At 35.6% G+C, this 72,089-nt stretch overlaps 2 protein-coding genes across 4 annotated transcripts; both read right to left on the bottom strand.

The window, feature by feature from the left end:
* Positions 1 to 29,932: 29,932 nt before the first annotated feature.
* LOC115953541 (target of rapamycin complex subunit LST8-1) lies at positions 29,933 to 38,623 on the bottom strand. 3 transcript variants are annotated; one of them, XM_031071259.1, is made up of 11 exons: positions 38,413 to 38,623; positions 38,205 to 38,323; positions 37,269 to 37,370; positions 37,022 to 37,134; positions 36,842 to 36,911; positions 35,786 to 35,863; positions 31,555 to 31,671; positions 31,348 to 31,442; positions 31,126 to 31,205; positions 30,943 to 31,002; positions 29,933 to 30,544 (listed from the first exon to the last, which is right to left on the bottom strand). In XM_031071259.1, the coding sequence occupies exons 2-11, from the start codon at positions 38,310 to 38,312 to the stop codon at positions 30,417 to 30,419; spliced, it is 951 nt and encodes a 316-aa protein (XP_030927119.1). In that variant the 5' UTR covers positions 38,313 to 38,323; positions 38,413 to 38,623; the 3' UTR covers positions 29,933 to 30,416. The 3 variants fall into 3 exon arrangements, with proteins under 3 accessions (XP_030927119.1, XP_030927121.1, XP_030927120.1); XM_031071261.1 differs by having other exon boundaries at positions 29,989 to 30,544; positions 38,205 to 38,315; XM_031071260.1 differs by having other exon boundaries at positions 29,989 to 30,544; positions 38,431 to 38,623.
* A 1,681-nt stretch (positions 38,624 to 40,304) lies between these two features.
* LOC115952700 (1-acyl-sn-glycerol-3-phosphate acyltransferase 2) lies at positions 40,305 to 60,571 on the bottom strand. The gene is made up of 11 exons (XM_031069912.1): positions 60,096 to 60,571; positions 59,648 to 59,770; positions 53,890 to 53,929; positions 53,706 to 53,779; positions 53,221 to 53,280; positions 46,915 to 46,992; positions 46,647 to 46,805; positions 43,505 to 43,630; positions 41,287 to 41,379; positions 40,971 to 41,057; positions 40,305 to 40,809 (listed from the first exon to the last, which is right to left on the bottom strand). Exons 1-11 carry the CDS (start codon positions 60,174 to 60,176, stop codon positions 40,567 to 40,569), a joined length of 1,164 nt encoding a protein of 387 aa, XP_030925772.1. The 5' UTR covers positions 60,177 to 60,571; the 3' UTR covers positions 40,305 to 40,566.
* Between the last annotated feature and the right edge of the window lie 11,518 nt (positions 60,572 to 72,089).

Raw genomic sequence — 72,089 nt, 5'->3', positions numbered from 1 at the left:
TATCTCAGGCCGTGAAGGATGGCTCTTCTCTAATGCCACTCGTGGACCTGATGCAAACTTGTCTTCTGAAGAGGGATCTGAGGAAGTTTGTGAGGATTCTGATGATGAGCCTACCATGAAAAAGAGGGTCTCTGATTCTAATGAGGAGGACAGTGATGAGCACGAGACCGAGGCTATGGGTACGTGTCTCTTACACTTGTTAGGCTTTCTCTCCATCCTTTATTATTGCCATCCTTTTTTTCTTTTTCTCTTCATATATATCTGCATAAATTTCTGATGCAACCTTTATTTATTTTACGAGTTCATTCTTCTGATCACAGAGATTCCTGAGGAGCCTAAGACTATTGCAGACATAGCGATGCCTATAGCCCCCATTCCTCCCACACTTGCAGCACCTGTTTCTACCTTACCCACAACACATGTTTCTGCCACTCTTACAGCACCTGCTTCTACCAGACCTACAACACATGTTTCTTCCACACCCAAGCCCCCATTTTTACAGGTCCTAGTATGTTTCCTTTCTCCCATCTCCTTCCTTATCTTTTCTATGAATTCGCTCCCTCCATTTCATCCATTCCTTACACCGCATTCCATATCTTCTTCTAGGTCCGATTCTTACTGCACCTTCTCAGTTTGAGGTGGGTAGCAGCTCTGACACAATTCCAAATCCCATGAGCGAGGTTACGGCCTTCTTTACTCACTTCGACCAGCCCGAGGTTAACAATCTTAATCCTACGGACTTCTGGGGTGCTGGGTCTCCTTATCTTGACTTCCACAGCTTCAGGGTTCCTAAGGAGTACTTTTCCCATTTTAAGGTAGTCTATAGCAGTCGCAGAAACTTCATGCAGGGGTTTCTTTTCGGCCGTTCTACAAGGGAGCATTTCCTGAAGTTGTTGGGATGTGTGATGAATGATATCGAGCACAACTTTGTTGATACCGTGTCTATCGAAAGGATTTTGCAGTGACGGGCTGCAATCCAAGAGTTTATTAGAGTTTTTCTGTAGAGTTCATGCTGGACCATTTGCGTGAGATTGCTGAGCCTTCTTCATGAAAAAGGTTCAGCCTGCTGTGAATGCCATTGATACATGCATTAAGGCTTTGAGAAAGGAGGTGGCAGACTTGGAGGGACGTCGTGAGCGCTTTCTTTCTAGTGTTGCTGGATCTAGTCATTTTGAAGATCAGCTCTCATTTCTGGACTTCATTGAGATTATATAATTTCCCCTTTGTTTTCTTTCCTTTATTTCCCTATCTAGTACACTTTTATATTTTCTACAATGCTTATTTGGCAAATCTGACATGACTGCTATAGTTTGGGTTTGTAAACTATGATGCTACACTTGCTACTGCTTTTGCTATTGCTATGACTATGATACAATATATTTTCTAATACTTCATAGTTTTTCATTACATTCTGAATAAAAGTATGCTACAATATTGCCTTGTGACATAGTCACTTGGAGGAAAGAAAAGAAAACATGGAACTAATTAAACAAAAGGTGTAACCACATGATTTTTTTTTTTTTAAGCATAGTATCATTTTAGCCACTTGCCATTGATGGGGTCCATCAGATCCTTGCCATCCATCTGGGCCAAACGATAATACCTACTTACATGTGCCTCTCTTATCACAAGGGGTCCCTCCCATTTTGGTGAGAACTTAAATGGTCCTGCCATACCTCGCCTAACATAGTCTCTTGCCTTTAGCACAAGTTGCCCTTTTGAGAACACTCTTTCTCTAATCATCTTGCCATAAGCTTCAATCATTCTTTGTCTGTATCTGTAGCTGCGTTCTTGAGCTTTTTCCCTTCTTTCATCCAACCCCTCTAGGTCTTCACACCTTTCTGCCGCAAAAACTTTCTTCTCCTTTTCTTTCTTCCGCATTTGCATGACTCTCAAAGAAGGAGTCATTACTTATCCAGGGCTCATCACCTCTGCTCCGTAAACTAAAGAAAAGGGAAAAAACCCTATGGCTAACTTTGGTGAGTTTCGGTAAGCCCAAATGGTGTCCGGTAGATGTGTCGCCCATCCCCCAGTATACTCCTAATTCATTTTGCTGATGATCTTTATGAATGTCTTGATTGTTACCTCTGCCTACCCATTCCCTTGAAGGTAATAAGGTGACAATCGATGGTGTTTGATCTGATAAAACTCTAGCATCTTTCTCACTTCACTGTTGACGAAGGGTGTGCCATTGTCACTGATGATTCTGTAGGGCACTCTGAACGTAACAATTATGTTTTCCTTGATAAAATTTGCCACTACCCCTCCCGTGGCTCTACGAAGTGGTATTGCTTTCGCCCACTTGGTAAAATACTCCGTAGCCACTAAATCAAGCATCCAAGTGTGGAAAGGCCATGGGGTGACCATACTGTGTAAGTTCTATGGGTGGGTGTGAATTAGGTTGGCTTGTACTTGGCAACTGTGGCATTTCTTCACAAATTCTACTGTGTCCCTCTTCATGGTAGGCCAATAATAACCCATCTGTAGTAGGCATATGTACAACTTTTTCTTTCCTTGGTACTCCCCACATTCTCCTGCGTGTACCTCATTTATCATCTCCCTTGCTTCTTCAGGACCCAAACATCGTAACGAGTCTCCATCATACCCTTTTTTAAAAAGGACTCCTTCATGCAAAAAGTAAAGCATTGCCAACCTTTTAAACTTGTATCTTTCACTATGCTTTTGTGGCAAGATGCCTTCTGCCAGGTAATGCACAAACGGGTTCCTCCAGTCTTCGCTAATGACGACAGCATAGCTTTCCTCTCTATTTGCCGTAAGCTGATAGGCCTCGCATTGGTTTTGGACTTGGTCCACGTCCTTTCCCATGCTTGGCCAGTAGAAGCATGCCCTTTGGCGTTTGCGGTAAAAGTTGATTTCCCCACAGAACCCACAAGTTCTGTCATGTACTTATCTCAACTTTCTTTGGAGCTCCTCTTGCCTTACACATCTCGACAGAATTCCTCTTGGCATTCTGTACAACAATTCTCCTTTTACCAAGGCATAGTCTTTCAACGCCTTCAATTCTACCATGTCTCCTTCTTTCATCAAAACTTATTTTATGCGCATTCTCCAATCTTCTTCACATCTTTCTTCTTGGAACCTCTCCTTCAGTATTTCAATAATGGACTCTTTTTGTTTGTTGACTTCTATCCTGGTGCTACTTCCTTCAAACATTATTTGTGACCCTAACGTGGCCAACGCATCTACATACCGATTTTCGCTTCTTAGAGCATGCTCTATCTCAAATGTTGAGAACTTTTCCTCCATCTTCTGGGCCATCCCTCTGTACGGGGCTAAGCTGGGTTCCTTCAGAGAGAAGCTTCCCTTGGTCTAATTGACCACCAGATTCAAATCACCAATTACCTTTAAGTGCTTAACCCCCATTTTGAGGACCGTAGCTAGCCCAATGAGATAAGCCTCATATTCTGCAGTATTTTTTGAGCAGGGGAATTCCAATTTAAATGAAAGTGCCACGGCCTCGTCCTCCTCATGATATTCCCACGCCTCTTGAGTGGGTAGTCAAGGATCTATCAAACTTCATTACCCACTGTTCTCTAACTTCTTCTGCCATGGCTACCTCCCTTAAAACCTCATTGTCCAGCAGGAATTCCTCTTCTCCCAGGAATTGTGCCAACAAGTCTGCTATGGCCTAGCTTTTTACAGCTTTGGGTGTTCTCGCCTTCAAATCATACTGTGACAACTGTAGTAACCATTGGGATATCCTTCAAGAGAAGATTGGCTGCCGCAATAGAGCTTTGATTGCGTGGGACTTCGTCATCAACCATACCTCGTAGGCTTGGAAGTAATGGAGTAGCTTCTGTGAAGCATATAGTATCGCCAAACATGCTCTTTCTGCTCATCAACCATACCTCGTAGGCTAGGAAGTAATGGCGTAGCCTCTGTGAGGCATATACTATCGCCAAGCATGCTCTTTCTGCTCTTGGGTAGTAAGTCTCCATGCCTTTCAAGGCACGGTTGATGTAGTCCACTGGTTGTTCAACACCGCTTTTATCTTCTTAGGCGATCAATGCACCTATGGCATACGAGCTGCTGGCTAAATAGAGCAGTAACGGCCTTTTGCGAATTGGGGCTTGCACTATAGGAAGGTTCATCATAATCTGCTATAACCTTTTAAAAGTTGTCTACTGTGTTTCTCCCCACTCAAAACATTGCCCCTTCTTGAGTAATCTAGTGAAGGCCGAAGTGATTGATGCTAAACTAGGGATAAATCTCTGAATGTACGAGACTTTCCCCAAGAAACTCTTTAATTCTTTCACCGTGGCAAGCGGTTTCATGGTTCTTATGGCTGTGGCCTTGGCTGGGTTTACATCTATTCCTTTGCTATGAACCAAGAAACCCAGAAATTTCCCAGAAGATACTCCAAAGGCGCACTTGAGGGGATTCATTCTCAACTTGAAAGCCCGACATCTTTCAAACACTTTCCTCAATATTTAGACATGATCTTCTCACCTTTTTGACTTCACAACTATGTTATCTACATAGTCTTCCAATTCTCGGTGCATCATGTCATGGAATATGGCCGTCATGGTACGTTAGTAGGTCACACCTGCATTTTTTAACCCAAAAGGCATCACAGTATAGTAGAAACTACCTATGGGTGTTCTAAAGACAGTTTTCTCTACATCTTTTGGCGCCATTAGAATCTGATTGTATCCACTGAACCCGTCCATGAAGGAAAACATGGTGTTTCCTACTGCAGAGTATATCAACAGGTCCATGTTTGGCAACGGGAATTCGCCTTTTGGGCAAGCTTTATTGAGATTTCTTAAATCTACACAACACCTTATCTGCCTATTCTTCTTCTTTATTGGCACAATGTTGGACAACCAACATGGATGCTGGATGGGCTTAATGAAACCCGCAACCAGCAACTTCTACACCTCCTTTACTATTTGCTCCTCTATTTAAGTGTGGAATACTATGGAAGGCTGAGCCACTAGCTTGGCCTCAGGATTCACATTCAACGTATGCACCACCAACCTGGTATCCAACCCGAGCATTTTGCTATAATCCCATGTGAAAACATCCTTAAATTCTTTCAACAACAATATCAATTCTGGATTTTCTTATTCTAATAGTTTTGAACTAATTGAGATGGGCCTTGGTTCCTGCGGATTAGACCCTAGGTCAACCCCTTCCAGTCTTTCTTCTACTATAACTTCCTCCTCTCTCTCCATATTACTTTCTTCTTCCGAACTTTCTTGAGCCACGCAACATACCAAACTTTTATGCTGCCATTCTTGCCCAGGGCCCGCTTGCACATCGCATGTGGACCCCGTGCACCTTCATAATTTGTAGACAATTCTACCATCAGGGGCCCGAACCCTGACACATTGCGGTGCATCGTCTGATTCCAAAATGGACTTTTCTTTTCTTTTCTTCTTCTGCGTCAATATCCTCCTTAGATTGGGCTCTGGGTCATCTTGGACGTCTTCCCACCTAGGCATAAAGGTGCCCTGCAGTTTTCATACTGAGCTTTCCCCAGATGGTGCCCACTTATTGTAGAACATAGTTTCTACCAGATAAGCCTCCGCTTGTTCGAAAGGTGATGGATTTGCCGCTATTCGTATCATTCTACCATTCAACCTTCCCTTTACACACTAATGATAAGTAGATGGGACCAGTCAATGCTTATGCAATCACGGTCTTCCCAATAGCACGTGGTATAAGACCTTTGTTTTTACCACGTGGAAGTAGACCAAAAAGGCTATTGGTCCCACTTTCAACCACAGCTGAATGTGGCCTGCAGTATATTCGCCTCTTCCCCCAAATCCTGTTACTTCCGTTAGACATCCCTGAATTTTTCTTTCTGAAATTCCTGCCGCTTGTAAGGTGCTTAGTGGGATGAGATTCACGGAAGCACCTGTATCTACCAAAGCTCTCTTGATGGGGATTTGATTTATAGATGCTACTAAATAAAGGGGCTTCCTATGATTTGAATACCCCACTTTCATATCTTCATCACTGATAATGATCTCACTTGCCTCCTACAAGAGGGCTCTGTCATTCGTGACTTCTGTTGTTAAACATTCTACTCCTGCCCCAGAGGCAATGCTTACCAAAGCCTCTGTAGCTATATTTCATTCATTTACTGTGAGCCCCAACTGATCAAACAAGTTCTTGAACTTTGAACTTTTCTACAAGGTGGTAATCGCTATGGCAGGTAGAGTCGACCTTTCTTCCTCGTCTTCCCCTAAATCTACACAAATGACAACTACTGCTATACCCTTCCCCTTGTGGTTTGGGAATGGGTTTCTTTGAACTTCTGGCTAGGACAGTTCTAGAGTCCCTTCTTTGATTCTTCGGTGCACTAGTCTACGGAGTGCCCAACATTCTGCGGTAAGATGCTACACATAATTGTGAAACGGTAGAAGCGTAGGTCTCTTCGCTCTTCTTCGGTGGGCTCTTTGGAAACTTGACTAGGTTTAAAGACTCCATCTGCTATCCACTTATCTAGAAGCATGTCTAGCTCCTTAGGGGTACATAGCAGTGGTGGAAAGGTATCGTATTCCCTTCCATCAAACTTCCTCTTTCTTTCACCAATGGATACTGCCATAGCTTGTGAAGTGTTTCTTTTGTCAGCACTTGGTTTCACCGACTGGGTAGTCTTTCTAGCTTTCTGCAATAACTATGTGAACTGGGAGATTTCCAGATTTTCTGGACAACTTTGTACTCCCTAATCATGTTTGCCATACACATTTCCACCAATGTCTTTTCTTCGCAATGATCATAACAATCAAGTACTATGTCTTTGAATCTTTTGATGTATTCCAACAAATCTTCACCACTTCTTTGCTTAGTTGCTTGTAAAGTTGCAAGCGTTACCATTTCCTCTCTATGGAAGTACTTAGTACAAAATACGTCCATCATGTCATCCCATGTTAGGATTGACCCTAGTTTCAGACCGATGCACCAGGTGTGCGCACAGTCACACAATGATTTAGAAAATTCTCGAAGACATAGGTCCTCGTCTGCCACATAAGGGCCAAGAGTATCAATGAACTTGCTCGCATGCTCGACAGCACTTCCCTTTCTGCCATTGTACTACACAAAAACTCGTGGCTCGTACCTCTCGAGGTATGACTTGCTGAGTATTCTTAGTGGGTAAGGAGGTCTTTGTGCGTAGAACCTCTCCTTAGGTGCTCTGGCCCTCTCTTGCTCCAGGAGAGCTGCGACTTCGGCCATAATGATAAAACACTGCTCTGTATTCTGTGGAGCGCCTCCAACTGGGGTTTCCTACTTGTTTGCTGTGTGCTCTAGGTCATACTGGCTTTCTTGTCTGCCTTTATTTGACAAATTTTTTCCATCATCTACTGCTGCGAGTGTTGCAATGACTACAACACTTCGACAAAAACGTTGGCATTTTCAAAGGGGATTCTTTGTTGTTGTTGGGGTTTAGCCCCCGCTCTGTTGACACCTTCCACCTAGTTGGGCTGGTGTTGGTGGGGCGTTGTTGGTCTTAACTTTGCCTCTGAGGGCACAGTGCTGATGTTTTGTGTTGCATTGGATCTTGGGAGCATAGCTTACGAGGGCTTTCATCTACTATCTTTGTCTTTTTCCGAACTCCCCAGCAGAGTCACCAATTTAAATGTGGTTGGCTTTTTTACAACTGTGGGCTGGGCTGCCTCCTGCCACGCTAAGGCCCAAAGGTTCTGGGTAGGAGAGTCAGGACCGGCTTGATTGCAACACACCTCAAACCGGCTTGTGCGCAAACTGAGGCCCACTTTGGTGACATACCCACGACAGAAGAAACTATTACAAAAGGGTTATGATAGGCAGATATAATATAACAACAATAAAGGGAAGTATGCTTACTGTCAGCCAAAAAGTAGAAAGTATTGAATGAAATAGAAGTTATAGCAATGCTGCAATATAAATAAGATGATGATAATAAGAGAGAAATAACACCAATGCTTAATCAATAAAATGAAAAAGAGATGATTAGTCTGCCACGCTTGATTATCTTACGAAGTTAAGTCTAAGAAGGGAACCACTTCTTCAATGTAGGTAGCCTCACAGAGAGATCCTGCCATGGATATTACCCACTTTGAGAGAATGGGCCTAAATAGCTTATGCTTAAACTCCTTAATCCTTAATAAAGGGTATGCTTTTAGAGGGAGAGAAGGGATTAGCCTATTGGTGCATGCCTACTATCACACTCTTGCCTACTCTCTGTTGTTTCTTTCTAACTCCTTCTTTTTTCTTTCTAAGTTTTCTTCTCCATTTTCTCTCTTTTCCTTATTCCCTTGTGGGGTTGTTATGTTCACTCTTGCTTTTTCTCTCATGTTATTTTGTTCTTCCTTATTCCCCCCTTCCTATACATGGCGGAGGGCCTTTTTATACTGCCTGCCATGAAGGGTTTTAACTGTTTTACTCCTTAACTGCTTTGTCTGGGTGTGAGTGTCCTTCTAGACCACCCACTGGCCTGTCAGCTGCTCAGCCACCACTTACCTGTGCTAACCTTGCCATATCCCATTACCAGATAAAGAGTCTTATTTTGTTTGCTTATTCACCGTGGCATTCCCATCCAAATAAGGGTAGACATTCTCTCTCACTATCCCCCATAACATGCACCTAGCGATTCCAACTCATCTTTCTCTCTTTTGGGTGGTATGTCATCCCAGCATGACATTTCCTTAAAAGAGTTTGAGCGGGAACCCCAGAATAGGCACTCCCCTTCTCCCCACCGCCAGACCATACCCTCTCTTACCTCTAACCCATACCCACCACTTCCTGTATTGGCTGGGTACAAGTTGGTGGTGCCTGAGCCTTGCGCGTGCTCCACTTCCATGTGTGTCCATTGCTTGTCTGCCACTCATGTGTTTGCTATGACTTGAAGGCTTGCCTGTACATTCTGCTGCTCGTTCTTGACCTCTTGTGGCGTGAATGTTTCCCTAAACCTTCGTTCTTTATGTCTTACTTCCTTCCTAGGCTAGGCCTTACTTGATTATGGCTTATTCCTTCTCTAATCCATCATTTACCCATTTTGTAGGTCTGCTAGCACTTCTGCCATGTCATTCTGTCATTCTTGTTGTGCTATTGTATGACCCATGCTTGCTGCACTCCTTTTAGGGCCTACTGCATACTTTCCTTTTACTTAATTCTCGTGGCCCAATATTACCTTTAGGCTAGTATTCATACTATTTTGGGCTTCCTTGACCCATTCCATTGCTTCTAGGCTTTCTTGGCCCATCTCATCCTTTTAGGCATCCTTAGCCCATTTCTTTTCCTTGGGCATCCTTAGCCTGTTTCCTTTTCTTGGGCATCCTCGGCCCATTTTACTCCCATAGGCATTTGCTAAGTCTTTTAGGCTTCCTCGGCCCAAATTACCATATCCTTTACTTTTAGGGTTCATGGGCTTTCCATCAACCCCTTACTCAGTTAATTTATTACTTCGAGTCTCTTTGGCCCATTCTTGCTTGCTTTCTATTTCATATAATGTCCATGGGTTTACTACTTCTTTTCTCTAGGCTCCTTTAGGCCCACTTGCTTTCTTTGAGGCCCATTTATTACTTTCTAGGCCTATGATCCATTATTCCTGCCATTCGGGCTTAATGGTTTTCTTCTCAATTTACTAACTCTTTTCCTCCCATATTGTTGGGCTTTTTCCTACTGTTAGGCCTCTCTGCCAAAGTGGGGCATCAACATCGTGTTGTCTCGATAGTTTCGTTTTTCTTTTTTTTTCCTTTTTGGACTTTTCCAATGCTATTTGATTCTCACTTGTTTCTTTCTTTTTTCTTTTGTTTGTTTTGGGTGTTCATCTGTTTCTATTCTCACTAGTTTGGTTTTTTTTTTTTTTTTTTTTTTTTTTTTTTTTTTAAATTAGTTTTGGGTTTTTGAATTTTTTTGTGCTACTTTTTTTAATAACGAAAAATAAAGTGTGAATTTGTACACAGTTTTGTAAATAAAAATATAATTTTTTTTTTATCAAATAGGGATATGATGGTAAATTTATACAGATTCTATTTTCTATCCTCTCATTTTCCTTCTCAACCAAATAAAAAAGTTTTTCATCCTTCCACTTTTCCATCCTCCCAACCAAACACAAATGAGGGAAATTAAATTCTTTTTATTCACTTACTTTTCCACTTTTCCAACCAAACGAGCCCCTTAAGTTGGGGGGAATGGGTGCCTAGCACTTTCCTATTTAGAAGTTTCAAGGGTATTTTGGTCGTTTTAAAGGTTTCTAGGTATTTTAGATCATTTTAGAGATTTTTAAGGTATTTTGGTTATTTTGGAGATTTTTGATGTATTTTGAACATTTTAGAGGTTTCGGGGTTATTTTGGTCTTTTTAGAGGTTTTGGTGTATTTTATTGTTGTTTTAGAGATTTCAGGGGTATTTAAGTCATTTTAGAGGTATCAAGGATATCTTGGTAATTTTAGATGATTCTGGGTATTTTGGCTTATTCTAAAGATTTATGGGTATTTTAGTTATTTTAGATAGTTTTGGGTTTTTTTTTTTTTTTTGTCATTTTAGAGATTTTAGGGAGTATTTTTTCCATTTTAGAGGTTTTGGGGGTATTTTTGTTATTTGGAGTGTATTTTAGTCATTTTGGTGGTTTCAATAGTATTTTGATTTTTTTAGTGGTCTTAGGGCTATTTTAGAGTTGAGTAATTTGGGTAAATGATACATGGAGTTTTTTTTTTTTTTTTTTTTAGGAAAAAGATAGAACTTTCATTAAGAAAATTGGCAAAATCTAACTGAAGTACATTATAGAATTGTGGTGGAGCATCCTCCATCCACACAACATAATCCGAAACATTTTTTACATACTTAGCTAGATAGTGTGCAACCATATTACCTTCCCTCTTAATGTGAGAGTAACATAGTTGAGTAAAACTATTCGAGAAAAACTTTGCATCCTGGATCAACAAACCATGAAAAGTCTACGAGTACCTGTCATTTTTCACGGCCTTAATTATCATCTCTAAATCACCTTCCAAGACAACCTCCGCAATACCCAATTCTACTGCAAATGATACTTAGAGTTGGTACCTAGTTAAAACCCAATTAAACTTATGTTAATTAGGTTTAATTGGGTCGATAGTCAATACCCATTTGACCCAGTTAATAATTTGGTGGATTAGGGTCTTATTTTAATGGATGGGTTTAGGTTGATTTTGCTACCTCTACCAAATTCCATTTAATCAATTTTAATTAGTCACTTTTAGTGTCCAATCAAAATTAATTTTTCAATAATCCTTCACCCAATTAAATGCATATTAACCATTAAAACTTGATCTTGCAATATTTTTAAATCCAACAATCCGATTGAGGCATCAAAAGTATCGTTGTGATTATTGAAACCTCAATATCATTTTTACGAAATGTGATTAATGAGTTAGTGGCTAAATTACAATCATGCTTTTGGATATGTGAAATGATCATCTTGCCCTCTCTCAAGATTAAATTACGAGTACAAAATGAGGTGTTTATAACAAGATACTAAATGAATCTTGAGATACTTTTTGGAAACTAATGATTTGGGTTTGAATTTTTTTAGGGATGATTTTGTTGTATGATACTTAGTTGCCTATGTTGATTTATACTATGTTGGTTATCTAGGTAAGCATCATTCTATTATGGGCCACATGTTTATATTTGCTATAGCTTCAACGAAATGGAGGTCAACATTATAGTTGAATGCTGCATTGCTAACCACTAATGCTAAATACATGGCTATGCGATGTAGAACAAACAGTACAAGCCTTCTTGAAGCAGCAAGGATGCCAGAAGTCATAGCGCAAGATTAAGGGGAGTGCCAAAAGAGGCCATCAGGGCGACAATTTTGGAATTGCATAAAATATGGTAGGTTGAAGGGAAACGACATTCTAATCCAAACTCAAGATATCTCGAGGGTCGCCCAAATTTAGGCAAATTCCTTAGTTATGGCCTTGAAAATAGTATTTTTGCTATATATAGTAATATTTTTATTCCTTAATAACTTTTAGTTTAAAAGTCAGAATAATGTCTTGTCTATTTTGGGAAGTCTAGAGATAGTATTTTCAATTTCCACAATTAATTCAATTTTTCTATTTTTGGCAAAAATTACTATTTTGCCACCTAATTACTTGATTAGTGCGAATTAGAGTTTCTAGGCATTTTCCTAGCCGCCCTAGGTTTTCTTTTTGCTATTTAAACATACTATAGCCTCTAGGGCAATTTAGTTTTCAGATTTATAAAAATATTGACTTTGTCTATTTCTCTCTAGTGGATTCATGAGACCCTTCATGGATTCGAGATTTTTATTCAGAAGCTAAGGTGTTTATTTTCTTTTTCCGTCCATTTAGTTTCTTTTTCCGTTCAGAAAGCAACGTATTTATTTTCTTCTAACTTCCGTGTCATCACTATAATAGAAGCCATCAAAGTGGTTATCTGGCTACATGGTTTGAATGAAGATTTGGGTATTCATCAAGAACATAAGTGTATGTTTTGTTACAGCCAAAGTAGCATTCATTCATGGTTTGAATGAAGACTTGGGGATTCTTCAAGATCATAAGTGTTGTTTTGTTACAGCCAAAATGTCATTCATCTAGCAAAGAACCAAGTCCATCACTTTCAAAGCCAAGCACATTAATGTCCACTTCCATATTATTCATGAAATTATTGATGAATGAGATATTTTTCTTTAGAAGATTCGGATGCAGATAATATAACATATATGATGTAATATATCCAATTATCTATACATCCTGTTAGTACATTTTAAATTAAATATGTTAAAACTCAAAATAACTGAAGATGAATAAAGAGATGAGTTATAATAAAAGTTGTTAAAGAAAGAGTTGTTAAAGAAAGAGTTACTTGTATGTAAGTTAGATTAAATAAATTAAGAGAAGTTTTCTAAATTAATAAATAACATGTAGGTTATGTGAAGGGTTGGAAGACTATATATACGGCTATGCTATGGACTAATCTCATATCAAGAGTGAATGAAGAAAATAGTTAAAAGCAAAGTGTATTGTGTGAGAGAGTGAATTCTATAATATTCCTAAATACTTAAGAAATTTCGGGCCAAAGAAAGGTGTTCTTCTGGTGGAGCTTTGGGCTTAAACACTTTGTGCAGAAGTTGTTCTAGCCATACAACATTTGTTGGGCTGTTGTATCCTGGGGGAGACAAGTTAGAGAAGGTCTGCACCGGTTACTAAGTTTAGCCAACCAAGGGCTTGAATCTCCTTAAAGAGAGCGAGTGCCGCGCCTCAGTCCAAATAGTGTTGTGTAATTTTTCTCATTGAATTAATAATATTCAGAAGTACTATTCAGTTTCTCATTGTGTTATTTCCATTATTATTGTGTTTGCACCAACACATCCCTTAAGTTCTTTTTTCAATAGTCTACTCATGCCCACATGTAGCTTGATACAAACTTTGAATTGCTAGTAAACGACTCATGAGAAAGAGTATAGAGTTGACAAACATCACTGCTCTGTTGAAATATTCAGCCATATATAGATGCAATATGTATAGGTCTTTATGATTAATTGTTTCACACTTTCAATATATACTTTTTACATCATGTGTTAAATATAAAAATTCTTTAAAATATGGACATCTAATGCGCAAGTATGGACTTTGTATGGATAGAGCCTAAATATCAAAATGCATGAAACAATATGTCTCATATATATACACCTTCACTATTTCTGAAATTGCCAAACCGACCATGGCCACCATGAACAAACGGCAGGTAATAACATCTTCCCCGTAAAAGCAAATGTGCATCTCATACCCCAGGGGCAGAGTTAGGATTTTTTTTTTGGGGGGCCGAATTTTGGTATTAATATATTAGTTTTGAGTCAAGATAAACCATCCTACACATGCATAAACGTACATACACAAATATAAACATTAATATTTTGATACTAGAGTAACTCATAATTTATAAATATATTGTATATAAAATTAACAACTTTCAAATATATATATTCGCAAGATAATTTTTTAGGGGAACTTATCATCTTTTAAACTCCAATAAGTATACAAAAGCTGTCTAGTTTGATATTAAACATGTACAAAAAACGAATTAGAGAAAACAAAAACTACCTTGTCTCTATAACTACTAGACCAATTGACAAATTCTATTGGTTTTTAAGAGCATTGTTAGACTAACCCAAACATTTGGGGGGGCCAACTTCTATTTTTGTAGCTAAATATTTAAAGTTTTAATACTTATACATAATATAAATAATTTTTTAAAATTTGGGTGGGGGGGGGGGGGGGGGGGGGGGGGTGGGGGGGTGTGGGGGCGCGCCAAGCCATGCTATAGCTCCGCCCCTGTCATACCCCTTGTCCACCAATACTTTATCACAATAAAACAAAGTATAAAAATCATTATAACACTAAAGTGAAAGCATCCAAAATTAAAAGTGCTATATATATGGGTATGAGACTATGAGTTGTAGTCTCCAAATGAACACAGTTAATGTCATTCTTCTCAGGAAGTCATGGACTACAAGGCTGATATCTTTGTTTTTCAACTTCTTTTTTCAAAAATAAAAAAAGCCTTATTTTCTATAAATGAATAAAAATTAAAAATAAAAACCAAAATTAAGTTTATGAACCTAGAGATATGGTCAGAACTTTTTATTTGAAGCATGTCATCCTGAATCCTGATCCCAACCAAGAGTAGTTTGTAAAGGACGTGTGTTTTACACTTCCAATCTCATATAGTTATTAAAACTAGAAGATGATCTATATATGCAAATGCAGGGACAAAAAGCTAGCAAGTAGTTTCAATGAATCCCAACATTTACATTGGTGTGCGCACACTGGTCTGCCCGGCCAACTACGAGTTCAAGAGATTGTCCCAATCCCCACCACTGTTCCAATTCTATTTGCTCTTTCCATTAATTCCATATCCAGGTAACTCTTTTATCTCTCTCTCGTCTATGTAATAATAGGACATTACAATTATTTGTTTAATGGGGAATTTACACCGATGCCAGATCATGTACTAGATTGGGTTGTATTTACTCCTTACTACAAAATTTATCAAACTATATGTGTCAATGTCCGGCTTGGGATGCATATAATGTAACGCAAAACCTAGGGCCTACTCTATACTCTATACACTTTAATTTGCCTAATAATTGACCACCCTGATTTTTACTAAATGATCAATTTAATATTGAAGATTAATAAAAATAAAATAAAATTTTGAATTATAATAAACAACGGAGACACTCTAGTTGCTTAAATTTTGGCAAACCTTGATTATAAAAATAAAAAATCGCAACCCTCATTCCGTGGTGAGAAGTATGTAGCATAACAAAGAATGTTCATATCAAGGATATTTTGCATGTTGCCTCGCATATATAAATATTAAACTTTTCACCAAAAAAAATAAATAAATAAATAAATATTAAACTGCGCTCTAGTTAGATGCATACTTCATGTGGCTTGAATTAAAGCACCAGACGTAGCTCTGACTAACAAGTAACAATTCTCTAGCTAGTAATCATTTAACCCTTTTGAATTTCTGCCCTAAAAGATGTGCATTTGTGAAAGGGATTTTTCTAAGATGTGTAAGGAAATTGTTATACATATAACTCCCTTTTCATCCAAAAAATATTCATGATATGCTATAATATAACACTTTATGCAGGGCCGAATAGCAAACCTAAGAATGTGAAGTCGAACGCAGACATGAGGCCCTGAATAAGTGTGCTGGCCCTGTGTGCGTATACAATATTAATCCAGAAGGTGAGAAGTGAGAAGTGAGAAGTGAGAAGTGAGAATGAAAGAAGCAAATGCCAAAGCCTAAAGAGAGTTTTTTTTTTTTTCCAAAAGCTAAGCACATCAGGAGATAAATACTGGCCAACAACTTGCTACAAAGCTGACTAGCACTTCAGAGTTCAGACTTCACTCTAAAGGGCCACTTTTTATCACATTGTTTTAGGGTTCGAAACGGCTTGTGGGTTGTGACATCAATGTGGGGACAGGACATGCATATTAAAGGAATACCCAAGGGACCATTTTGTTGCATAGTTGGTATGTTCTCTTAACTTTGTAACAAAAGAAAGGTATGGGCGTACCATAAATCTTGGCATTAACAATATATCTACATCACTTCATTGATTTTTTTTTTTTTTTAATCACAGATTAAAAAGTTTAGTCAGCCCCAATGACTCTTTCCATTTCCCCTAATGCAAATGTTGGGGTAAAAAATTTGACTATTGGCAAACAGTGAACAAACCATTTTTGTCCTGTTGATTTTATTTTTATGGTATGTTTTATGAAGTCCAAGATAAAGACTCAGGTTATCAAAAAAAAAAAAGATGAAGACTCAGGATCAGTTGAAGAAAAGGTGTTTATGTTTCCTCGACTCCAACTCAAGAACTCATCGATCGGTCAAGACAAGCTTAATAGCAGTCAATCAATCGAGATATGCGGCAACTGTATCTGCCTTAAAAGTTCTATTTTAATTGGCTGTAGGTATGGGTTTTCGTAACCTTATTTGAGAGCCTATGTAAAAGCCCATTATGCCCACTTTAAATAAGGTTGTAAAGGCAGAAACCCTAAGGCTTTTAGAGAGACCCTAACCTTTACCTTTTGAACCTGTGAGATCAAAAAAAAAAAAAAAAAAAAAAGATATTGCTCGACTTTTGTGCACCAAGGGTCTATACCAAGCAAAGTCTGCTAAGATTATAACCCAATTAGGTTGGAGCTTAGCTAGTATTAATAGGCTCCACTATAGAGAGGTATTTGGAATTGGGTAAAATCTAAAAACTTGCAACCTTAATTTGATTAGTAGATTTTTCAGGAGCAGTGACCAACACAAACACAGGTTTGAGTTTTTCCTACAAAAAATTTCCCCATCATGACCATATATATGGCAATGTTCATTTATTCTCTGCTACACTTAACTCTAGATTCATGATGTAATTGTACTATTAATTGGAACTTTGCATGCAACTGAATTAATTAATCAACTTAGGTAATTGGTTAATTAAAGTGAGGTCAAGTTATAACCTAGCAGCAACTGCAATTAATATTGGCAAAATGAGTTGTTCATATTCTATAGTTATAATTTTGTAACGAAATACAAGATTTAAGGTTCAAGCACCACCTACACCAAAACCGATTGGTATCTTCACATGATGATAAAATCCATTTACCCATTTATTATCCACTTCACCAATTAGTTATAATTCAAACCCAATTATTATAGGTAAAACCCAACCCACCCAATAATCAATGAATATATATCACAAAAATACCCCTAAAACCTCTAAAATGGCCAAAATAATATTAAATCTAAAAAATTACCGAAATGCCCCTAAAAATTTGAAAACAACCCAAATACCCACTATAACCTAAAAATGACGAACTTACTCGCTAAAACCTCAAATATTACCAAAAACCCTTAAACCTCTAATTTGATGGAAATAAAACTAAAACCACTAGAACATTAAAAAAGACCAAAATAGCCACAAAACCTACAAAATGACTGAAATAACCCTAGAACCTACAAAATGATCAAAATACGCTTGAAACCTCCAAAATAATTAAAATGCCCCCTAAAACTTAAAAAATGACCAAAATACTCCCATAACCTTCAAAATAACCAAAATACCCCTAAAACATTAAAAAAAAATAAAAAAAATAACCGAAATACCCCTAAAACCTAAAAAATGAACAAAATACTCCTAAACCTAAAAACTTACAAACTACTCCCAAAACCTTTTTAAAAAATTACCCCAAAAACCTTTTTAAAAAATTATCAATAAAACCCTTAAACATTTAAAACAACCAAAAATACCCCAAAACTTCTAAAATAGCCATAATACTTCTTAAACTCTTGAAATGACCAAAATACCCCAAAACCTATATGAATTGAACAAAATTAAAATTATAGAATTGAATTCAATTTTAGGCTAAGTTAGAGAGTGTAATTTAATGTAGCCTATAAAACTTTTAATGTGTGTGTGTGGTTATGTTTATTTATAATTATTTATTTATATATATAGGTTAATTGTATTTGTATATAAAACGTTATATATAGAATTTAATAATTATGATATTTATTAATGGGTATTTGTTATGATTGTATTTTTATATGAAACTATGAAATATATAATTATGATCATTATTAATAACCAAAACACTCAATGAAATCTATAGAAATACTTGTTACAATTTAGATTATACTTGATTAGTAACATTTTGTCATTGTCATTTATATCATAATATTTGAGAAATATAGCAAAATAATTCAAATGAGAATATATTTGCAACACCCATATTAGAGTAAGTTATTATATTATTTTAATTAATAATAAGCAGATATTCAACGCTTCACATTTTGAATGAATTAAATCCAACACCTTAGAAAATTAAAAATTAAAAATTAAATTAACATCCAATATGGACAACACCGTATGTATGATACAAATAGGTACCCTTAAGGTATTTCTTAATGAACCATTTTAGAAAAAAATTTATACCATTTGTATGAGAAATATAAAAAATTGTCAAAAAATTAATGATTTTTTCTCTTTCCCATAAAAGGTTTTTAAACATATTATTTATAATATATATAGGGTTGGATTCAAGTTACACCTAATGTAACATTGTTTATTGTTACATTATTCAATATTTTTTTAAAGGGTACGAATTTTGACAAATCCACACTATCGAATTATATTATCTTCATATATTTTCATGCTTGTAAAAAGTCAATGTAATAAAAAATCAATAGCTGTGTCATCAATTAAATGTTTAAATTTAAGTTTTTGGAGTTTAAAATAATACATCAATGATTAGTTTATGGATCAAATGGTAAATAATATCCAATTGACATGAAAATTGGCACGTATGTTAAGAACATATAAAACATGTAATCCAACGGTGGGATTTTCAAAATATAAATTCAATAACAAGTTATTGGGTAGTGTAACATTACTTAGAGTTACACCACTTGAACCCAAAGCATATGTATGTATGTATGTATGTATGTATGCACATAATTGTCAAAACATGAATCATAACATGAATCGATTTTTTATTTTTCTATATCGTGTATCATATCATATCATGTATCCTAAGTTACACAAACACTTAATTAAATTTATAAAAAAAATTATAAATATACAAATATAAAAAGTATATTCATTATAAATTCATAATATACTCAACTAATGACTAATTTAATCAACACTTACGCAATAATCTTTAACAAAACTAACTAAATAAATCAAATTAACATATATAACATACACATTCAAATTGATTAAATTCAAAAGTACATACACATGACATATGAACAAAAATAATTATTTCCTTTCATCACATTCATCATCTTACCTAATCAACTCCATCTAAGTCAATATTATCATCATGTTCATCATCTTACAAATATATTTTTTCATTAACATTTTCTTCATCATTATCAACTTTTATTATCTCTTTCCTTCTATAATTTTAATAATTTTTTCTTCATATTACTCCTTGGCATTCTAGTTTCTTAGACTTACAACAATAATAACAAAAATAAAAATAATTATTTTATCATTTAATACCTTATTTATTGTATAGAAAAAAAAATTACAAATATGAAAGTAAATGGTCAAGTGTGTAGTCCAAATTTTATAGGGGAGAGAGAAACCTCGTTGTCATGTCATTTTGCTAAGCTCAATTAAGTAGACAAATTAATAACTTTTTAGTAAAAACAAGTCTAACAATTTGTTGGACTCAAATAAAAGTACAAATTTTAACCCAAAAAAAAAAACATTTTAACTCACATGTCTATGTATCGTACTATATGTACAATTTTATGATATGACACAATTTTTATGATACACACATTTGTATCGTACAATTCATAAGCACTTTTGATGCACATTTACCATATAAAATTTTTTGTATACGATACGATACATATCGTACGATACTGATATATATATATATATATATGTGTGTGTGTGTGTGTGTGTGTGTGTGTGTGGGATTTGTTCACCAAGCTCAAAGCACCGTAGGCTGTTAATTTAGTTATTTAGAAATTCTTGGGCCTTGGGGTTTGTAAACAAATAGCAACTCAATGGGGAAATCCAACATGTTAGCACAATTCCAGTGTGTGGATAACATGGAGTGGGGGAAGCACTATACATTTGGGTTTGTGATTCATGTAAAGTAGTATGTAAGATCATTTTGAAAATTACAGCTGATTCTTTGTACTCACCTGTTAAAATAACGTAGAAAAAAGGCAACAAAATCAAACATCCTGCAAAAGGGAGCCATTGTGTTGACCAGTGATCCCATGCTCCCTATATGTAACCTTTTATTACGTTTCCAAGACAGCACGAGTGTGTTGGCATTGTAACTTGAAAGATGTACATCTAAACATTTATTTGAGTTTCTATGTCCATGTCTTGTTCTGAAATTTCCATACATCCTTGCCCTGCATTTGCAAATCCCCATATATATATTCCCCTTCACGGCATATTATAATATATCCTTATGTTGTATGGTCTGTGATTTGGCTGCCCTGTGATTCCAAAAGCTTGTTCCCTGGATATATACTTATTGTGATTATGCATTGCAAGCTAATGAATTGTCAACTTTAGACTAAATAAAAATCTTAGTCACAATCAATGAATTAATCCACTGCTTAAGTTACTTGGGTCTAAAATATGATTTTTCAACCTCGGTCCCAAAAGCATGTGCATTTTGTGTACATAATACGTATTAAGGGGAATTGAAAGGAATATCTTGACTTTTCTAAATCAGATGTATGTATAATGTATTGGAAAAACGAAGCTGGATTTAAAATTATGCTTCAATAATTAAGGAAATCAAATTTACTCTTATGGCAGCAATTTTACACTGCTCGATCTGCCTCTATGCCCAAATATGATGTTGCACTTGCACAAACCTTTACCTTGATGGCACGGCATTTTTACTCGCAGTGGTATTTGCCACTAGAACTAGAACAAGGCACGATCTACCCACTGTCTAATACACCATGTAAAATGTCTTGAGTAACAACTAGTCATAGAGATGGTTCCTACAGAATCAGAAGATATCAAAGCCCGAAAATAACAGAGGTGCTACTCTCTTGGCAATTGATGATGGTAATGTAGCTTAATTGTTTTTAATTCCATAACTGAAATTGCTTAAGGCAGTGTAGCTTTTCTGGGTCAGGTAAACTGGGCTCGGCCCAATTTTCAAACAAGACATATATCACAGAAAAATCAAATTTGACGTTTTTATTTGGAATTGAGCATCATACTTGCCTGCATTGCCTCTGGCCTTTAGTTATAGAGGTAGCAACCTCCAAAACAGGATCAAAGCTTGAAACCTCTACTTAAGCTTAATTAGAAGATATACAAGCCAACATTGCATTTCAATGCTAAAGATATCTTAAAAGGTCATACTCAATACATAAAACTCTCTTTTTTCTTTTTCTTTTTTTTCTTTTTTCGAGATATAAGAAGATCAAAGTAAGTAGTTTTAAGTATCTTATCTCCAATTTATTGAAAAAACTGATTTACAAACTCAAATTCGCAACTTGTCACTTTCGGTCCAACTAGAATAGCAGCCCCATATACGTACTTTTCATGTAAAATGCATAAGTGATAGGCACGTAAAAATGTCTCATCAAAAGGCCTAAAATTTACGTCCTCATAGTACTAACGAGAGTGTAAGGGTTTCCTCCCTCAGTTGGAATCAAAAGAGCTTTTGGTAACGTAATTTCCAACAGAGATTTATTTATGTAAAGCAAAGTTTTATGTAATTTTATTTTAATTTGATTAATGTTATTGCTCAAAATGGCTGGACCCCGCTTAATGTGATAACTACTAGAGCTTCAAATGGAGCACAGCGAAGTTCATAAATGGGAGAATTATAGTGGCTGTTATAGAATGGGGATTTTGATTGTAGGATTGTAATCTTAGAATTGGTGAATGATTGGGATCGAATTAAAATCATTAGTTACTGGAACTATGGTAGGATTTAGATCCAAATCGTGAGATGGGTGGGACGATAATCCTACCCTGATCCAAAATTTGCCATACGTTTTCTTCAAAGACCATTTCACGTTTTTACAAATATTAATTGTTTCGATCTTTGGACCTAACTTTGTTTATTTGTTAGAGAGAGAGAGAGAGAGAGCTTTTGCAACATTCTCAACCCATCTTTAAGCTAAACCCCCGTAGATCAAATAGACAAACTTAAATAATAAAATTTTTTGTCTTAACTCTCATTGTCATTGCCTATTAAGTCAGTCACATGGATAGGAAACCTTTAGAGTTCAAATTCGTAGATTGTATTTATTGAATTATAAAATAAAATAAGACAGCAGTGGCCTCCAAAATTCTAGCTGGTTTTTTGTTTTTCCCATTAAAGATGGTTTGGAAACCATGGACCAACGGAAATAAGCACAATTAAACGACTTCAGATTCACTACCTCACACCCTTAGCGTGATGGTCACTCCACAAGTATAAGTGCTTGTGGAGTATGAGGGGTAAGGATTAGGGTTTAAGTCTTTAGAAGGGAGTTTTACACACAAATACATTTTTTTAAAAAAAATACACACATATACACTTAGGTTATACTAAAGTAGAATTTTTATCTTAATATAAAATATAAAAAATAAAAAAAAATGACTTCGAATTCCCAAATTTCAGGAAAAATGTCTCAGAAGAGAAATGATGAGAGTTTGGAGAGGTTGAGAAGGAAAGAAAAGAAGGGGATTGGAGTCCTTTTTTTCTTTCTTTTTCTTTTTTTGAAATGAGGAATCCTTGCCCTTTTTAACTAGATATTACGCTCTATTTGTTTCAACAACGATGTTTTCTAGAAAATGAGTCATTTTCTAAGAAGCATTATCTATAAAACTATCTCATTTTCCAATATTTGGTAGCAACTTTAAATGAGCTGAAAAACCACCTCCTAACTTTCCTTATTTAGCTTGCTGTAAGATAGAGTTGTTTTCCAAAAAAATGTAATAGAAAACAATCTCTAAAAATAAGTCATACTTTTTATATTGACCAAAGATAGTTTTCCTTTAACTCATCTTTTTTATGCTACCAAATACTTGAAAACAAGAAAAACTATATTTACACAAGATTTTCCATCAAAACAAAGCGATGTTTTCTTCTAAAAAAAAATAGATATTGTGGGAGGGCAGGATCCGAACGCAACATAAAGCCCATGGGCCCAGTCCAAGGATGGAAAAATGCCCATTCGCACACCAATCCAGGTTGGACATGTGGGTAAACATTCAAGGAGGGAAGACGTAGAGACCCATCGTCCTAGGAGCCCGAAGAGTGAATACTCCTCGAGAATTCTTCAACTGGCCACTTGCACCAAAGGACTGGATACCGAGGAAGATAATAGAGACGTACAAGTAAAGAAGAGAGGAAATATCTTGGTAAAATAGTCATCACCTCCACATTCAATGCACTATATCAACTCAACTGACCGCATTAATGAAGAAATGACCTCTGAACAGTAATCACATAGCTCACAGCACACTCTACCACCTCCAACAAAATCCTGATGAGACAAGCATCCAAATTAGTACCTTGAGCTGTATAGGTGGAGGGCTCAAATGCAATGGGAGGAACTATATAAAGGAAAAGAATCCTCCAAGAAGGGGGATGAATCATTGAAAAAAAGATTAGAAGTTATAGAACATCATCTTGTATCAAACACTTAAGCACTTCTTTTATGAACATTACCTCCTCGGCCAGACTCGAGGAAGTATTATATCCATATTTCATACTTCTTTTTGTTACTCTCTAAGCCCTAACTCCACTGACCTCATATCTGGATCATAAAAGGGCATTAAAGTTGACATTGCAAGCCCATACTCTAACAAATTAATTGCACTGGGCCTAAAATATCTAATTCCACTATTCCCAGTGTGCCTAGCAATTTTGGGCTCTTACAGATACTATTTGACTTCAAATTAGAGAATGTGATTTTAAATATTGATACTTTTATTTGAAAAGACAATGCATTGTGTGCATGTTTGGCTTGATTGAAGAGATGATTATACATTTATACCCACTTTGAAGAGATGTGAGATATTACATTTGTTTTGTTATTTGTGCATCACAAAATGGGAATGTAAGATTACCAAGGGAATCCCATAATATAATTACCCCATAAAATGGTGGTAATATAGTGTTATCACTCATGAAAATATGGGATTTCTTTTTTTATTTTTGAAATGAGGAGTCCTTACCCTTTTTAAATAGATATTATTTTCTTCTAAAAAAAATAGATACTATTTGACTTCAAATTAGAGAGGGTGATTTTAAATATTGATACTTTTATTTGAAAAGACAATGCATTGTGTGCATGTTTGGCTTGGTTGAAGAGATGATTATACATTTATACCCACTTTGAAGAGATGTGAGATATTACATTTGTTTTGTTATTTGTGCATCACAAAATGGGAATGTAAGATTACCAAAGGAATCCCATAATGTAATTACCCCATAAAATGGTGGTAATATAATATTATCACTCATGAAAATATGGGATTTCATGTCAAATGATTAAAGTTCCAAAGAATAACTCATAATTTCAAAATTTCTCTCTATACCACCGCACACCTTTGACGCAACGGTCACTTCACAAGTATAAGTATTTGTGTGGTGTGAAGGGTAAAAGTCGAGGTTTAAGTCTCCAAAAAGAAGCTTTACACACATACATACAGATTATTCTAGAGTAGAATTCTATCTTAAAACAAAAAAAACAAAAAAATTCTCTCTATATGTTTTCGTTATTTTCTAAATTTAAATTCTAGCTAACCTCTCTCTCTCTCTCTCTCTCTCTCTCTCTCTCCAAATTCCAATATGAGAACTCAAAGCTTAGAATTCTATCTCATAACCCAAAAAAAAAAAAAAACTCTCTATATGTTTTCGTAATTTTCTAAATTAAAGTTCTAGCTAACCTCTCTCTCTCTCTCTCTCTCTCTTCAAATTCCAATCTAAGAACTCAAAGCATTCATATCAATATGTATAAAAGTTTATGTCTATTTTAGCATAAGAACCTACTTTTTTCTATCTTTCCAAAAACATTCATATCATATTGTCTATTATACACTCTATTTTTTTTAATTAACCATTTTTTATTCTTTTATCATTATTATTTTCATTTATAATTATTCTCAACTCTTTCTTCTTCTGGGCGGTGCTGGGTTGCAGTGGTGAATGGGCGATGATGGGTTTAATTTTGGATCTCCATTTTATGGTTTTTTATTGTGTTGCTGATTGGATTTGATTTTGGGTTTAAGTTGATTTGGGTTTGGGTTAATGGGTTTTAGCTGACGTTGGGTTTGATTTGTGTTTTCTGGTTGATGGGTCGATCGGGTTTTGTGATAAGATGATCAAATTTTGTAATGAGTTGTGACTTGTGATGTTGGTGGGTTGCAATGGTGGCTAGGTTTATGTGAAAGACATAGTGAAGCAAAGAATAGACGGTGAGGGAGAGAGATGAAATGAGAAATTAATAAAATATTCAGATACAAAGCTACAATAGTCATGTATATTTGCACGGTTACTACTGCAAATGAACTAATGTGAGGAGTTTTTGAACAAAAATGTGTAAATGTCATGCATTTTTCTATTATACACTCATTTATGTGAATGCTCTTACTATATATGTTTTATGAAAAAAAAAAAAAAAAAAAAAGCCTTCAAAAACATCAAACATGAACAACATTTTACTTTCTAAAATAACTAAAATACCTCTGAAATTTCTGAAACAACTAATACCTTAATACCTTTAAAAGGTCCAAAATAATTAAAATGCTCTTAGAACCTCCAAAATAATCAAAATAGCTTAGAAATTTCCGAAATAACTAGTTGAGAATTGTTGAGACTAGATATGAGATGTGAGCATTGAGAGGAGAAATCCATGTTTTATATTGTACACGCTCTTTCACTTAGGTTAGACTTCTTTTTTGTTGAGATGTGTTTCAATTTTTAGTTTATTTTACACGTGCATATTAAACCAAGCTTGCTCTTTCTCTTAGGTTAGACTTCCTCTTGTGTTCGATCTTCAGTTTATTTTCACCTGGATGTTAAATAAAACCTAATCCTTTTAGGTTTTTTATTTTTGTTTTTTTAATGGATCCTACCATTGAAAAGTTTAATTACCACTCAAAGCTTTATAATTATTCTATCTCAAAAAAAAAAAAAAAAAAAAAAAAAAAAAAAAAAAAAAAACTTTATATTTATTATATACGTACGTATAACTAGCAGATGTCCAATGATGCACAATACATTTTGAAATATTTATAAGAAATTATCTAATGTTCGGTGTACAATATTTATTGTTTTATAATAATTAGAAAATATACTCAATTATATTACATATAGTAAGAAAGAGAGAAAATGAAAATTGTTAAGAATATGAACTTTTTCCTTGAGTGAATTGATTTTCTCCATATTTAATTTTTTCCACTAACTTTTTTTTTTTTTTTTTTTTGAGATAACCGCCTTGGGGGCCAAAACTTTATTAATAGAAGTAGTAAAACCAAACAATTACAATACATAACGAGAAACTAGAGGAGCTATGTCAGCAGGTGTGGCATCAAACTAGACCTGCAGCTCAACACCAAACTTAGAACGTCTGGCTAAATAGTGGGCAACAGTATTACCTGATCTTTCAACATGACAGAAAAAACTGGAATGAAAATCTCTAGCTAAAACAAGATTATCATCAATCACATGACCATACTCGGGGTGACTAAAATCCTCATTCCAAATTGCTTTGAGAAGTACCACAGCATCACCCTCAATAATACAATCCAGGGCCGCAATCTCTTAAGTGCATGAATTTTTTTTTTTTTCATTCTTGATTGCGCATTATTACATTTGTTTTTGTCTTTTGTTGTACTTTGTTTAAATTGTTGTAAACGTAATTAAATATGCACAAAAATGTCATAATTCAAATAAATTATTTCTCATATAAATCTTAAAAAATTAATGTTAAAATTTCATTTTACACAAATAATAAATGCACCACTTATAAATAATTAATATAGGAAAATAGATGCATTTCTCTTATTAATACTCTTTGTAATTACATGGCACAAATTTAGACTGTAACAGTTTACACACACACATACATTGAAAAGAGTTAGGAAATTTAAATTGTTGATATTAGTGAACTCACAAATATTTAATTATTTGACTAGTTTAAATGCACTTATTTTATATATAAATATATATATATATATATATATATATATTTTTAATACAAAATAGAAATTCTACTCTAACCTAATCTAAGGGCATGTGTGTGAAGCTCCCTCCTAGAGACTTGAACCCTAGCCCTTACCCCCCACACCCCACAAGCACTTATACTTGTGGAGTGACTATCGCACTAAGGGTATGCGGGGGTTATTTTTATATTCTTGATTGCACGTGTTATTAAATTTGCTTCTATTACAACTACTACTACTACTATTATTATTTGAATAATAAATATTCCAAATAAAAATATTTTTTATACTTTTTTAATATAAATAATTAGTGCACACTTATAGATAGTTAAGATATGTGGCTACCTATCAAAAATAAAGGTAATATGTGCATCTTCTTCATTGGCACATGTCAATGAACAATTGCTTTGACATACATGCAAATTTTGTTCAATGGAAGCCTAAAAGAAGAGAATCTCAAGTAATGTTAGTGTAGGGATAAGGGCCCAAAATCATATAATGGGCCTTGGGCCTTGGCCAAGAACGTCAATTAATCCGAGGGCGAATAAACGGTAGTAAGAATGTTAAGTTTAGAGTCTCCTAAGTAACATGCAAATGAAAAGGTTGGGAAAGGTGATCCAAGAAGGAATATCTCTTCGGATAAGCCAAGCACAGATCGAATGCATATCCTATCACTCAAAGTGACCTTCCAGGAAACTCCTTTGCTAGGGGCGTGCATTACGAACATACTAGAAGAATGGGAGCTAGAAAATATCTAAGATAAAGTTGTTGTCACCGCATTAAATGCACTGTAGCTAACTTTCTGGCCACATTTATGTGGAGAAGACCCCTGAACAGTATTGCATTGGCTATCCCAACTCATAGAGCGCCAAAAAGGATGTCCGATAGGACAAGCACTCAAGTAATGGTTTAGATGATCAACAAGTGTAGAATCAAGATCATCAAAATGGAACTATATAATGTAAAAGACCCTCCATAAAGAAGGGATAAAAAATTTGTAAAAAAGAGCACTGTAACAGCTTAAACAAGATCTGTAATCTTTTTCAATCAATATAAACTGGAACAGACCTCCTCGGATTGGGCCGAAGACAAATTTACTTAGAGAGCTTCATTCCATTTTTTATCTTTGGAAATCCATCATAACTGTTAAGTCATTCATTAGAGCCTAATTCTCCAACCCACTCTCTACAAATTCATTGTACTGGGCCTATTGGGCTTAGATCCAATCACACTTTGGGCCAAGGATCAAATCTAGTCCTTACAGTTAGTTACAACAAAATTTACTACAAAAAGACTACAAACTCTTGTGGCAAGAATAAGCAACATAATAAATTAATATTTAAATTACTTTTTTTTTAATTGGTGGCACACCAATTTGTAAAGTTTATGTAGTAATTAAATTTTGTAGTGTTACATTATATAAATATACATATATAATTTTCCTAATGGCCCCCTAGATTTAAAAAAATAAAAATAAAATTTTATTGATATATTTAGGTTGGTCCCTTGGAAATAATAATTCTAGATCCCCCACTTCCCCCCAAATATAGTAAGCTAACTTTAAGGAAAAGAATGTGCGGACTCATTTTTAACGGTCTTTATTTGTCTTTTTATTTTTATTTTTTCCTGCATTAAGTTGGGGTGATGAATTGTACCTAGGAAATTACCATTGGTATTTTTTTTGGATAAACCTTTTTTTGTTAATTTTTTTATGTAGGAACCTTACCTTTTTTGGTTTTCACTTATTTGTACATCGTTAGAAGTATTTTGAAGAGTATAGGAAAGTAGATATCAAAGAATCATCTTACCTTTTTTGGTTTTCACTTATTTGTACATCGTTAGAAGTATTTTGAAGAGTATAGGAAAGTAGATATCAAAGAATCATATTCCAATATATATATTATAAAAAATTGTTATTGGGAGGGAATTTTTGAAAAGTAGGGCTTGGGGCTGTGGAGGAAGGACGCATGATGGATGTGTACTTTATGTGTACTAACGCTCTGTTTGTTTCAGTAATGATGTTTTTTAGAAAATGAGTCATTTTTTAAAAAGCATTTTCTATAAAACTATATCATTTTATTATGTTTGGTAGTAACCTTAAATGAGTTGAAAAACAATCTCCTAACTTCTCTTATTTAGCTTACTATGAAATAGTTATTTAAAAAAAAAAATATAGTGAAAAACAATCTCTAAAAATAAACCATACTTTTTATGTTGACTAAAGATAGTTTTCTTTTAACTCATTTATTCTAATACTACCAAATATTGAAAAATACGAAAAATTATCTTTATATAATGTTTTCCATCAAAACAAAGCATAAGCCCATTCCTTGGTAATTACGGGGGCATGAGGTGTATAAGGTACATTTTTCCACTCAAGAACTATTGCTCACAATTGGAGAACCAGTCTGGTTCCTAGTTTCAACGGTTAATCATCAATTTTTTGACCATCGCAATGGGTCGCATTGGAGGCAGTAGACCCAAGTTAAGGCCTTGGGGACATAAGGTGTACAAAGTACATATTTACACTCAAGAACTGCCGCTCAGAACTAGAGAACTAATCTGCTTCCTGGTTTCATTGATTGATTATTTTTTAAACAATGAGACCAATATAGAGACGGTTAATGATTGGACCAATAATTCTCATTAGATTTTTAAAAAAGAGTATGTTGTAACTTAGAATATGATGCAACCAAACAACTTTACTAGTATTACTTGTAAAGACATGTCGTTAGGTTATATAAGCAAATAAATTCACTTTTATTGTATACCAATCACAATATGATATAATCAACTATAATAAGTCCTGCTTGTGAATATGATTATGATTTGTTCATAACTTGATGGAAAGAGAGTTAGGATTTGAAGTAAGGGTAATGTTTATTATACACACCCTGTTACACCTATTCTTACACACACACTTGAAATGCATTGAAATCATGACTTGAAGTCATAATTTCCAAGTTAGAAATTGTGACTTCAAGTCACAATTTCAGTGCATTTCAAGTGTGTAAAAGGGTGTGTGCTAGTATTTTTCCTTGGAAGTAAACACCAAATCCGGGGATAGTAGTGACAAATCATCCTCCTCACCATTCATTGGCATAAAACCATGATGATGTGTAATGCTAGCCGTTAAAACATGTTGGCAATGTACCAAAATGCCACTGCTACATGCTCCTACACAGCAGCACATGAAAACAAACAATTTTCTAGATTCACGATGTAGAGGGTTCGGCTCCATCATTGAGAGCACAGCAAACAGTGGCCTTATGATGTCCCTGATACGTCTTGATATCTTCACCAGTTGACATGGACCAAAGTCTTGCCGTCGTATCAGAGGAAGCTACATGGATAAGGGATAGAGGTGCCAAATTAAAATGCATCATAATTGAAGTTGTAATAATGAATAAAATTCAGGACGAGCAGTTTTTCATATGATTCTAGCAAATGTAGAAGTTAGAAATAATAATTATAAGCCAAATAACTTGAACCCCAAGGGAGCACAATTGGTCGGAGATCATGCCTAGAAAAGTGGAGGTCACTAATTTGAATCTCCCTTTCCTCTTGGGGCCAAAAACTCAAATCCAAAAAGATAAAACACTCGAATGAAGATCTGTTAGATAAGAGTTTAACTTAAACCCTCAAGTGGCAGATACAAATCCTATACCCAGATTCTTTAAAAGATTTCTAGAGTCTATCAATGGTCTAACACTCAAACTTAAGAGTTTTTAATACTAGTACCTGTTATAAGAAAGGCACCATCTACTGAGAACACACAGTCCCATACCCAACGTTGATGACCTGGGAAGCACATGGAAAAGTAAAATCAATATCACCAGGCTCAATAGTAACTATTAGGGTCTATTTGTGACATCAAAACAAATAAAAATAATAATCACAATATAAATTTGGCATCACGAATACCTATTAGAGTTTTCTCCAATGTGAAGCCATCAACATTCCATATCTTGACAGTGTGGTCAGAAGATGCAGTTGCCAGATATCTGGAAAATGTAAAGGCAGCCGAAATTAGCTAACATCTCATCGCACCAAGAACACTAGGCAGGAATAAAGACTATGAATATATAAAAATATATATGATGCTAAAAGAAAAGAAAAACGAAGACACAATACAAGGAGTTGAACCTGTGTGGCTCACAGAACTCGGGCGAAAGAAGGCATTTGAGAATATATCCCTTGTGTGCTTGCAGCTTATGAAGTGGCTCAAAGTTTGTCATAGTCTGCAAGAAAATCCATTGTATGTAGCATAAGTCAAATACAATTTTGGGTAACATATACAACTCAACTCAACAAAGCCTTATCATTGGCTTGTCAAGTGCATGAAGGTGCTACCTGGGTCCCTCGCAACAAGCGCCAAACATAACATGTCCCATGATTATTTGCTGCAACTACCAAGCTCCCATCCCACATTACAGTTAGAGATCGTACGGCCGTATCAACCTCTGGCACCTAGATAGAGACCATAGAATAATGATATACATACCTCTTTTATGAGAGAAAGAGAGAGAGAGAGAGATGGAATGCCAAATGCTTAAGCCACACAGCAATAAACATCATCTTTAGGGGAAGTTTCTGATGAGAATTTGTTTTTGACTTGTCTAAACAAACTCCCATTGATTGGAGGGGGGCCATTTTGTTATGTTAGGGTTTAGGATACCAGTATAATGCAAAATTGCTTGCCCACAGCACAGATTACAGTTTTGTGCCTGTGGTTATGCATTTTGGAGTCAGTCGCTGTGCATTTTAGTCAGTTTTCTGTCTCCATATATTTTCAGCTGCTCTCTTAACAAAGCAATTCTGATGTTTGTGGGGGGGGGGGGGGGGGGGGTGGCGGGGGGGGGGGGGGAGTAGGGGGAGTCATCAAAGAGGTAGAACTCCTTTTCGTTTTGAAAATATGTGGTTGAGGGTTGAGAATTTTGCTGATAAAGTGAAGGCTTGGTGGGCATCTTATTTGTTCCAAGGAACTCTTAGTTTTATACTAGCTAAGAAGTTGGCAGCTTTGAAGTTGGATCTAAAAAAGTGGAACAAATCGAAGTTTGGCAATGTCACTTTTAAGAAACAGAAACTCTAGAACAAATTGAATGATTTGGATATTAGAGAGGAGACTCATCCTTTAACAGTTGAGGAAAAGTTAGAACAAGTTAATCTCCGTACCAATATTGAAAAGCTCACTCTTTTAGAAGAGATTAGTTGGAGCTAGAAGTCTAGGGTACTACACTTGAGGGATGGGGATGCCAACACCAGATTTTTTCACAAAATGGCTAATTCCAATAGAAGAGATAACGGTATTGAGAGCCTTATGGTTGATGGCAGCTTGTCTTCCAATCAAGGTATGATTGCTGATTGTATTACCCAATTCTTCATGAATTTATACTCTAAGCAGCAAGTTGATCAACCATTTCTAGAAGTCTGGGTATTTCCAATGATATCCAGTGATAATGCAGACTGGCTAGATAGACTCTTTGAGGAGGCAGAAATTTTTGATGTCATACAGAATTTTAATGATGATATATCGCCTAGACCAAATGGGCTTCCAATGGCTTTCTTCCAAGCGAGCTAGGAGATTCTCAAACCTGATCTTATGGCTGTGTTTCATCGTTTTTTTGCTAAATATCAGTTTGAGAAAAGTTTGAATGCAACATTCATCACTCTCATCCCTAAAAAAACATGCAGCAATTGAAGTCAAGGATTTTCTCCCCATTAGTCTTGTTGGGGAGTTTATAAAATCGTTGCTAAGGTCTTAGCCACCAAACTTCACACGATCGTGGAAGATATGATTTCAACTTCATAGAATGCTTTTGTGAGGAACAAACAGATTCTTGACCCTGTACTTATTGCTAATGAATGCCTTGACAGTAGATTGAAAACTGGTTTACCAGGGCTACTTTGCAAACTAGATGTTGAGAAGGCTTTTGATCATGTTAACTGGGGATTTCTTATGCAGTTACTAGAACAAAGTGGGTTCTTTGCTAAATGGAGGCTGTAGATTTTCTTTTGTATATCTATAGTTCGCTTCTCTATTCTGATTAATGGCTCTCCTTGTGGGTTTTTTGAGAGTTCCAAGGAATTGAGACAAGGTGACCCATTGTCTCCTTTGCTGCTTGTCTTGCTTATGGAAGCCCTTGGAAGAATGTTGGATAAAGCTATCCATGATGATCACATGTCAGGCTTTGGTGTGGGTAATTTAGAGGGAAGATCCTTGGCAGTGTCTCATCTTCACTTTGCGGACGACACTCTAATTTTTTGTTGAGCTAATCTAGATCAGATTTTGTTTCTCCGCACGATCCTTATTTGGTTTGAGGTGGTCTTTGGTCTAAATATAAATTTGGGCAAGTCAAAGTTGGTTCTTGTTGGTGTGGTGCATAATTTTGACTTACTGTTGAATGTCCTTGGCTGTAAACAAGCTACTCTTCCAATGAAATATTTAGGTCTTCCTTTGGGAGCTAAATTCAAGGATAAGACAATATGGAACCAAATTCTGGAGAAGATAGAACATAGATTAGAGGGATGGAAAAGTTTGTACTTATCTAAGGGAGGTAGAGTCACTTTAATTAAAAGCACTCATCTAATTTACCCACTTATTTTCAATCTTTATTTCCTGTACCTGTTGCTATGGCGAACCAAATTGAGAAACTTCAGCGGAATTTCTTATGGGGTGGCATCAATGACGAACCAAAATTTCATTTGGTTGAATGGGCTACTATTTGTACTCCCATTTCTTCAGGTAGCTTGGGGATAAGGAAGGTAAGACTTTTTAATAAAGCTTTGCTTGGGAAGTGGCTATGGAGATTTGGGATGCAGAAGGCTGCCCTTTGGAGGCAAGTGATAGAGGTGAAATATGGCTATAGATGGGGTGGCTGGTGTACTAGGTCTGTTAATGGTTCATATGGTGTTGGATTGTGGAAATACATTAGTCGGCCTTCTTTTCCTCGCCACATTCTATATGATATTGGGAATGGGTCTAGGGTGAAGTTTTGGCAAGACCGTTGGTGTGGTGAGTCATCTCTTGCAGTCAGCTATCCTGAATTGTTTAGATTTTGCCGAGATAAGAAGGCTAGTGTGGCTGAGCTTATGAAGTTTGCTAATGGAGTCCTCTTTTGGGATGTAAGTTTCTTTAGGGGTGTGCATGCTTGGGAATTAGAGGCACTGTCGGGTTTCATGGATACCATATATGGTGTTTCAATGAAAGAGTGAAAGCATTTGGTGAGGATAAGATGTGTTGGAAACCTGATAGAGAGAAGGGTTTCATGGCTAAGGATTACTACTGTCTTTTAGTGGGCTCCAATGACTACTGTTTTCCTTGGAAAAGTATTTGGAAACAAAAGATTCCTTCTCGAGTATTTTTCTTTGTTTGGATTGCTACTTTAGGGAAATGCTTAACGATTGACAATTTACAAAAAAGGAAGGTTTGGATATTGGATTGGTGCTACATGTGCAAGTGTAATTGTGAATCAGTTGATCATCTTTTTCTTCATTGTCCGGTTGATATGGATCTGTGGTCTATGGTGTTTGGTTTGTTTGGAGTAAGTTGGGTTATGCCGCAATTTGTAGTGGGGCTTCTAGCATGTTGGCAAGGCAGATTTGGTCATCATCAAAATGGGTATATATGGTTGATTGTTCCCCATTGCTTATTGTGGCGTCTTTGGAGGGAGAGAAATAGTAGATGTTTTGAAGATAATGAGAGATCCATACCAAACCTGAAGTTATTTTTCTTTAGAACTCTAATGGATTGGTTGGCTGCTTTGCAAAACCAATCATTTTTTTCTTTTCTTGATTTCCTAGATTCTTGTAATTTTTGTTCTTGAATTGTTTAACCCGTTGTACACTCCCTGTGTACTAGGGTGTTCGTTTTTTGATATCAATAAACTTATTACTTATCAAAAACAAAGCAATATATGGTCAGGTCGTATTACACCTAGCTGAGAAAACTAGACAAGGCATTGTCTTTTCCTAGGCAGAGTATCTGGCAGGTGAAAGCAAAGCTTCAAGTCGCATTTTTCACTTGGATGGCATTATTGGGAAAAGTTCAGACAGTTGACAATCAAAGGAAGTGAAGTATAATTATAGATTTATAGTAGATTGGTGTTGTATGTGCAAAACTAATGGTGATACTGAATCATTTACAACTCCATTGCTGCATAGCAAGAGATCTTTGGTCTTTTGTTCTCTCTTTTTGGTGTCATATGGGCTATGCCTTACTCTAGTAGATTTGTTAAACTTGTTGGAGAGGTTGGTTGGGGAAACACAAAAATGCTATGATTTGGAATGCTGTGCTATTGGATCTTATGTTGTGTATTTTCCTAGAACAAAATTCTCAAACATTTGGAGGACGAGAAATTGTAGTTCAAGACAAAAAGGTTCTGTTTCGTAGAAACACTATATGAGTTGTTAAACTTAAGATGTTAGGGGTTTCATTTATATATCTGGTGACTAGAGCGGTCTGCCCTTTCTGCACACCGATGATAGTAAAACTGCCAAAAGATAATATGACATTCCTAAATCTGCAAATCCTGATTCCTGAACAAAGGTCAAATGTACTAAAAAACAAGACAACAAAGCATACCAGTTCACAGCTACATGAATTTGCTGTTAAATCCCACACACGAATATTCCCATTCTGGTCCCCAGATATAAGTTCAGTCTGCAAGACTACATACACGTTAGACATACACCCAAAAGCACCAGTACGAGCATAGTTAGGGATACATCAACACAATGCATATATGATAATAAATATTATAGTTACTATTACCACTACCACTAGCATAGCTAGTTAATTATTTTATGAGTAAAAATAATAATTAATCATTGAATCATTTTTAATTATTGCATTAGTCATTATGTAAAAAATTCCTCATACTTGCTTGCACGTATTTTCCAATATCTCTCTTTAAAGTGGACATACCCAACAAAAGCACTATGGAATACAATTCAATTTTTGAAGAGTGACAATCAGAGGACAAAGAGATACAGAGAGACCAAGCAATTGAAACAAGGGATTTTGATGATCAATCTTTTTTCTAGATAACTAGGTTAAATTCCCAATTCAAATGCCAAAGCATTGAGCACTACAAGCAATGCCATAAAACATTGCTTAACGCACTCCTCTGGAGATACTACAGGGCTATTTGGAGAACCAGAAAAATGTGCCAGCTGGTTCAGAATCATATTTGGACAGTCTAACCAAGCAGAGGCCATGAGCTACTTTCTCTATTTTCCATACTTTCTACTGTGGTAAATTATTATTAAAAACTGCATTTCCAATCTGGAGAACCCCCTAAAACTATAATAAGTCAAATCAGAATTTTATTTTATTTTATTTTTTTTTTTTTGGGATAAGTAATGAAAACTTTTATTAAAATAAAACAGACCAAGTACACTGGGGGTGTACTCAGTGAGAAGTAAAATCAGAAATTTAAGCCATTTACATAAGATGTTACAAAGATTCATAGTTGAAATGAACTTGCCAACCAAGGTACCTTAAGAGAAAAACTAAGAGATCTGAAAGAGCAACTCCACCCACTACTTATTATAAGAATCCATGCTTCATTACTTTTACCTATGTAGTTATTTTGAACCTAACAGCATTTTTATCTAAAGATAATATTCAAGGCTGAACCTGGTTTGGGTGCAGCACAACAGTGTTGACAGCTGCTCGGCTTTCATATTCCCGTTGACAACCTGGAGCTCTGCAATTAATCTAAATAAGAATAAATCTAAATAATATTATCAATAAGAGCATAGTATAGTAATTAAAGAATAATATATCCACCATATATTTTGGGAAATTTTAATTAACCTCAAATCCCAAATTTTTACTGTGCCATCCTCAGAACCTGAATACATCCAGTTTCCATCACATTGAAACCCCACTGCCATCACATTGTTAGTATGTGAATCATAGCTCATCACCTGCCATGCCGTCAAAGACGAGTTCACATCAGACTATGGAAGAATATATGTAAAAGGCTATTTAAAAATGTACAAAAACTATATTGTTTTTTCTTTGACAAGTAAAAGTAAGATCAATTATGGGAGCAACATACTGGTTGAGGGCTGTTTGAGTTAACATCAAACAATCGAATGTGTGGATTACCAGCTGCAGCCAGGTAGTGCTTATCTGGGGTTATCTCAAGCCGATTAACATGCTGTGCACATCAAACATGGCAAATCAGACTAAAGTCACCCAACATGAAAATTTTTGAAGTATCAAGCATCACAAAATTTACAATATATGGAAAGAAAAAAAAAATGATGGCAAAGAAACTGTAGGTAAGGAGTACAATTAAGTTTCATTTTTTTTTGGGGGGGGAGAACTGTGACAGAAAAAGTGCTCCACTCAAGACTGATATGCAAAATTCATATACACATCATCTGTTCTTTCAGCAACCAAATAGAGAGAAATGGAAGTATTTCCTAACTATTGTTTGTCATGTTGTATAAAAATTACATATATAACATACACTACATACACAGCTTCGGCCAATCCAAAATAGCAAAATACGAAGAAAAAAAAAACAATACATAGTTGAATAATTGATAGAATAGATTATGCATCTGCAATGCCCCATGACACTTATGAAGAAAGAAATAATAATAATAATATCAACCAATTGTTTTGATTTATCTTCGAATCAAAGCATCATAACCTAAGAGCATATCAAGGAATTTAAAGCTAATGTTTTTAAGGTCCACTTATCAAATTAACGGCTTTAACCATCAATTTCAGTCCAACCTGAACTAAACACGGGCTTTAGTAGTATCAGTCCAACATAAATTGGATAATCAAATCATTGACATTCCCTAATCTCTTCCACAATCTAAAATTCATTATACTAATATGAATCTCACACGAATTGTCTGGAAAGCCTTAAAACATGTGATTAGTGAATGAAAATGAAAGTGGGTTGTTCTCTATTTCTCAATTCAGTTGTATGTGAACTGAACTTCACTAAGATCAATTAAAAAAAAAAAGAACAAACCGAATCCTGGTAATTGATAGTACGGTAGCAGCGACCACTTTTGGCCTCCCAAAACCGAATGGAGTGATCATAGCTGGCAGTTGCAAGTATCACTGACGGTTGGCTCATTTCCTAGTAAACTTCAAAAACCGAATCAACAAAAACGTAAATCATAGGATTTTGGAGTGGATGAAAACAAAAATAATATAATATAATATAATATATTTACCGATTGCTGTAATAAAACCTGTGGAATTAGAATTAGGGTTGTGAGGGGTTTTGGTGAGCTGCTGCTCTGCCTCTGCTCAGACTTTGAGAAATGGCCATTTTTTATTTTTGTTTTTGTTTTTGTTTATAGGTCTCTCTGCCTCTCCGTCTCAGGAAAGTAATCGCACACAACACAGCCCCCTTGGATTCGACACTGTGCAACGGGCATATGTTATTATTATTATTTTCTGAGTCAAGCTCGCTGCCAATTTTTTATTACACAAGTTATGGTTAATTTATCAACTTTTGGAATAATACTTTACTTTTCTTTTTTCTTTTTTTTTTGGAATAACAAGGAGGTGTTTGATACCACAACTTAATCAATAGTTTTCAATTTTTAAATAATATTAGAAGTAATTTCATACATTTTTTCACCCACAAGTATTTTCAAAAAATACAAACAACATTATATTGGTATACTTGCATATTAATATTTATATTGTACATCAACATCATCTTATTCTTTTTAATTTATTTGCATATTTTTTAAAAAATATATTAATTATTAATCTAAAGGTTGAACCAATACCCAAACGATTGAACTAGTAAATCATCATATTAATCTCTTAACAATTCAATGCTCAGTTCAGTTTTGATAACTATCAATTAAAAATAAAAAAAATAAAAAAAACCTATATTGAAACACAATCTTTTCATGATTACATTGATATATTAGCAAAGATAGCGATAAAATTAGACGTACAAGTTTGAGATCATAGTTGAGTTTACTACATGTGTTAGTATATGTTAGAAGTTTCTCCAAAAAAAAAAGTATATGTTAGAAATATCGGACCATGCCAAACTCAAATAGAGTGTGCCTAATAATGGGCCAAGTCCAACCCATTACTAAATGTTGTGCCCATTGTCAAAGAGTTGCATTTCTTGGTCTATATAAATGGGGCAATGGCTCATTTGTGCAATGATTGAATTTTTTTTTTTTTTTTGTGTGAATGTGCGGTGTTGTGACACTTTTATATTCCAAGCTACAAATGCAGTTAGACTTCTGTTTCCTTTCAATTTCTCAATTTTCTAAAAACCCAAACAAATAAATAATATATTAATCTAGAAATTAAATCTTCCATACCAAGGGGAAAAAAAAAAACACCCCCGGGAAAAGAAAGAAAAAGATATGGCCTTTTCAAAAATTATAAGCCAACAATCCTTGGCCATGCTGTGTTTTGCCACATCTTAAAAAATGTGAACCTTTGGATCTGAAGCCATTTTTCATTTTTACCAATCACACAAAAACCCCTTTGAAACTCAAAAAAAAAGCAAAGATCTTTGAAACTTAACACACACTTCCTAGCATTACCAATGAATATATTCAGATTTCAAATCCCTTAGTGTAACCATTGAATTAACAAAATAAAAATACCAAAAAACATTTGCCTAAATATTATTCTCTATCTCTAAACTTTCGTTTGAAAACATTTTTTTAGTTAGAATATATATATATATATATATATATATATACACACGTGTATATATTCCAATGTTTGGTTATGTTCCTAAAAATGTATTAGAAAACATTTTCAAGTGTTTAGTTGCATTCTTAAAAATGGTCCAAAAAACGTATTCCACTGACTGCTTCAAAATTTTAATTTCAATTTTCATGGACAATGACAAATGTCAATCATAACAATGAGTAGAGAGATACTAAAACATCTCCGTTGGAATACTATGAGTTGTCAATAATGCTACAGGGCTCTTAGCTATAAAATTCCTTTGATCGCCTCCTGAACTATTCTTATTTTCATGACCATACTAAATATATGGTATTCTTCCTTTTGAAAGTAAAGAACATTAATGACAGTTTTTTTTTTCACCTTTTCTTTTCATTTTACTCGTTAAAAATAGAACACTAATATGAAGCATTGTTGAAGCTCAAAACTGGCCAGCTGCTACAGACACCTTTGATAGTCTATACAAAATTACCGTAATTGACTAGCAAGTAATAAATTGATAAGCATACAAATTCCGGATTGTACAAAACAAAAGACATACTAATTAGGCGTTTAAGATGAAAACACAAAGAGGTCATTTTTAGGAGACAAACACATCTACTACGAGTATAATAAGATGACAATATATGGAAGACTTTGGGAAACAAGGTGGGTTAGTGCTGTTTGTCTGATATTGTCTCTAAATGCTCTCCCCCATTCTTCGGCTTTGCTGGAGCAATCTTGGCAGGGGTTGAACGCTCGGACTGTGAGAAGCGTATCAAAATGTTCATAAGGAAAGTAATGAGGGCCATACCGACTGCTGAGAATGCAATACCCTTCCATGAATACAAAAGTGAAGACCAATGGAGAAACTTCAGAGCCCCGTAAATAAGCAGACATGCCCAAGAGGTAACAACCTGTACAAACGTAGAGAAGTTTATTAACGAGAAAAACTTTTCTCAAAAAAAAAAGATTAATCAGAAAAACAAATCCTGCAGCCTCAGAACCAAAACCACCCTAGTTTAAAATAAAGAAGACATGGGCTGGGTGGGGTGCTTGAATAGAGCAAGTATCTCACCAAAAGAGACTTTATTGGCCGACCAGTATCCTGCAATTCTTGGTCACTAAAGGTATCCTCGGCTACATGTTTATCCAATAATGCATCCTGGAAGACAGCAAAAAGCATATCAATCACGCTAAGGAAACTCATGAACAACTTTTTATTGCATGCACAACCAGGTGGATTAGTTGTACATGCATATAATGATATAAAGTATGCAACTGTTTCAAAGTTACTATTTCATTTCCTTTTGTCTTCGTATTGTAAAAACTTCAGATTTGCATAACTATAATACCAGATAAATACATCTCCAAAACACTTGTTTAGTACGCACCTTGACCACAAATATATCTTTACACCATTGTGCAACAGCTTCATCTGTTTCTGGCAGGTCCTTCATCAAATGCCGCTTAATGTGGACATGCATCTGCAGAAGGGAACCAGAAGTACTTGTTCTCATTGAGTATTAACCTAATATCTCACAAAGTAATTCAATACTAATGTATTAAAACTTCCAAATCATCCACAACCCCAGAATAATTAATTAACCATGACAGAAAGATTTGGATATAGAAGATAAATATCAGGCTTCCAATGTTTTATAGAGCCCATAAAAAGCCTTTTTATTGCAAAATTAGTAGTGGAAAACGATTGAAATTCAAAGAACATTAGAAAAAGCATGCTCTCTCTAACATTTTAGGTCTTATCTCCTCCAAAAAGTTTGGATATAGAATATTATTCTCCTGTTTCCAATGTTTTACAGAGCCAATAAAAAATTTCTTTACAGATTGAATTCAAAGAAAATTAGAAAAAGCATGCTCTCTCTCTCTCACTCACACACACTTTCGGTCTCTCTTCTCTCTTCCCACTCACTGATATCCAATGATCTCCATCCTCATCTCTTGGTATCCTTCTCCCAAGTTCCTTCACTATCTTGTTCCCTCCAATTGGCTCCTTCTAGTTTCTTCCCCCCCCCCCCCCCCCCCCCCTCCTTTCCTTTTTTTTATTTTTAAAATTAGTAAGGAATTGTTTGGATTTTTTTTTTTTTTTTTTATCACTCATCACTCACTCAATTTTCATCACTCATCACTTAAAATACCCCAATTTCCTAATACCCACCCGTTTGGCAACAGTTTTCACTTCACATAACTCAATTATTTCTACTGTTTTGTGGGACCCATACACTGACCCAAAGAAGACTTTTCTCTCCTTTTTTTTTTTTTCCTTTTTTCCCCTGACTCTTACATCTTTCTCTGCCTCTCCTTTTCTTTTTTTCTTTTTTCCCTTCGTCTTTCTCTGCCTCCCCTGAACTTTTCTCTGCTTTTCTTTCCCTTCGTCTTTCTCTGCCTCACTCAATCTCCTCTGTTGCTGACGAGGATTGTTCATTGCCAAACCAAATAGGCTTATATATATATATATATATATATATATTTGTTCTCTCTCATGCATAGATCGGTGGACTGGGTTCGAGACAACTTGTTCATTGACGGTGGTGGATGGCTTTCCACGGTGGCCATTGATTGGTGGGTTTGGTGGTGCGATGGGTTTGTGGTGTTGCTGCTGAAGTGTGGCTGTAACCAACAAAGCGTGGCTGATGGATTTGAGTTTGCTTTTTTTTTTTTTTTTTTTATGATTGAGAAATCTGGGTTTTTTTTTTTTTGGAGATTGTATGAATTGAAAAGTTTGTGGGTATTGTTTGAACTGAAAGGTTTGTTTCTTGATTTTGGAAGGATGGAGAAGATGGTGGGTCTGAGCTGATGGTGGTATAGTTTACCAAAAAAATGCAACCAAACCCAGAAACCCAATGTGAAAAAAAAAAAAATCCTTTGCAAACAAACCCAGAAACCAACATGAAAGAAAAAAAAAAAAAAAAAAAAAAAATGAAGAAGAAGAGAATAGCAAAGAGGTGTGTCCCAGACCCAACGTGAAAGACAAAAAAATAAAAATAAAAAAAGAAAAGAAGATAACATGTGTTGGAGAGAGCAAAAGGTCTGACCATGGGACCCTATGTGTGTGTTTAATTACGAAAATGCCATTGAAAACAGAGTTATGGAAACTGAAAACACCTAAAATGGGTTTTCAATTTCCATAACTCATCATTCAAAAATCAGATAATTGAGTGATGGAAACAAAAACTGGAAACAAAATCCAAACGGACTTCTCAACCATGGGTCTCACCATTTTTGAGTTATGAGTTATGGAAACAAGAAATCCAAACAGCCCCTAAGTCATGGTGCCCCCAGTGGTCATGAATCCGTGACACCCTCTTTTAACGCACAAGGATGAGGTTTTATTTTTAGCTACAGCTCATTGGTTATATAATGCTTTTTTTTTTAATAAGTAACAAATTATATAATGTTGTTATGCATGCTTCAGATGAATTTTATAATTTTAGGGTATAAATGAGATAATGGCTAAACAATAGGCTGAAAGGGAAGGTGTTTTAACTGAGAATAATCACATGTCAACAAAAAATTCCACTTTTGTCACAAAATTCAAAAGAAATGTAAATCACTTTGTGGTTGTTTAAAAATTCCAACTCAATAACTTACCACAGATGGCTGTCCCTTGAAGAGTCTTAGCATTGTGGGTGCCGGAGAACTTTTAGGAATAGCAACTGTTATATCATAAATAGCTGGAACAAATGAGCGCATTTGGCTTACTGCTGAAACAAATCCCTGAAAGCAACAGACAGTAGATATTTTAACGCCAAACATATAATGTAGTGGAACAATACATCCCACATGAGAGATATCTATGCAATTACAAATGTCAATAGAAAAAAACTAGAGCTTTAAAATTGAGGACGCACATTGGCCCATCTTAAAAAATGATAGAATAGAACCAATTAGTAGCAATAATCCATCCAATAATAACTCAAAACAGTACAAATTGAATTACAAAGTAAAAGAAGTATCTAATAGCGTTGCTCAAAAAGTGACATCTGGTTCCACTTTTTTGTTGAAAGTTTTTCTTTTTCTTTTTCTTGGGTAGGGGGTTGGGAAAAGGTGAGTAGGGCATCCGTGTAAGAACACTAAAATATAATATTATCTACCAACCAGGGGTGAGGTTTAATAGGCTCACACAAAAACTTGGATTAACCAAAAAAAAATGTGAGCCAAACAAAGGAAACCATATGGTTCTAGGATCACATACAAACTTGGATAAAAACACAACCTAAAAAAATATATTAAAAAAAGAACACACAAAGGAAACTATACAGTTCCTACAAACGCGCACACTTTTTATTAGTGAGTTATACACACATGATACACCTAGTGACCTTGACACTACAACTTCACCCCCACATTACTTCAACAAATGGCGGATTTACTACCCACACACACAGCGCTATGGGGGCTATGAATCCAGTTATTTATAACAGCCCCAGTAGATCTGCTTTGAAAAGACGAGTCTCCCTTAAGCGACATTATATCTTCATTTTACTTATAAAAAAAAAAAAAAAAAAAGAGACATGTCAATGATATAATGGTGACCAGACACACAGATGACTTGGTGTGTAGGGTCATACAGAACAGGCTAGGTCATGATGCCCCAATTAGATATCCACAGCTTTAATTTAAAACAAGGCTACCTCCAATGCCCAATTCATGTTGTCTCCAACTAAGCATGGTTTTAGCATCCAAATTCTGCATCTGTATCATTTAGTTTGCAGCTTTTTAAGTGGTGCATTGATTGTAGTGAGAAAAAGTGAGCTTGCTCTTTACCAATAAATAAGGGAATAAAAGAAGTGATAAAGTGAGATGTTGCAACCAGACCATGACCAAAGTTAGATGGATGCAATAATCAAATCTGCCACATCCCACTTGTACAAATGAAGAGGCCAAACGATTCAAGGAACAATGTTGCTTGAGTTACAGTGAAACAATTGAACATGTAAAGTTAGTCATGTAGCTAAAGAAAACAAAAACTTTTAAAAAACAGAACTTCCATGGCTACACAGCTGACAGCTCTTGAATGATTTATTTCTCTCTTATATTGTCCAACTATTCTGCCCTTCTCGATTTCCAACCTTGTCTCTTTTTTCACGTCGGACTCACAAGTTCTATGTCATCTCAAATCAAATCCATAAGAAGTCAACTCCTAGGGGCACGTTTGATACACTAAATGGTATTTACATTAGGAATGGAAGGTGTTGTAATGGAATAAGTATTTCTATTCGTACATTCTGGTTGTAAAAATTGGAATAAAACCACAGATCTTTCTAAAATATCTTACTTATACAATTATATTTACACTTGCGGAATTCAATTATCCTAAGAAATTAAATATTTTTAAGTTAACATTATCGCTTATGTATCAAATCAATATGCATATCAAAATTTACATTAAAAAAATCACAACAAAAGAATTTTCGGATCCATATAGAGTAACAACAAACATATATATATATATATATATAGAGAGAGAGAGAGAGAGAAATGTTGATCTATTTGATTGTCACTATTAGATACACTATTCAGATAACTAAAATTCTGAGAATTAGAAAAAGAGCTTTCTATCACTTAGTAAAGAATGATCATTGTCAATCTCAAAAGTTTGATTTTCAATATCAAAACATATGAAATAACTATCCCTATTATTATCCCTAACTAAAAAATATCATCAAGTATGAAATTATGAAGGTCTCTAATGCCGACTAAATGATCAACTTTACTGTAACTAGAATTGTCACTATCGCTCCCACTAAGACAGAGAGAAATTGAGGTTTTGAGGTTTTGCGTGCGTGTGTGTATGCAGGAGCACATGTGCCACAGAGAGATATTTTTGAGGATTTTTATTTTAATAATTATTATGTACATAGAGAGAGTTTGTATTTTTGGAAATATAATCATTTCTAAAGTTGTTACACGCCTTAAGGAATAGTTATTACAACTTTTTTAGAGAAGAATAGCTATTCCTCACTTTAAAGAATAGCTATTCATAAGAAATAACTATTCCTTGTAATGAAAATGCAACCAAATGACTGAATAACTATTACAAATGAATAAGCATTCCATTAGATGATATATTAATACATACAAAACATGCCCCAAATTTCTTCAAATCTTTGAGTGATAAGATTGAAAGAACTTCCACATCATGAAGCTATGACTTTCACATCAACTATCTAATAATAACTTCAACACACATTTATCAGAAGTGATTTACAGAAAATAATTTATATTAACTTAGATCGGTTAAAAAACAAACATAATTACTCAACTACCTGTTCCAATTTGGCAATTGAATTGTCCTACAAATTTTTCATAAAAGACAACAACCACCTCAACAATTCAGCAGTTGCTACAATTCCATAAACATAGATGTCACTATCAAACTTCGCTTCCACACAGCTCGTGCATCATCAATCATGATATTCAAACACCAAATAGAATTAAAAAGTGAAATCAGCTGGAGGTTCCATTCTTTTGAACCAAACTAGCAGGCAAACCTTATCTCAAATTCACCAAGAAGTGCATAGCAGATACTAAAATTATGTAGTTAGTGATAGTATCGTAAGACTGTACCTTTGTGGTTTTTATTTTTTATTTTTTGGCCCCTCTCTAGGAGGGCAGACTGCAAAGGACTTTCAGAAGGTAGTACCAAAATAAAAATAAAAATAAAAGCATCAAAAGGGGAAGAAAAAGTATAATTTAAAAGAAGAAACAAATAGAGCAATGAAAACCTGACCTTAGTACGGGGAATCAAAACATTTCTAGGAACAGGCAACCCTGCTGAGGCTGCATATTCCTGAGCTGCTAAAAGCTTTGCCTGTGTAAAGCGAGTTCCCTCTACAAAAAGAGCCAACCAGAAGGGCTGTGGATAGTCCTCTAGCCGTTGAAGACCTGACTGCAGATATAAAGAAGATGCAAATGAGTAATTCAAAAGAGACATTAATACATATAGAGAGATGACACATGGATATATACATCTAGAAAACATAATTATACACCCATACCTTTAATGTGCTTTCATCCTTGGCCCAGCTTCTTTCCAGAAAAAGATATTCAGAAAACCACATTGACCACCCTATGACCTGCATATACCATGATAAAAATAAGGAAAATCTTCAATCCAGCTTCTCACTCCCAGTAAGACTTCTCTTTTTAACAAGTAATTATGTTCCATTGAATAAGAGGAGATACTGCAAGTACATAGGATGTACACTTGGTTCCCTAAAGAATTACATGAATAAATTATAAATAGTTACAAATGAAGAGAAGGTGAATCAATGAAATCAACAACCAAATGCGTATCTTTTGGACCCAAGGTGAGAGACCACTCAAACAAATTGAATCCCACAAAAGGATTAAAAAGAAATTCCAGCAACAAAACAAAGATTATAATAAAGAAAAAAATATCATATTGAAGTTGAAAAAATAAAATATCACTTTCCAAGCACAAAAAGCTAAAGAAATATGCAAATCAGAAATTTTATTTAAAAAGAGTTGCCTACAATGACTTAAAGACGTTATTTATAAAAGCATTTTTAGTAACCCATAATCCTTGCCCTTCTCATATATAACAATTAAATCCTAAGAATCCAATTTCATTAAAAGAGGTACATGAGAGTCACATGATTTTTTTTTTTTATAAATAATTAACTTCTATAAAAAAATAAAAAAATAAAAATTTAAAAAGGCCGAATACAATTAACCAAAACAAACAGGCAATGTACTAAGGAAACACTAAAACAACAAAACTATGACGCATGAAAAGAACATTCATCAAGCAAATTAAACAAAGAAATAAGAGTGCAAGCACCCAATGCATTTGTCCATGTGGAAGAAGGAAAGCTTCAGATCATGAATTGATCTTTCACTCCTTTCAAAAGTCCGAGCATTCCTCTCCCGCCAAATACCCCACATAAGGCAATGAAAAATCACGTTCCAAATCACTGAATTCTGTGTCTACTGAACTTGCCTGACCAGCTAGCTAGAAGCTCCACAACACCTCTTAGCATAACCCAATAAACCCCAAATAGTGAAAACACCATATTCCACATCTTTCTAGCTACAGAGCAATGTAAGAATAAATGATTACTAGTCTCCCCAGCCCTCTTACACATGCAACACCAATTAATAACAACAATCCAGCACCCCCGCAAATTATCAATAGCTAAGATTCTTCCCAATGCTGCTGTCCACAGAAAGAAACGAACCTTTGTTGGCACTTTTGATTTCCACGCAATCTTCCATGGAAAAGACATATGAGAAGTGGAATGTAAGGCCTTATAGTAGGATCAAACTTCAAAATCCTCCCGGGATTTCCCAGCAAATCTTATCCATTCCATCCCCTCCACACAACAAAATTAATTAGATCATAAAGAAGGCAACCGACTCTAACTTCCAATATTGCACCAATCGAAAAAAAATTGAGATTGCAATGATAGCTATCCCCAGAAAAAGAGATTAGCTCTTCCACTGAAGCATATCTTTGTTACATGCAATGCCATACACTGGAAAATTATTTTTCAGAGGTGGTCCCCCACACCAAGAATCTGCCAGAATTTAATAGAAGACCCATCACCACCTCAAAGCTGATAAAACAATGAAAAGTATCCTACTTCTTCCTGATACTCTTCCGAAGGCAGAGAACATAAGGCCCATGTACAACATCAGAACACCAACCACCCCCCCCCCCCAACATGATTTTTTAAAATGCTAAAGAAGACATTGTAATAACAAAACATAATATCAACAAATAAAAGGTTGGTCTTGAAATAGTTACAGGCTAAACAAAATGGATTAATGGGCCTTCTTTTCCTTTGGGCTTAGATTCTCCTATAATGCCTTCTATTAGTAAAGTCAATCAACAGCTCTCCCAACGGCAACTCCACGCCTCCTTTGGTGCCTTTGACCTTAAGTCCTGCTTCCTTGGCACTTTTGGCCCCTTTTCCAACATTTTGTCCATGGTTGTTTGCTTCTTGGGTCAGGTCTTCATATCGAGCATCATGCATATCAAACCTTCTTACATTTAACCCATGGATCATATTATTGAGTTGAGGCCTGGGGCTACCCTCCCCCCTCTCTTGATGCAATTGGGCTCTCCTTATGTTAGACCCTTTATGATTGAGGGGGTATGGTTGCATATGGTGATACCTTGCACCCATGCTGGTGACACAGCCATGAACATGAGGGAGGCATGTCATCGGCTATGCAAGGTAAGTGGAGGCAACAATGTAGCCTCATGGTGATTCAAGACTACACAAGTTGGCTTAAAGGCAGTGAGTTAATGGCTTTGCAAAGGTTTGATTAATGGTTAAGGCTTAGCAGGCTGCAAGCCATGCATGTGTTGTGGGCAGCAAGTGCAGTGGGGCTGGGACATGACGGCCTTGCATGGGGTAGGCCAGGACAAGTTACTGTGCAAAAGGCAGGCTGCATGTGCACGAGGTAAAACTGGGTTGCTTGTGTGTGTAGCATGTTGTTTCAGTGTGGAAAATGTTAATGTGGGCCATGGCTTGCATGGTCAAGTGGGGCTATGTTTGCATATGGGTGGTGAAGTGCTGGATGGGCTATGTCGTTGGAGTATGCTGACCAAATTGGGGAGATGGCATTGGCATGGGCCAAGCCCTCCACATGTTGGTGCATTGACGAAGGCTCAATGCTAGGCAAGTTGCATGGGCTGCCAGATAAAGAGCAAGGCATGTGGTGGGCTGAGACATGTGTGGCAGGCTATGCACATCCGTCTAATTGACAAGTTGTAGCAGCATGAGGTGGCAGTTAGCAACAGTTACCAAGAATTTGTACAAGTGGCTGACTTTGTGTATGTTTTGGCAGCAAGACAAAGGCTCAAGACATCAGACATCATGTCCAGGAGTAGTTACCTATGTTGTGGCAGCAAACATATAAGCAGTTACTTGGCAAATTAACGGCTCATAACAATTATTTGCTGCATGTATAAACCTAAGTTCTTGGAGTGACAACAGCATGTATAAGGGTTACATAGAAAAACAAAGGGTACTTTGGGAGGGTAACATTATTTCTTTGTGGAGATTTAAGTTAGGTGGCTATGTGTTTGAACTAACACAGAGGGTGAGGCAAACCCTCTTAGTGTTTAAAATTCTTATTTGCACCAATCTCTTTGTGTTTTTTTTCTTGCCCTAGGGCCTGGTCCACCCCTGTGGCCCATCTTTTCCCATATTGCCCCAAAGTAATAGCAATGTTTTGGGTGAAATTCTACTTCGTGGCATATCTCTTGCCCATTTTTAACAGCCTATTGACACAACCCATTTACCATTTTTGCGTTTCCAAATAACATACGCCTATGATCCTTTCCCATTTGAAAGCCCTAGGGCCTGTTCCACCCCTATGGCCCATCTTTCCCATATTGCCCCAAAGTAATAGCAATGTTTTGGGTGAAATTCTACTTTGTGGCATATTTCTTGCTCCTTTTTAACAGCATATTGACGCGACCCACCATTTTTGTGTTTCCAAAGAAGATACGCCTATGATCCTTTCCCATTTGAAAGCCCCCTCTCCAATTTGTGTATAACTAATGCCACTAAATTCACACCGAGAGGTCAAACCACACCAAACTGCCAAGCCTCTCAACCTACCCCCTACTACAACCATTTCGTTCATCAACTAATGAACTTATCGGTGCACTTCCTATTTTGCATCTTGTTGGTTGCACCCATCCCACCATCCCATTCTGCAACTAAAATACACCCCCCCCCCCCCCCAAAAAAAAAACACACAATACTTTCTTGCCCCATTGGTTTGGAATTGAATTCCTATTGTGGAGGCGAAATTGACTCATCCCCTCCAATATCCATCATCAAAATGTCTAAAAAATTGTAGCTGGTTTTCACCATTATGTCAATTACACTGCAAGTCCTAACCATATCAAACCCACCATCAAACCTTCTCTCCAATCAGCAATTTGCTATAGATTTGCTCTCCTTCCCTCAAAAAAAAAAAAAAAAAATCAATTGTTTTTTTTTTTTTTTTTAATAAGTAGTTAAGTACTAAAAGTTCTATTTAAGATGAAAAAAGTACTGCATGTTCACGATGACGAACACAAAGTATTAAAACAATTACAAGCAAATCAAATAGAAGATCTAACAGAGTGTTGGATATCAAAAATGGAAGTACAATGTGTAAAAACCCACATCCAAGACCAATCAAACAGAGTATGGATCAGCAAGGACTTCAATTGATCAATAGGTTTCACAACATGCTCAAACATACGGCTGTTTCACTCAACAGATTTCCTACACTAGAGGAATGTTTCCCAAAGCAATTTTTCCATCCAAATAGAAGGGATGCTACCATCTCCGACATCACCAACTGAATCCCAAACATCAAAGACACTTCACTCCACAACTCATATGCAATCTCACAATGGAGCAAAAGATGATCCACCATTTCCCCACAACATAGACACAGACAACACCAATTAGCTAGGGATAAACCCCTCTTGATGAGGTTATCAACTTAAGAATCCTACCCGATGCTGCTGACCACAAAAATAATGACACCGTCTTTGGGGCCTTAACATGCCAAATTCTCTTACAGGGGAAAGAATGAGCATTGATGCAATGTATAGTGTTGTAGAGAAAGAGAACATCAAATTACCACTCCTAGTCAAACTTCAAATCATCTTATCACCCCCTGGCACCCTAGGCAGCTTAAGTAAATATGGTAAAAAAAGAATACTCAACCCTCCAACTCCCCAATCATGAAAAGCTCTGCGGAACTGCAAATTCCAACTCCTAACCCTCCCATGTGAGGAAGAAACCAACACATCATAAATTAATGCTTCCTTATCAACTGAGCATTCAAACAGATCAGGGTATAGATCATTCAGAGGAAGGCGACCACTCCAAGAATCATGCCAAAACCTTATATGATTTCCCTCACTGACCTCAAAAACTACATGTGGGAAGAAACTATCCCCAACTCTTCTGATACTCCGCCACAACTCACACCCACGAGTCCCTCTACCAACTCTTGTACACCATCCCCCTAAATCTTCACCATATTTGGATGCAATCACCTGATGCCACAAATGATTGAGTTCATGCCCAAAGTGCCATAACCACTTCCCTAGTAATGTTTGGTTAAAGTTCCCAATCCCCAAACCACCAACCTCGATAGGTGAGCAGACATAATCCCAAGCCACTAGCGGAATTTGAAACCTTCCTCCAATGACCCCCACAAGAAATTCTTGAATCCTTTCTAATCTATCTGCCACGGATTTGGGGACAACAAATAAGGATAGATAATACATCAATAGGCTCAATAGGGTACATTTTAACAAAGTCTGCCTCCCTTGGACAAATATTATCTCTTTCAAACAGATAGTTTCCTTTCCATCTTCTCTATAAAAGAAATTCCATATTGATATTTTCTTAAATTGAGCCCCCAAAGGCATACCCAAATATGTCATTGGCAAACTACCAAGTCTGCAACATAAAATATCTGCTAAGCATTCAAATTGCCCACCTCAACTATGGGGACTATTTCACTTGTCCACATTGACACAAGCCTGTACAGCTTCAAAGAAAATCATCATCCTGATATACAGCAATTGCTCTCTAGACGCATCACAAAAACAAAATTTTATTAGCGGCAAAAAGAAGATGTGAAATACTCAACCCCTTGGACGCATTAAGACCAGCTCAAGAACCACCAAAAAATTTAAAAAATAAAACAAAAACCTCCCTCCTCTATTCTCCTCAACACCCCAAAGGTTTTTTTTTTTTAATCAATGCAAAGTAAACTCTAATTCCTATTTGGACCTAATCTTACCAAATCCCTCTCCTCATGCATAGCTTTTCCGTTTCAAACTAACCTTCCCAGTTCAAAAAGTTAGTTCTAATCTGCTAGGCTCAAACCACTCCCACCTCATTCATTACCATTGAGACTTCTAACATCTCTTAGATATTAGAACTGGAACAGAATCCTTATGAGATACCCCAACCAGTATGCAAACCAAGATCAAAGGAATCTAAGAGGGATATCCTCCTCCCATTAAGACACGCACTCAAAATATTGCATAGCATCCAAACTCCCCAAGTTCTAAAACCTTGTAATTGCACCAGAATCACATTTAAAAATGCTAGTCCATTTTCAGCAAGATAAAAAGCTATTCCAATGCTAATAAGACATGATTATAAATTTCTGTGCTAGTCCAATTTCAAATAGATAAAAAAAAGCTATTCTAAGGCAGAAACTTGATTATTAATTTGCGCTGAATCTTCAGCACCAATAAATTTCACTTCAAACATGACAAAAAAATTTTCAAGGTTAAAACATACCGGAAGAAGCTTTGATGATTTCTTCATTACAGCTATTGCGCTGCCAAGACAGCCTGACCGCTGTCATAAATAAATTACAAAAATAAATTAGACGTAGAAGACATAACAGAAATAAGTGAAATCAACAACATTTATTCTTAGATAAACAGTACTACAGATTTTAAAAGTGCAGATTTTAATGAATATGAAGGCCCAATGTGAAAATTTGAGAGCATCCATGTATTTAGTGGTATGGCAAAATAAGCCATAAATACATATATGCACATTTTTTCTGAACATTTTCCTGAACTTGAGCATGTAATCATCTAACATTTATAATAATTAAACACAAGTGATAACTGTAAATTGGCTTGTTCATCAAAAACAAAATGTATATTGGCTTGCATGCAGGAATGTGCACACATGCAATTAAGGTAACAATTTATGAAATATGCATTGCTTGGATGTGCACATATGTGATTAGGGCCACAATTTATAAACTATACCTGAGCTAAAACCCATCCAATAAGCCAATCAATGTCACTCTTGTGATTGCATATTACAAGGGCATGTTCTTTACCTGGAAAAAATCACAACGTGAGCAGATAGGTAAGCAATTCTTTCCTTTATTCTCTGACAAAAAGAAACACCAAGCACCAAGTGTTCACTTAACAAGAGTTTTAGCCTTACCCATTAATTTAAAAGTTTCTTGATCTGTATATACTTGGATCTGCAGCCAAAAAAGTTTCAGTGATCAATATTTGATTCTCCAGGTGCTACAACCAACTCAACCATAAACCTATAGTCTTAAGGTATATCTTATGTTAAAAATTAGTTTCCATTATAATAACAGGGTATTGTACTAGAAGATTCTCCCTAAAAGTGTTTGTCAGGGTATAGAATTTAAAAGAAAGAGAGAGATGAAGAACATAAAATATGAACATAAGAACTTGTTGGTTAAGTGGTAACAATATTAACATCAATACACTAACAAGAATTCTTATTCAAAATTCATTCTGTTGTCATGAGTGTTGTTGAAAGGATTGAAAAGTAGAACTCTATCTGCGCCATATCTTGACTACTTTTACCAAATAGTTTACCCTCATGGTCGGCTAGGATCAGCCTAGCTAGGTGGAATTTGATATCATTCATGCCAAGACTTATTATAATGCAAGCTGGGAAGGGGTGTTCATGGGTATAGTTTGTGGAGAAGTATCTGGATGGGGTGGGATGCTTTTAGCAAACACATCCAATTTCAGGTTGGGGTGGGGAATAGAGTGAAATTTTGGACAGATCGATGGAGTGGGGATCTTCCTCTTCATTTGGCTTATCCGGTCTTATACAATCTTGCTACTATCAGAGTTGCCTCTGCTGATTCTTTGCTAATAAGGCAAGGAGTGGGGGGCAGGAGAAGTTGGGATGTTCGTTTTATTCAGGTTCCTAATGATTGGGAGATGGAGATGGTGGATGATTTCCTTCGATTCTTGGCTGCTAATTTAGCTTCAATGGATGAGGGTGATCGTATGAGATGGAAGTTGACAAACAATAAAGATTTTAATATCTGCTCGTTTTATCATAAGTTACATGATTCCTCTTCCGTTGTTTTTCCCAAGAAAGGTATTTGAAAGGTCTAGGCACCTAGGCGTGTCTCTTTTTTTGTTCGAAGAGTTGCTTGGGATAGGATTCTCACGGATGATAATTTGCAAAGTAGGGGTTTTGAATTTGTTGACTGTTGCATCATGTGTCATTATGGTAGGGAGACAGTAGATCATTTGTTGCTACATTGTGGGAAGGCTCATCATTTGTGGAGTTTTGTCTTTAGAACTTTTGGGATTCAGTGGGTTCTCTCAAGATCGGTTGCAGAATTCCTTTTTGGCTAGTGGAATTGGTTGGGGAAGCCCTTGAGAGAGAGTTCACTAAAGAGGAAGTCACTCAGGTGCTGAGGGAGATAAAGCCCCCAGTCCTGATGGATTCACGATGGTCTTCTTTCACAAATGTTGGAGTGTCGTGGAAGGGGATGTTATGGCTTTCTTTGAGTACTTCCACCGGCACTCTATTTTCAAAAGGTCATTGAATGCTTCTTTTCTAGCCTTAATTCCCAAGAAGAATAATGCTATGAATATTAAATATTTCCAACCAATTAGCTTAGTGGGCAGCGTGTATAAGCTGCTGTCTAAAGTGTTGGCTACTAGATTGAGGGTGATGTTAGACAAACTCATTTATGTGACTCAAAATTCTTTTATTGGAGGTAGGCAAATCTTGGATTCAGTACTTATTGCTAATGCATGTCTGGATAGCAAATTGAAGAGTCGTGACCCAAGTGTGGTTTGTAAGCTAGACATAGAAAAAGCCCACGATCATGTGAATTGGGATGCTCTATTCTATCTTTTGGGAAAAATGGGTTTTGGGGTGAGATGGAAGCAGTGGATTAAGGCTTGTGTCACTACTGTTCACTTCTCAGTGTTAGTTAATGGATTCCCTGCCGAGTTTTTTGGATGGGAGATCCTTTGTCACCTCCTTTGTTTCTTTTGATTATGGAGGTCTTGAGCTAGATTTTGAAGAAAACTGAGGATGGCGGTTTAATACGTGGCTTTCATGTGGGACCCATTAAATCTGATGGAGTGTGCATTTCACATTTTTTTTGTTGATGACACCATCTTATTTTGAGATTCTTCTAGGGAGCAATTGCTTTCCGTCAAGATGGCTTTGACTTGTTTCCAAGCAATTACAAGTTTGAAGGTTAATGTGGGGAAAAGGGAAATTGTTCCTATGGGGGAGGTGAGTAATCTAGATGATTTAGCTAGTATCCTTCAATGTTGGGTGGGTAATTTGCCTATTAAATATCTGGAAATGCCTTTGGGTGCTCCATTTAAGGCAACCTCTATTTGGAATCCCATTTTGGAGAAGATGGAGAGGAAACTCTTAGGTTGGAAGTTGCTCTATTTATCTAAGAGTGGAAGACTTACTCTGTTGAAGAGTACTCTTTCAAGCCTTCCAACATATTATTTATCATTGTTTACCATTTTTAAATACCCATTGGTGGCATGGGATAAGGTTTGCTCACCTATGGAGATGGGTGGTTTGGGGGTCAGGAAGATTGTATATTTTAAATTTTTAATCAAGCATTACTAGGAAAATGGTTATGGAGGTTTGGGCATGAAGTTTCTGATCTATGGCGGAGGGTTATTGCCACCAAATATAGGGAAGGAAAAGGGGGGTGGAGTACTAACGTTAGTAGGGGGCTCATGGTTGTAGTTTGGCATAGTATAAGTAAGGGTTGGAGATTTTTTCTCAACATATGGCTCTTGTACTAGGAGAAGGTACTCATGTTCTTTTTGGCATGATAGGTGGTCCGAAGACCCTCCTCTTAAGATTCTATATCTTGATTTATTTGAGCATTCAAGTGCTAATGATGCTTGTATCTCTAATGTTTTGGGTCACCAAGGTGATGGAAATGATAGAGTTTGGAACTTGAGATTTTATAGGGATTTTCATGATTGGGAACTAGAGGCAGTTTTCTCTTTTCTTGATCTTATTTACTCTTGGGTTCCGAGGGGTGTGGGGAGTGACCGCTTACGTTGATGCTTTAAGGAAAGTGGCAAGTTTGATACTTGGTCTTTTTACCAAGAGATTCAAGGTGCTGCTAACTCCATTTTTCCATGGAAGGGTATTTGGAAAGTAAAGGTTCCTAAAAGGGTTTCCTTTTTTACGTGGACAACAGCTTTATGTCAAATTCTTACATTGAATAACCTCATGAGAAGGGGTTTTCTATTAATGAATTGGTGTTGTATGTGCCGATGAAATGGGGAATTTGTGGACCGCCTCCTTCTTCATTGTGACATAGCACATGCTTTGTGGGTAAATATGCTTCAAAATATGGTTCCATGTTGTTTGATGTGGATTGTTTGGACAGAATGAAATCATCATTTGTTTGAGGATACTGAATAATCATTGGATCATTTAAAAGATTAGTGCCAGCACACTCTTTTTTATTGATCTCGGTGTTGGGGTTCCTCAGATTATTCATCCAGTATAGAGTTCCTTGTTTCTCTTAGACTACCCTTTTGATCTTTGTCCTTTTGCTTTCTTTGTTCCTTTGTGTTCATCATCGTGAAGTGAACTCAAATGTTTTTAATATGTTTTATCAATACAACTACACTTATTAGCTATCCAAAAGAAAAAATAAGAAACATGTCACACTTGATACACTACAAGATTGATATAATATGAACAATAGCATAAAATTAGAACTTCCCCATAATGTTAAACAGACTAGAATAAAAACAAGCCTATACTACTATCCCTATATTAAAGCATAATCATTGTTAAGAATCAAAGCCACTTATTTATAATAAATTATTGATTATCCCAAAAACTTAAACTTTTAAGAAATGGTGAATTTAATCATTTAATCTAACATTGCCCCTTCATATGTGGGCCTAAACTACCCTTATTAAATGGGGCCCAACATGCAGGAATTTTTTTTAAATGGGAGGTAAGATCGTAGGTGGAGACAGTTGATGATACCATTCTTTTCTATGATGCTTCTAGGGAGCAATTGGTTTGGATTAGGTTGGCTTTGTCTTGTCTTCAAGCCTTTACCAATTTGAAGGTGAATGTGGGAAAGAGTGAGATTGTCCCTATTGGGGAGGTGAGTAACATTCACACTTTAGCTAATATTCTTCGATGCAGGGTGGGCAATTTGCCTATGAAATATTTGAGTATGCCATTGGGTACTTGGAATAAGACAGCCTCTATCTGGAATCCTATTTTGGAGAGGATGGAGAAGAAGCTTTCAAGTTGAAAGCAACTTTGCTTATCAAAGGGCGGTAGACTCACTTTATTGAAAAGTACCCTTCCAAGTCTTCCAACTTATTATCTTTCTCTATTTATGGTTCCTAAAGCTATGGCTGCTAGATTAGAATGCATTCAAAGGAATTTTTTGTGGGGATCCTCAGAGAAGTGTTTCAAATACCCCTTGGTGGCTTGGGAAAAAGTTTGCTTACCTCTTGAGTTGGGTGGATTGGGGATTCAAAAATTGGTGTCTTTTAATCAAATTTATTACGGAAATGGCTATGGAGGTATACGGTCACAAAGCTAATCATCTTTAGCGGAGGGTGATTGCTATGAAATATGGGGAGGGAAAAGGGGGGTGGAGTACTAAAGTTTGTAGAAGGGCCCATGGGTGTGGTTTATGGCAAAGCATTAGTAAAGGGTGGGTGAGCTTTTCTAAACACTTGTCTTTTGTGGTGAGTGATGGTTCTCATATTCTTTTTTGGCATGATAAGTGGATTGGAGATAATTTTCTCAAAACTCTTTACCCTAAGTTGTTTGTGTGTTCAACCAATAAGGAAGCTTGTATTTCTGATGCTTTGTGTATTCCAGGGGGTGGAAATGTCAGAGTGTGGAACTAACGTTTTTTTAGGGAGTTCAATGATTGGGAGCTAGCGATTTCTTTCTCCTTCTTCAGTTGATTCAATCTCGGATTCCTAGGGGTGTTGGAAGCGACAGTCTTTGTTGGGGCCTTAATGGTAAGGGGAAGTTTGATACTCGGTCGTTCTACCATAATATTTGGGAGGCTCCTACTTCCATTTTCCCCTAGAAGGGCAATTGGAAAGTAAAGGTTCCTAAAAGGTGGCATTTTTATGTGGACAGCCATGTCCAAATTCTTACATTAGATAATCTTATGCTTCGAGGACACCCCTTGGCAAATTAGTGTTGTACATGTTGTTGTAATGAGGAATTTGTGAATCACCTTCTTTTTTTGTGTCCGTTAGCTCATTTCCTGTGGCTGCATATGTTTCGGCTGTTTGGGATTCATTGGGTCATGCCACATTCTATTACTAACTTATTTTTAAGTTAGCAGCAATGGCTTGGGAAACATAATTCCGATATTTGGAATTTGGTTCCAGGCTATTTGTTGTGAATTATTTGGACTGAACCTAATTAGCATACTTTCGAAGATACTAAGAACTCTCTAGCTCAGTTGATTGATCTGTGCCAGCAGGCTCTTTTTGATTGGTCTCGGTGTTGAGGTCTCTCAGACTATTCTTCTCTTACTGAGCTTCTTTTGTCTCTTAGCTTAGTTTCTTGATTCCTTTGTTTCATTGTTTTTGTGTTGTTCTTTGTTCATTATCATGAATTTTCTCTTTATTATCAATAATATTTCTTTCTTACCAATCAAAAAAAAAAAAAAAGATCATAAGTGGAGACAGGGTTTGAACTTTGAACCTAAAACCTCCTACTCTATACCATTATAAATCATAGGTGGAGTACTTTAAGTTATTAGGCAATGGTGAATTGAATCATTTAATCTAACAATCTAGAGCTATGCAAAGTGTAAGTAAATTAAAGTACTCCAAAATTGAAAAGCATTGAGAAATGTAAAAAAAAAAAAAAAAAAAAAAAAAGAACAAAGTAACATGATAAGAGGGATTTGATTTTTTACCTTAACTCCTGCCCACCAATCGATAAGCCATACGAGCTCAAGCCACAACAATTCTGCCACCAATCTGTTGATCCTTCTGTATGTACTCTTCGACAATGGCCGAATAAGGACGAAACAAATTGCCTGAAGAGAAAATCCAAGTAAAACAGCTCAAAGTTGAGCGGAGATAACAAGACAACACGACTAAGTTAATTGAAGCAACCAAAAAAAAAAAAAAAAAGTTCAGCGAAAAGAGACAGTTCAATCAAGCTCAAGTGAGTTTTTTTTTTTTTGGTTTGCTAGGGTAATGGAACATATCAAGTATCGAATACACACTAATCTCGTGAATTTTCAGACACTTTTTTCTCAGAAATCAAACATAGAATAAGAAAAAAATGAAGTATAACAAAAACCTAGATTCATATGCTATGAAATAAACACAATCTAGAGCAATAATAAATAAAAATACCTGAATGAGATTGATGATGAGACCTGAAACAAAGAAGAGAATACCCAATGGGACGATAACAACTGCCGCTGCAATAGCCATACCCAAAAAACGCACACTACCGTTCGAATGAGAAAGAGAGAGAAAGAGAGATTCACAGAAAATATTTTGAGAAATGGGATTTTTTTTTTTATTATTATCTATTATGGTAATAAGTAGTGATTTTCCTAATTTGAGGATGCATAAGAAGAATTATTATTATGGGATTGGATTTTGCGTGTGGAAGAAAAAGAGTAAAGAATGTGAGTCAGGCGCTCTCTGTTTCTGTGTGTGGGCGTGTTATATGTGTGCGATTTTTAAAGGGCAGTTTCTGGTTGGGGTGGGATCAATTAAATTAAAGACGTTTGTTTTCTGGCAGTATTTCTCATCAATCAGGTCGGCAACCAACGGGTCTCTCCAACATTTTTTGTTCGGGTTTGGGTTTCTCTTACATTGGTACTGCCGATTTTACTAGGGGATATAAAAAAAACAATTAGATGGGAAAAAAAAAAAACACTTCATTTGTAGCTTAACCACTTTAAACAACCATCACACTCACACACAGGCTGCGTGAACGCTACTCTTTGGATTGGAGTCATTCACGTTATCATAAAAAAAAAAGATTGGATTAACAACAATGCTACTACCCTAATAAATTACACAACTTTTTAACAAGTTGTTCATCCAAAAAAAAAAAAAAAAAATTACACAACTTTTTTTTTATAAATGTTTTTAAATTGTTGTGTTCCTACTTCCTAGCATTTTTCTTAGACTATGGGTTTCTTTTTTTTTGGTCCTAAAATGTAAAAATTTTGTTTTTTTTCTTAAACTTTTTAAAGAGCATTTTTCAATAATTTATGGAAGAAAATAGGGACAAAAAATATGTTATTTTTAATAGTTTAAAAATGATAGAAAGTTTTTGAAAAGTTTAAAGACAAAATGTATAACATTTTTAATAGATTATGGACAAAAAAATAATTATTTAAAGGTACAAAAACAAAATTCATAGAACTTTAGGAAAGAAAATACTAATTTTTATCTCTTTTTTTTTACTTAAAATTTTGTTATATTTATTTGGTACAAGTGTTCAACAACTACTTTCATAGTAATTATTTTGTTGTTTCCACTTTTGTTTCCAATTCAAATATATATTAATAAAATCATCCCAACAAACAGCAGATTTTGGAATTCTTTATTTTCTTTTAACAAGACTACAATCACAATTCCAATCTCTTTCTTCTTCTTTTTGTTTTTAGTTTTTGGATAAGTAACTTTTCAAAAATGTTAAGAGCACAATAAATCTACAAATTTTGTCACAATTTTCTCAGTCTACAAGTTGTGGCAAAGTTGTAAATTTTTTATGATCCAAGCATTATTGATATTTTTTACCTCCAAGGTAATGTTAAAACCATAACTTTTATGATAACTTATTTCCATAACAAGTCGTAAATAATAAAATTGTAGACATACGACTTATTTTGCCCCTCATAACTAGCCGACAAGTTTGTGTTCCTAGCATTTTTCTTTACACCTGCCGTCCCTAACATATTTAAAGCTTTTCACCAGCAATCAACAACTTATTGTTGTCAACCTGGCAGAGCATTGAATATGAAATTGAAAGGATGGAAGGCAGGCAGGCAGGTAAGCAAATTTAACGTGTCTTTGGATCACGCTTAGCTATAACATAAACTCTATATAATAGTATTAAGTAAAGATTTAATGACGACAATCATTTGCTTTTTTTTTTTTTTTTTTTTTAAACAATCGGTTGTACTTAGCCCATTGACATTAATAGATAAAATGATTGCGTCTATAACTCTATTTTTTATTGGCACTATAAGAAGATAGCCTTGTGTTCTTAATCTTAAGCGTGCTGCTGTCGCAGTGGTTGACACCAGAGAGGGATATTTGATACTACTTTGCTCAATGTCACGATCAAATACATAAATAAATTTTTATTTTTTTTAGAGAGTTTCAATCTATCTATTTATTATCAAATCAAAACACTAATTAATTTTTAGTGAAGCAAAGATTGAACTATAAATCTTTTATTCAATCATTAAAGATTTTACTAATTGAACTAATTAGAATTTAGAACCCACACATAAATAAACTTATTTATCGAGAATTTGAATGTTAATCCTACTCAACTTCCTTAAAAAGAAAATAAATAAATAAATGGTCCTAGTGAACTTCCAGTAGCTATTGTGAATGCTCTGGCTAAGGACAACTAATGCATCATATGGCATGCTAACGACAATTTAGAGCAGATTCTTCTTTCAACTCCAAAAGGAATAAACTCGAAGCTTTGGCCTTTAACTAAGTCAATGTCTTGCTCTTAGAAGCTTTTACTTTTAGACAGATAAATTTGAGTTTATCCATATGCCAGCTTGAGTCTTGTCCCATTGCCTTCCGTATATACCAGACTACTAGCAGTGAAGCCACACATTTCTACGTCGGTCCCAGCCTTGTGGGGAACTCAAAAAGATGCTAGTGGGTTCAAAAGTTTCTTTCACTTATGCTTGTAGAAAAGGTAAAAATGGCCCAATAGCACCATTTGCCAAAATATTTAGCAACTTACCATTATTTGCAAAATGTACCACTTTTTTAAAATTCGAATCTTTAAAACTCAAGTTTTAATGGAACTCGAGTTCCATAATGTGATACTCGATTTCAATGAAATTGAGTTATTTGTTTCTACGTCATTGTAGTCAAAGCACAAAAGCCTAGGCGCAACCTTTTTTCTAGTTCTTAAATATTTTATTAGTATTTGCTATATTGTTCTTATCATGCTCCTTGTGATTTGTTTTTCATTTCTATTATCTATCTCAGCAATGTGCTTGAGATATCTTTGGCCCCTGGTCGTCTCCTTCCTACAAAGGCATCTTCAATTTCTACCACAAATGAAACTAAGGGAGTTACTGTTACCAAATCTCACAAGGTTCCTGAAAAATCTAGCACAAATGGGACATCTTCAATTGTTGGAAAAACTGAAAGTTTATCTCTTGATGTTTCAGCAATCACCGAAACTTAAAGCAAACACATGAACCAAGCCTAGCAACCACCACGACACAAATCGCATACCCAAACCACAACCCACCATTGTACCAAACCTAGCAACCAACGCCACCACGAGACACCAATCTGTCACATCTCCACCATCCCACGCACGTCGATCTCAACACCGCGATCTGCCAAACGCCAACGTCCCACGCCGATAGACCCACTCTGGTGAAGAGTTTTGAGAATTGAGAGGGAGTTTGACTGAGAAGAGGAAAGAAAAAGCAAGATAAATAATTCGTAGGAGGTCTGAGATCTTTATGTGGAATGGGTATATAATTCTTTAGGAACTCGAGTTTCACCTAATCGAGTTCCTTTTTTATTTTCTCTTTTTGGAGATTTTTGTCAACTTTGGACTCAAATTTCAACAAACAGTGATATACTGTTAAATATTTTGTCAAATGATGCTATTGGGCTATTTTTCGCTTGTAGAAAATGAAACTTTGAGATGTCCAATCACAACTCGTCATGTGGCATAAAGTTATGTCAAAAATTGTATCCCTAACATAATTCTTAAAAAATTATACATATAAAAAAGTGAAATTTAAAATGATAATAAAAACTGTAACTTGAAAAATGCGGTTTGAAGCTGTGCGCTCAATAAAGCCATTTGAGGGTAAAATATCAAAGTAACTATTGTTAGGAATAATAATTAAATTATTAGATTAATTATTTCTTAATATTTTTTTTTTTGACTTGATAATTTATTCTAGTATCAAAAAAATTAATTTTAATTAAGCTTGAACTATATCTTTGATCACTCTCTATTATACTTTTCATTTAAAATTTACTATTTTCTAATGTCTTCGATCTTCTTTAAGATATTCATTCACAAATTAGTGCCATAAAATAGTTACTAATCTCCGAAAATGATGATGAGCTTGAAGTTGATAAATAAATATGATAGATGACGAGTAGTTGTAACTTGTAGATTGCAAAGACCAATGAGCATGAAAGGCAGGCAGGTAAGCTGTAATATAACGACATCAGTTGCTGTTCATCAAAAAAATAACGACATCAGTTGCACTTAGCGCATTGACATTTGATTTGACATGAATAGATAAAAGATTGCGTGTAAAACTCTACATTTTTATTGGCACTAACAAGAAAGCCTAGGCGTGTTCTTTAGGCGTGTTGCTGTCGCAATTTATGCAACGGTGACACCAGAGAGGAATATTTGATACTGCTTTAATTTTGTCAATGTTACAGACTTACGTACAATAATAATATATATATATATATATATATTTTTTGAGAGGTACAATAATAAAATATAATAGATTAACTTAGCAAAAATGTAAATACTGATGATGTTCAAAAAATCATCAGTAGGTCTATCGCTCAAACTCACAATTTTTTGCAAAGAAGTGAAGAGTAGTGAACTTGCAAAAAATGGAAATATTCTCAGAGAGTACCGGTGTGGCGTTGGCCTAAAACCCTCCGAAAGTTAAGTCAGAAACTTACAATGATCTCTATGAACTTTAAATAAGGAGTTTCTGAATAGCATTTTTTGCGTACCTTGAGATTAGAATGTCTCAGTGTTTATATAGGGGTCTGTGGATGATCACCATAGTTGAATTGTAAGGATCCATGGTTATCCCTCAGCTAACGTGTAGAAGTTGGAAACTATCCCATAGTTGATTCGAAGGGAGTGAGGAGTTATCCCTTAATTGATTTGTAGGAGATACAAGTTACCCCATTATCGGTAGTCATGTGTGTAGGAGAGTCTTAGGTGACGTTGGAGTTGCAACATGAGTTTAGTGTGCTTGGTCTCACTCGTCAACTTTTAGTCATGACGTATGCCTGTGATGGTCGTGTCTAGTCTTCCGCTTTCGGTGAGTAGGTGTTTTTTGGAAGAACAACTTAATTTGGGAAGAGTAGTAAATTCCGAAAGAGTAGCCATGGGTGTTGTTAAATATTCCTCATCAAATACTATATATAATTAATGAATAATATTGCACTATTTAAATATCTTATAACGATCATGTTTTTAGTCCTAGTCAAGTTCCTTTAAAAAATAAGTTTTAAATTTAAAAATTGTAAGAAAAATCATTGTTTACTACATGGAGTATTTTTTTTTTTTTTTACTTTAAATTCAAATAAATAAATAAAGGAAAAATCCTTTATATATAATATAGATTAATCACAACGATGAAAATTCAAGAAAATGATCCTCAATAATGTGTCATAAAGATTCTTTCTAATAGTTGTTCAAAAAAAAAGATTCTTTCTAATATATATATATTTTGAAAGGGAATAAAATTCATTAAGCTAATAAATAAGAGTCATACAAAGAAACCTGCACAGCAGGACAGAGAACACACTAATTACATCAGATCAAAATGCAAAAACGACAATACAAAAGAAGGAGCTTCGCCTTTCCAAATTTTATGGCTTCCAGTTCTTCGGGCATATTGGGCGAGCTCATGAGCCATTGTATTGAAACTTCTGCTTCAGTGCTTGAAATGGTAAGCCTCAAATGAATCACAGACTTGAAGAATTCCTTGAATGAGGTGTCCAAAATTGCTCCCCAAAGCCTTATCATTAATTGCTTGAATGACTGCCAAAGAATCTGATTCGAAGATAACCCGAGGCAGTTGAAGTTCCTAAGCAAGAAGGACACCTTGCTCTAATGCAAAGACCTTAGTAAGCTCTGCAGAATTGTAAGATTGGAGCAGCAAGCATAGAGTAGCCACAACTTGACCTTTGCTGTCTCTAATGACAACACCCACACTGGAAAAACTGTCTTGCTCTGAAGACGTACCATCAACATTTACTTTGTGGATTCTAGGGGGGGCGGAACCCAATTAGAAGGGGCGGGTCTTGTTGGGTCGACACCCCAACTGGCAGAGCAAGCATAGTCATCCATAGCATCTTTTGCCACGTGCCATACCTGAACTGGTGAAAGACCACCATCCTTGTGCACTATTCTGTTTCTATTAGACCATAAAGCCCAAGTCGTGGCAAAGAAGAGCTCCAAATCTTGAAGTGTTGAGTGAGAGAGGATAAATAATGCAGAGTCCAGGAAGGATTTTCAAAAGCCTTGAATGCGAAGAGGATTTTCAAGCCAAAGGTTCCAAACCAAGGAAGAAAAATCACAACTAAGAAAAGCATGATCTATATTTTCAGCTTCATTACCACAAAACAAGGTAAACCTTATTTTGAGATATCTCTCTACTGAAAATGGCATCCATAGTAGGGAGACCATTGACACATGCTCTCCAAGCAAAAACCTTGACTTTTGTTGGCAGGTTGAGATGCCAAAGCTTTTTCCACAATGGTTTGCAAGGGTCCCCATTAGAACTCTCTCCTTGATCATTTTATCCAATCAGAATGTGGGCTATATGGTAGGCGCTTTTGACCGAGAATTCTCCGCATCTATTTCCAATCCAGATTATTTTGTCTTCTGGAAGGGTGTGACTTAGTGGAATCTTCAAGATTGTGTCAGCTTCAAAAGAGAGGAAGGATGCTCTTATCAAGTCCACATTCCACCATTTTGTCATTGGGTCAATGAGAGATGAGACCATTGGGAATTGAGGAATATCATTTGGAGGCGAAATGACCTTGTAGGTGGAAGGGGTTGGCAGCCATTTGTCATCCCAAATGTGGATTAGTTTCCCATTGCCCACTCTCCAACGAGTTTCCGCTCTAATAATATCAAGGCTGCTATGGATGCTTCTCCAAGAGTATGATGGGGAATTACCAAGCTTAGCATTTAGGATATACCCGGTAGGGAAGTATCTTGATTTGAGAACCCTTGCCACTAGAGAGGTTGGGTTTTGAAGAATTCGCCATGACTACTTAGTGAGCATTGCTTTGTTAAAAGCTTGTAGATTCCTGAACCCCATTCCTCTGTTTGCTTTCTGCTTACACATTGTTTTCCAGCTAACCTAACACATTTTAGATTCTTGCTGCTTTTGGCCCTACCAGAAATTTCTCATTATGCTCTCTAATTCTTCGCATAGGCTTTAGGGAAGAAGAAAGCACCCCATAGTGTAACTAGCTTTTACCCAATCCTCTCCTTAAGGATAGAAAAAACCTGCTTCTTCGATCTTCCAATGAAGGATGGGAGGCCCAAGTATCTCATGTGTCTAGAATCTTGCATTGGGCCTAGGGTAGCAAAAATCTCATCCTTGACTTCTTGAGAAGTGTTCGGACTGAAGAATATTGAGGACTTCTCGGTGTTAATTTTTTGACCCAAGGCTTCCTCATATTTTTGAAGGATTTGCTTCAATACCCAACATTCCTCAGCACTAGCTTTGTAGAAAAGGATGCTATCATCCACAAATAAAAGGTGGGTGACTCTTGGGCAACCCCTACATATAGAAATGCCTGTCCAATGCTAGTTTCAGGTTGCCTCATGAATAAGAGCGGAAAGCCCTTCAGTACAAATGAGGAAGAGAGTTGGGGAGAGAGGATCCCCTTGTCGAAGTCCTCAAGTAGGGGCAATATTCCCACAAGCAGCAACATTTATTAAAACAAAATATGATACCGAGGTGATGCACCTCATAACAAGATCTACCCATTTGGAGCTGAAACCTAGCTTCTCCATAACTGCCTAAATAAAGCACCACTCGACTCTGTCAAACGCCTTACTCATATCAAGTTTGGCCGTCATATAGCCCTCCTTTCTTGCATTTTTGTGATTTAGGAAGTGCATTAACTCAAAAACCACAAGAACATTGTCAGTAATTAGCCTGTCAAAAGTGAAAGCACTTTGGTTTTCTAAAATAACATGAGGAAGAAGAGCCTTAAATCTATTTGCAATAGTTTTCGATATGAGCTTATAAACTACATTGCACAAGCTTATGGGCCGAAAATCAACCATCTTTTTGGGATTATTAATCTTTGGGATGAGACCAATGTTGGTTCTGTTGAGACTAGCCATAGACATATTACCATTAAGGACATTTAAAACCATGTTAGTAATGCTACATCCCACAATGTTCCAGTACTTTTGATAAAAAATGGCAGACATACCATCAAGGCCGGGTGCTTTTGTAGGGTGAATCTCCTTGAGGGCAGTGGTAACCTCCTCCCTGGTGAAATTCTTGTTTAGGCTTTCATACACCTCTTCGGTCACCCTTATAGGAATAGTAGCAGTTACCTCATGTACCAGTGTTAGGGAGGCCGTCTTATATATATTCTCAAAGTAATCAACTCCAACTTGAACTATACTATCTTTTTCATTACACCATCTGCCTTGACCATCCCAAATCCCCGTTATAGTGTTTTGCTTCTGCTGCTCAGAGGCTTGGACATGAAAAAAATTTGTGTTCTCACCCTCCTTAAGCCAGTGTGCCTTGGCCCTTTGACCCCAGTAAATCTCCTCATCATCTAGAAGGTCATTGATTTCTCTTCTTAAACAGTTGATCTCAATACTTAAGGCTTCATCCTTATCTTGAAAAGTCAGAGAATTCAGCTCATTTCTCTTTGCTTGAATCTTTTTTGGAATCTGCCCAAACACATTAGAGCTCCACTTTGATAACTCCACAGCATATCTACTGAGATTTGCCATCACCCCCTCTAGAGTGCTAAGATCAAGATCCATACTCCAAGAATTTTCAATTATAGGTTTATATTCTACATTTTTTGTCCACATTGCCTCAAAGTGGAAACGCTTTGCTCGGGTTTGTCGTTGAATTATAGAAGCAGAAACAAGCAAGGCACTATGATCAGAAGTTGAATTAGGTAAGTGATGCACCTTCATTTCCCCAAACTTTTCAAACCACTCTAAGTTGGCAAAGGCCTATCTAATCTTAAATATATTCTATTATCCCCCCCTTGCATGTTACACCAAGTAAAGTCAGAAGCACAATAGCCCAATTCCTATCGACCACCTTTCTAAAACCATCCATTTGTTGTTGAGATTGAATAGCTCCCCCTAATTTTTCTATGTTAGATAATATATCATTAAAGTCTCCTAGGCATAACCATGAGAGTTGCAATTGATTATTTAGAAAAGCAAGGAGGTGCCAAGACTCATACCTTCGGTGTGTCTCCGGATGGCCATAGAAGCCCGTTAATCTCCACTTGAAACTTTTCTCCATATTGTTGATTACTGCATCTACATGATTCTATGAATAGCTCTTTATAAGATTCTTTCTAATAGAGGAAAAACAACAATACAAGTACATATTCTAAGAAAAAAAAAATATATATATATATATATATATATTTATTCACCAACTTATGCATTACAAGATTAGTGGATGACACCGTATTGACGTCTTACAAATATTTCCTTTGGTAGTTGTACATTGTCTGCCTCAATAGTACAATCAATTGATTTATTTTGGTTAATTATTTATGAGGGGTATGGTTACCATGATGGTTTGATCCCAAATCCATCTATAGTTGATTGACATGGCACATGCACGTATGAAATGAAATCTAATATTTGCACTATGAAACACTTTTTTTTTTTTTTTACAAGATAGAATTTCTACTCTAACCTAATCTAAGTGTATGTATGTGAAGCTCCTTTCTGAAGACTTGAATCTCGGCCCTTGCCTCCCACACCCCACAAGCACTTATACTTATAGAGTGACTATTGCACCAAGGGTGTATGGTGGTGCACTATGACACTCTTAATTATTGTTATGCATGGAATGTAATCAAAAGATTTCAAAAATGATTAACGGGGAACCTTGTGAGAGGGGTTGTAAAGATGTCAAAATCTTAATAAAGTTCCATTTTAGAAATATACGGTCTATTAATATTATACTTTCTTATTTCAGGACTAACTTAAGGCCTAGGCCTAAGGCCCCCTCTACCCCTAGGTGAATTTTGTATTCTTTTCCCCACCTTCAAGAAAACCCTCACCACGTAAGTCAATAGAAATTCAACTCAATTAAAATCCTATACAATTTTGCTAAAAATATTGTTATGTGTGTGCCGAATAATCATTGATAATTAATTTTTCTAATAGCTTAGGGCTTCAATTTTTGCAAATCAATTTTCCACATGATAGATTATATTATTAAGTGGAGTTGCAATAATGTATTTAATAAATTAGATTCTATTGTTCTACTCTTAAAAGTTACTTTATTCTTCTCATATTATCATATTATAATTTTAAGTGGATTAGCTATTATCAATTGTAAAAGAGATGTTAGTAAAACCTAAATACAAAACTTAATTAGCAATATTACATCTCAACAAACAAGACAAAACATTTTCATACAAAAAAAATATAGGCAAAAATGTAAATTACATTCTTTAAGTTTGACCAAAATTTATTTCAGATCTCTAACTTTACTTTTGTTCAATTGAGTCATCTATGTTTCAAAATCATTCAATTATATAAGGCTTCTCAATCAAATTTTGTTAAATGTTACGGTTGAGTGTCCAAATTTTTATTTTTTATTTAAATTTTCTAAATTAAAAAAAAATCCAATTAATTATTAAAAAATATTTATAAAATTTTTATTTAAAAAAAAAAAAAAACAGAAGTTGACGAAAAGATCTAATTAATTGAATAAACTTGAAACTTAAAGAACTCAATTAAACGAAAAGTAAAGTTAAATGATTGAAATGAATTTTGGTCAAACTACTTTGCATTTTTGCCAAAAAAAAATTTTCAAGAACTATATTTATTTTCTAGGTTGGCCTACAAATTTTTTGCCTAACTTATTTGAAACTTGTAAAGGCCTTTATCAGGAACGTTTGCAATTAAACTCAACTACCACATGCCTCCCATCCACATGGGGACGGGATCATGGGACCACGCCAAATTTATGGGATAGTTTTTTTTTTTTTTTTTTGGCTAAAAAATTTATGGGATAGTTGAATGGAATACAATGCAGTTCCCCCCCCCCACCCCCCCCAAAAAAAAAAAAAAAAAATACAATGCAGTGAACGTGGCTATTAGATGTGTTATAAACCATTGCCATAAAAGCATTCAAGAAAAATATATTAAGACACATAATTTATTGTTCCTTTTGGAGGAGCCCAATAATAAATGTCATGTCATACCAACAAATTATTTTGAGTTTTACAAACTTGACTTCTACTGTCAGAATGACATTCTTGAAGGAAGATGCCTCCCCTCACTTGGTGAAATAACCGATTGTAACCAGTATGTACTACAAAGCCGTGCCCATTTGAAACTTTTAGAATAATTGGTACAAATGCCTATTGAATGGAGGTCATTGTCATGATGCATTCTTTGGTGGCGACCAGTTCTTGTGATGTTGATGTAACATTCTTGTAATGTTAAATTCATAAATCCTATTAAGGGAATATAACTTTATTGTGTTTGGATGGTTCCTAACATTTCTTAAGAGTATTACAATTTTTAATTTTGAATTTCCAAAAATATTTGACATAACTAAACAAAATTTTACTTTTTAATTAGAAAGCACATATATAATTAAACAAATTTTTATTTCACTTTATTCTACTTTCTCACTAACCAAACAACTCAAATCCATAGAAAATAAAAACAATTTTCTTCCACTTTACCACACTTTTACACCAACCAAATAAATTAGATCCACAAAAAAAAAAAATTGTCATTTTCTTCATTTTCTCAACAACCGAACAAATAGATAACAAACCAAAATTTACCATGTCTATAATGATAATTTCTTGGCCACCAAACAGAGAACAAACCAAAATTCTAGAATGTTCTCCACCATCCCTTTGTGTTCCTGTACACACACACACATATAGATAGAGAGAGAGAGATGTGATGGATTCGAGCGTCAAACCATCAACAAACTATAAACAGAGGAGACGAAATCGAAACTTTAGGGCTCAGTACATTTAATCAAAAATCAAAATTGAAATTTGGAATCAACAAAATCAAATTTAAAACAATGGGCAATGACAACAACAAATGGTGTATACTGTGGGAGAGGAGAGAGGGACAATGACAACAATGGTGGTGGTCTGTCAGCAGCACTAAAGTCT

This window comes from Quercus lobata, chromosome 7, assembly GCF_001633185.2.
Source record: "Quercus lobata isolate SW786 chromosome 7, ValleyOak3.0 Primary Assembly, whole genome shotgun sequence".
In the NCBI taxonomy this organism is placed as follows: domain Eukaryota; kingdom Viridiplantae; phylum Streptophyta; class Magnoliopsida; order Fagales; family Fagaceae; genus Quercus; species Quercus lobata.
Note: the sequence above shows the minus strand (reverse complement) of the source record. Positions and strands in the feature narration are given on the sequence as shown.

Bases quoted from the DNA above. Each gene is read 5' to 3' on its own strand.
- LOC115953541 (XM_031071259.1), bottom strand. From the start codon at position 38,312: ATGAGCCAACCGTCAGTGATACTTGCAACTGCCAGCTATGATCACTCC. The intron at 37,135-37,268 runs GTATGTTGCTCC...ACGGCATGGCAG, and splicing joins ACTCAAACAGCCCTCAACCA to GTGATGAGCTATGATTCACA. The intron at 36,912-37,021 runs GTTAATTAAAAT...GATTAATTGCAG, and splicing joins GTAAAAATTTGGGATTTGAG to AGCTCCAGGTTGTCAACGGG.
- LOC115952700 (XM_031069912.1), bottom strand. From the start codon at position 60,176: ATGGCTATTGCAGCGGCAGTTGTTATCGTCCCATTGGGTATTCTCTTC. The intron at 41,380-43,504 runs GTAAGTTATTGA...TCCCTTCTGCAG, and splicing joins TCAAGGGACAGCCATCTGTG to ATGCATGTCCACATTAAGCG. The intron at 40,810-40,970 runs GTGAGATACTTG...ACGTTTGTACAG, and splicing joins GGCCAATAAAGTCTCTTTTG to GTTGTTACCTCTTGGGCATG.